This window comes from Sinohyriopsis cumingii, unplaced genomic scaffold (assembly GCF_028554795.1).
Source record: "Sinohyriopsis cumingii isolate HCF-2022 unplaced genomic scaffold, ASM2855479v2 utg000043l, whole genome shotgun sequence".
Taxonomy (NCBI): domain Eukaryota; kingdom Metazoa; phylum Mollusca; class Bivalvia; order Unionida; family Unionidae; genus Sinohyriopsis; species Sinohyriopsis cumingii.
Genome location: NW_028315864.1, coordinates 711,364 through 783,452, shown reverse-complemented (window position 1 = coordinate 783,452; position 72,089 = coordinate 711,364). Strand labels below are relative to the sequence as shown.

At 36.2% G+C, this 72,089-nt stretch overlaps 1 protein-coding gene across 3 annotated transcripts; it reads right to left on the bottom strand.

Moving 5' to 3' along the window:
• Nucleotides 1–14,082: 14,082 nt before the first annotated feature.
• LOC149774988 (cytochrome P450 1A4-like) lies at nt 14,083–52,867 on the bottom strand. Of its 3 annotated transcripts, none has more exons than XM_089944575.1 (7): nt 52,503–52,867; nt 22,839–23,472; nt 22,115–22,327; nt 21,373–21,493; nt 16,413–16,681; nt 15,019–15,146; nt 14,083–14,682 (listed from the first exon to the last, which is right to left on the bottom strand). In XM_089944575.1, the coding sequence occupies exons 2-7, from the start codon at nt 23,397–23,399 to the stop codon at nt 14,460–14,462; spliced, it is 1,515 nt and encodes a 504-aa protein (XP_089800701.1). In that variant the 5' UTR covers nt 23,400–23,472; nt 52,503–52,867; the 3' UTR covers nt 14,083–14,459. The 3 variants fall into 3 exon arrangements, with proteins under 3 accessions (XP_089800701.1, XP_089800700.1, XP_089800702.1); XM_089944574.1 differs by lacking the exon at nt 52,503–52,867 and adding an exon at nt 24,022–24,168; XM_089944576.1 differs by lacking the exon at nt 52,503–52,867 and adding an exon at nt 23,725–23,869.
• Between the last annotated feature and the right edge of the window lie 19,222 nt (nt 52,868–72,089).

Genomic DNA, 72,089 nt, shown 5'->3' with positions numbered 1-72,089 from the left:
TGATATTGCAAGCTAGTTGTTTATTACAATCCTTTCATTAAAAATATCTGCTTCTCTGGCTCTGATGAACGTTTCTTTAAATGGCTCTGTTGAAAACACAAATCAAGTAGGATCGATATAGAGGATCTCAAGTGGGTAATGATTTAATGTTGAATTTATGAAACGAGTTGAATAATGTCCAGCTTTTGCGAGCCTTGGCTTCATTATTAAACGAGTTTCATAAATTTAATATTAAATAATTACCCATTTGAGATTCTTTTATCACATAGTGTTTATTTCAGCGGAAATTATTTAGACTGAACTAAGAACGAATAATTTCGTTCATTCTGGCAGACGATGCACATTTCAGTTGTTGTGCGTAAAGATTGTCCCGACCGAAGTTGAATTAATATTGACGTTTAGAAGTAGACTATACTTTTGTTACAAATTATAAATCAAAGAACAAGCGTCCTTCGGAATAAAAAGAACATTTTACACATATAAATCATTTTTCAACACAGGATGTCCAATGTATCTGATGTCACATTGTTTGATGCAGTACCCGTTCAGTTTACGATCCATGTTTACATAGCCTTAACGTGTCACTTTCACAACTAAACATTACATTGATATTGCGATATTTATATGAAAGAAGGTTTACTGGATGCAGACATTCCCATATTCACTGTAATTTATTTGTGACCGGATATTTGCAGTGCTTGAATTGGAACAGTAGACTACATAATATGTAAACAAATTTCATTTTGACCCCGAACTGCATCACTTATTTCCCGCGTAAATATGCAGTGGTTGGACAAACTTCTGTCAGTTTGGAGACCGGTTTATGTCCACATTCTTCTGCGAACTGAGGTAAGTTTATTTACTTCTGTAAGTCAATATTTAAACCACGGTTGTATATATGGTGGATTCCATGCTACAGAAGCAGACGAAACCATTTTTCCGAGTTCCTTTTCGCTAGTCGATTCGAAAAATGGTGGTCAAAAATGTAAATTAAAAACAAAAACTTCCACAAGGCCGGGTTAAAAGTTTTCCGCACGATCGCAACCAATCAATAAAGAGAATATAGCGCAATAATTTTATGGGCTTATTTGGACCAATCAGAATCATACAAAGTGATATTTTAACGTGTGGGAATATAAAAAATATGAAACTGCATATACTATAGGAAAACTATACCTACTATGTGATAAAAATAGTCATTTCATCAGTGACTGATGGGGTATGGAAGTTTCGAGAAGAATTCTGTGGTTTCCCCATTGGTTGCGTGAGGCTATGTGAATTTAATACGTCATGACTTATTACGTTGCAAGTCAATAGCGTATGTTGTTTCACACGTTTTGTGTTCCTTATGTAAATCTGCATATGCATTGTATGTTGTACTTAGATATTTTTCGGGAGGAAAAACATTTGTTTGGACAGTTCAGTGGAAATAGAAAGTGCTCAGTATTTGGACAATAATATTATTCTGGAACAGTTATAAATTATTCGAAAGAATTCTGGACATCGAGATCTTGACAACATCATGGTTCTTGGAGGACCATTATATTTCCGGTATTGAAATTATATGGTACTTTTCATTCGTTGAGGACTTTCAAAGACTTTGCAAAGACAAATTTGGATTCACTTCATTGTACTGTAAGTTCCTCTCACATTTTTAATTTATCACTTTAATAATTAAATTGTTTGTTGAGTTTTGCAAAACTTATTGGTTTTGTTACTTTTCTGTTACTTAAGTTTGTGACCTTACAGTTGTGAAAGTAGTAACGTGGCATTTAAATGTTCTGATAAATATCACAACAATGTGAGAGTTCCTTGTATAGGACGAATCTTATCAGAAGCCCATGTATTGTTAATGTCTAAATTTTCAAGTGCATCTTCAACATCGTTGATGCTGATGTAAACACTATCAAAAACAATGTCAGGACGAGTCATAGTGGAAGTTTCAGCTCTAAAGAATTGCTCAGAGAAATATTTATTGAAAATAAATTTGCCTTATCAAGAACAGAGTGTAAATACTGGTTAATATAATTCAGGCGTGTATAATCTGAATTTCCTATCGATCTCCGGTATTTGTTTGGCTATCTTCCACTAAAATTTTAGGGTAGTCGTTCATGTCGTAAAAGTGAGCAATGTCGCCGACATACTCATCAGCAGACTGTCAGCGTCCATGTACAGTATGTGCGCCTTGTCCTCGTAGCGCACTTTCAACTGAATATATTAGAAGGTGTACAAGATACACTCGAATCCTCTTCCTTGGGTTCTCTATATTCGTATCGAAGACAGAGTTATTCGTCAGGCTGAAGAAGTCCATACGCACAGAGCATAATCATTGCTTTTCTTTTCCAGATATACCGACGCCACTGAGTTGGCTGTAGAAGGCCGCCCTTTGAGGAGAGTGATTTTCTTAAAAGCTCTCCCATGTGTTCTTGTGTACATAAGAGTGTGCTCTTTTGCTTCTGAAGTGTCCGATGTGAGCGCCAAGCTTTGTGTGTCTTGCTGTTACGCAGAATTCTTCCTTAGGTAAGTTAGCTACCAGCTAATCAGTTAATAATCAGCACACTGTCAATAAACTCTAGCTCCCAAAGTGAAAGTTTATTGTACTTCTCCATGCTGTTTGCAATTGCGCTAATATTCTTAGACGAGACTCTTTCGATAGTATTCATGTTAAGGCTCCCGTCAGAGCCGCGAACTGACCACAACTGTTACATTTGTTATTTTACGGAGTAAATCCGCACCTTGATGTTAAATTATTTGGTTGCTATGTGCGGTACTTGACTATAATACGACAGTCATCTCGCACCCAATCGTTACCGAATGCTTTGCCACGTACCTAGCAGTCTCCTAGAAAGCCTTGCGGTCGACTCCATCCATTGTCATTTCGGCCGAATTTCGACCGAATTTCGAAGCATCCTTTGGAACATCTCAGACTGAGTTTCCATCGCATATGAAATAATGACAGTCTTCTTGCTGTGGTATACCACCGGCTCCTTGGAGACTTCAAACGACTATGTGTGGTCAATAGTTTTTGTATTCTTACGAGAAACATTAGAAATACAGAAAGATTTGTTGTTGTTCTTGTGTGGCTTAACGCCATTTTTCAGCGCAAGATAGGCGGCCAGTATAAGTGGTGGATGACGTACCCTGGAACACTCAGTGAAGAGCCACCGACTCACGAGAAGCTATTGACAAGCTTTTTCACGTACCCACATTAGCGGTGACCCGAGACTCGAACCCACGCAGACATATGTTAACTGTCCTACATAAAAATCCTGCTGAACCACACTGTTGACGGTCCACATCCACGTTCTAGAAAACCGTCCTGTTAACTGTCATACACGCAAATCCTATTCAACCGTCCTGTTAACTGTCATACACGCAAATCCTATTCAGCCGTCCTGTTAACTGTCATACACGCAAATCCTATTCAGCCGTCCTGTTAACTGTCATACACGCAAATCCTATTCAGCCGTCCTGTTAACTGTCATACACGCAAATCCTATTCAGCCGTCCTGTTAACTGTCATACACGCAAATCCTATTCAGCCGTCCTGTTAACTGTCATACACGCAAATCCTATTCAGCCGTCCTGTTAACTGTCATACACGCAAATCCTATTCAGCCGTCCTGTTAACTGTCATACACGCAAATCCTATTCAGCCGTCCTGTTAACTGTCATACACGCAAATCCTATTCAGCCGTCCTGTTAACTGTCATACACGCAAATCCTATTCAGCCGTCCTGTTAACTGTCATACACGCAAATCCTATTCAGCCGTCCTGTTAACTGTCATACACGCAAATCCTATTCAGCCGTCCTCTTGACTGTCTTGCATACAAATCCTAGAAACCCATCCTGTATATTAATTAATCTTGAAAAATATTCAGTCATATTAAATTTGGTTTCTTTGTCAGATTTGAAAACAAAATATAGTTTGGTTTACAATAATAACTCGGCTTAGTGAATTATTTATGTCGTTGTTTCCTGCATTTCTCATTCTTTTAGATTCGACGTAGGTCAGAATGATAATGCAGTTAAAATGGCTGGAGTACCGTCAAATAAAAACTACTCTTGGCCAGTAATTCCAAAATTCCTTTCCATCTGAGCACATAGAGTTACGTCTTTATACTTTATTTCATGTGGTCAAAGGATCAACTTTAACTGTGTCACATAGTATACTATAGTGTAAAAGATACATTTAAATACTTTGTTCTTCGTTTTTAACATACATAGATGTATGCAAAATATAAATCGAGACCGGGAAATATTTTTGTTTGTATAGGAACTGTCGAGGCGCCAGCAAACTGCCAATGTGTGGCATGACGGATTTGTTATTTCACCGCTGTGGTAGGTGTTATGGTTGGGGTGGGGTGCTCCCAATATGCTATTTAAATTATTATAGAAGTCCCACCCAAGCTCGATTTTGGTTGGAAGTTAAATTAATGAAAGATATATGTAAAGCTCTGAGCCCCCAGTCAGCAATAGAGACGGTTAAATGAGAAATTCAACGAATAACAATTTAACGACAATTCAAATAGTCAAATGATTAAAAATTTCACAAGTACTCTCCTTCCGTTGGACCCCGTGATAGCCTATTGCATCGTTTGATTAGTAGTGTGAGATAGATTTCCACTTGTCTTTGCATTTTACTCGTCTGTGTGTTCTTCTCTCCTATTTCTCCAAATCCTTCTCCTCTTCCTCTCGACTTTCTCCAAATTCCTTCTCCTCCTCGACTTCTCTATACACCTCCTCCTTCTCCACTTTCTCCTCCTCAACTCCTTTTCCTCCTCTTCCTCCTCGACTCTCTCCACCAACTAGACTTGTGGACTCCGACTGCTCTGCTAGTCTCACTCCCGTCTCCCCTCCAAGAGACTCGGGACTTAATTGAACCGGTCATTGTTCCCCAAAAGGCTTCCTGTGAAAACACAAGGACGGTACAATATTTTCCTTAGCCCTCTCATCTCACACTACATACAGCCTATCGTCAGATAACGATTATTAAATTTATTCAGTCACGCATTCATTCACATCGAAATACTCATACGTTCTTGTATGGTACAGCAACGTCGTAATAAAAGCACGGTATCAATTATTTCTCATACATACATCAATAAATTTCGTCACATCAGTACATATTCCTAATCCCATTTTACTAAATAATATCATAGCAATCAGACGCATTTCTTTACATCACAACTCATACAAAGTACACAAATATTCACATATCCATGCTCTGATATATCTATACATCAATATTAACTAATCTTACACACTTCAACCATTTTCCAAATTCACAATTCAAGCATGTGTAAAATCTAACATATCACATGAATAAATGCACTAGTTTACTACAAAGTAACCTAATAGCGAATTACAAAATTAATTCTGACCACAAGCTAACACTTTACATAATTCTCTACATAATACTCAAGCTCATTTCTCAAATACGCATGAAAATTAAACACTGCAAAGGTAATTTTACTTACTACACGATCATATTAATTAGGTATACATACTACACATAATTACAATTACAATGCCGTAATATTGTTTTTTAAAAAAATCGAGCAAATAACTTACTGATTTTTACGAACCTTTGTCCTTTCTTAGACGTCCTCTTTAAGTTTTCCCAGATTTAGAACACGCCTAGTTTCTCTCGCGGGTTTCTCTGATCTTAGGACTAAGCTGTAATACATAGGTCGGAAGTCACTCGATCTAATTAATGCATGTGCCGATCCAAGATGCCGGGTCTTCTCTGATCACGGTAACCTTGCGTAAGAGATTAACTCCAGCCTGCAGGAATGTTTAGACATCAAACCATGGCTTGTATAAATACCTTAGTTTATATACGACTTACGAACTGGGGCTGAGCAAATGTGACACCATCAAACATGGAAAATGAAACATTGTGACTACCCCCCCCCCGTGCTTTTGTTCCCACAGCAGCTCGTTACCACGCACGTTGGGGTATATGGTTTTCTTACAAACGTTTGTGCTTTGCCATTGAATTACCCATACGACGCCGTCATATACTGCCGGTAATGTTGTTGGTAAGTATTGGTAATTATCGATATTTTTAGCAACAAGACTTATTTTCGATAATTACTTAGGGTAGTTGTGTTATGGTCGTAATTGTATTATTGCCAGTAATATAATGTCACTAGTGGTTATTACACGCCAAAGATAACTGACACTAGTTGCCGCGTGCATATATCAACCGTGGAAGACATCGATGGCATCAAACGGGCGCAAAAAAAAGAATTGGCGTTGCCGTTGCCGAGATAATAAAAAAGGGCTTTCACGACTCTTCATAAACACATTAAAACACCACCAGAGCCCTAGGACTCGAAGCATACGCGTTCTTCGCCCCGTGAACACTTGTGTTCCGGTTACGTACTCCAAGTGCTAGGACTTCGCCGCCGTGGGAACAACAGAAGATGCTTGAACAATGGCGATATCAACTTAAACAAAGTCAGCTGGCACTTGAACAGTGACAACGAGAAATTAATAATAGTAATAGTAATACAATTTATCCAAAGTAACGTCAATGAGTATGATAAACGAACGACGACAATTTGTGATGCTGATGGTCTACTGAAGAAACGCGTGCGTGACTTTTACAACAAGAAGAATCTGAGCGTGATTTGACTCGGCGAGAAGAGAAAATATCGAAGCGCGAAGAGGAATTTTCGAAGCGCAAAGGGGAATTCTAAAATCAAGAAATAAACTTAAATGATATTGCCACCCATATGGAAAATAATAAAAAAGATGAAACGATATAAACAATATAAATTAATTAAACGTTAAAATACTTCATTTTTACGTGTGGTAAGAATAATAAACACGCAGAGAGGAAGAGATAAAAATGATCAACAGAAGCAGGTTAATGAATATGAACAAACAGTGGGTATGTTTATATTTGATGATGAAGACAGAGAAAAGAGCAATAACATCATATGAACGCTGAGTTAATCCGATTCTTGAGGAAATACAAAATTTAGAAAACGGAAATTATCAACTTATCCAAAGTTGAAATATAATTATGTAAATAGATACGGCTGAAGAAATACAGATACTACAAAAAGGGGCGTTATACGCTCTCGTCAGAATATAAATTCATCAAAGAATTGGAAAGATACGTGGCCGAGTCGATGTCAGAGAATTAGTTCAGCTTGCATGTCTCGTTGAAGAAGCCATGGTGACTCTGGAAAACCAATACTAACAACGACATACCACAAGACGACGGGATAAAGAGCTGAAAAATGCTTGCCGAAAATTAAAAAAATGCCACTCCATGGTATTTCTGCGCAGGCGAACGTAAGTTCTCTAACGTTCAGAGTCCAGAAAAAAAAATACTTTTTTTTAACCGTCGGTAACATTGTTGAAATTGTAGGCGATATTTTTACATGGTTATCGGTGATGTCATCAGCGGTAATGAAATATAGAATCTATGTTGGAGTTTGGACCGAGACAAGGAAATCCCAGTCAAGGGTTTATATTATTTGTCTCCCCACGAGGCTTGCCCGAGTGGGGAGACATATAATATAAACCCGCGACTGGGATTTCCTTGTCTCGGTCCAAACCCCAACGTAGATTATTTTTGTCTCCCAATAGTTTCCTTTAAAGTAAAAAGAATTCTTCACTAGTGTTCACGTCCAATGTTTACATGCGGCACATGAATATAAATATATTAATGAGGGCTGTGATGTGACCGTTGCGTCCGAAGTACACAGTTTATACGCGTGAGCAAAGAAAAATAACAACATAAAACGTCGCATAATAATGAGGTATTATCACATTTAATATATGGATGTTATATGAAATTGACAATAAATAAATAATATTTATTACAAGAAACTGTTTTATTTTCATCAGTTCCAATTTTGAAAAGTTATATTGTGAATAATAAAACGATATTGGCTACTCAGCTCTACTGTAGTTATACTTAATACAAGCTGTAACGAAGAGTAACATCTTTCTTTAGATTATTCATGGGTAATGAGAGATCTGTGTTGCTATCGTATATAACTATTCTTTTCTTTGGAAGAGGTGAAAATGTGTGTGACATGCTTGTGTTGTCCTTAATATTGATTGTAAACTTACCCCCATGTATAATAGACCCTCCAAAACGAACTCTAGAGGATAACCATTTGCTAAATTTTCAAGTTCACGGATTCTTTGAACATTTATTTTTCTGTCCTGGAAATATGGCAAGTGCTACAGTGAAATTTGCTTATGGATTAATGTGCTGACGGCTAAATGATTCCTTCTGGCTGGTAAGTGCACTTTTTTGTTATTAAATAATGTAGGTATATTCTTGATTCAGCCGGGGCACAATGGAGATACTTAACAAAATTATAATAAAGCATGTTTTATATAACACTTTTCTGGCTGTTACTAAGTTTTCCGTAGTTGTTAAGAGAGTTGGGAGGCTATGAAGTGTATAGGTCTATAGTCTATGTGCATGGATCAGTGTTTGTCATAGTTCATTTCACACAGCATTGAGAATGTTATTCTATCTGCAGCAGTAATTTTTCAACTCAGCGTCATTAAATGTAGCTAACAGTATATAATTTGTTTCACACGAAGTATTTAAAACTAGTTAGGTAGCTTTAGCTACATTAATGACGCTGACCTGAAAATGTACTGAGCTAGACCTGTATATAGGAAAAAATTGACCATGCTGTGTGGAACGAACTAGCATAATATCAAAGAGCTCGACATTGTATGCGTTTGTGTCTTTGTCTCTCTCGAAATATTTTTGCATGGTGTGTTGTCAAAGATGGGTTTACCTTAAGTTACTATGTTTTTGTTATATATTTGTTGTTGTTGTTGTTGTTGTTTGATTTTACTACAACTACGTCAGGCAAAGCAGAAGACAACAAGGGTTTCCTTTTTTAAAAGTAGTTCTGAGCGCGTGGACATCTTGACTGAGACGACTGGTCTAAAATGACTCGACTGAGATAAGAAAAGTAAGCTAGCAAACAGCTAGATTTCTCTGTCGCATAGGTAAGAAATACTTTAACCATCCGCGATGTTATTTCGCATGTTTCAGATTTCAGCCATTGTATCATCAGCGAACATACATTTGCCGCCGTCTTTGATCGCGTTGAAGCTGTCCAACTCGGCCATTAATGGCTTCCGAATACAATTTATAGATCCTTCGGAAGCTACTTTGCGAGGCTATCGTGATTTTGATATGATCACTCATTTTGTATGAATTCTGGTTGGTAATACTTTGCCTGCCTACAAATAACACCAAGTCAAACTGTGGCTACATCATACGCGACATCGATGATTCCACTTGCGCGTTGCTATTGCTGTAGTATCTGTTGTCGTTTATTAATTTTGGCGCGCAATGTTGCTACCGCATCGTTCATTTTCTCTCGTCGACGTTATTGGGGATACCAGAGCATGGGATTCCAAACACTGCCAATAATTAGAATGGTCAACGTTAACGCTATAATGGCGGCATTCCAGGCCGCTCAAAATATGACTTATACAAATTCAGTGCAACAATAATAATTTACCTGTACAAGATTTTTACTCGCTGGTTTTATTAAAAATATTTCTGAATTCGGAAATATCCTTCCACTCCATTATTTCAAAGGGCAGGCTGCATGTCACTGCGTACATAACCCCACCATTTTTTATTTTTGGGGGTCATCGTCAGTTTTACGTAACCCGGCAAGTTGATTGATTTATCGACACGAACGATAGTGAATTATTTGTGGGTGGGTTTTTGTATGCATTGGCAATATCAAGCTCCGATTTTAATGATTTATCTATCAACAGTTACATATCCGTATTGTCGTTATTAGTTTGCAATACCCTTTCTCATTTTCGCTGCATTTGGAATGGCATATTGTAAGTAATTATCTCCTGCTTAACATGGTTGACCTTTTTTCTAGCGGCAATTTAGCCTATAATCATCCACACGAAGAAAGTATAGCAACTCCGTGGTAGTGTCTTAACCAAAACTGCGAGTCAGGTACAGGAAGTGTTTAAGAAAACTTGTCGAACCTTGGTTCTCGGACCTGCGTAGCCTCTGTTAAAGCAAAGTACACATTACATGAGTGCACTAATTAAATTTTTTCGACTTTGAACCATATGTACCGGTGAAATTTCAAATGGTTTAATTATGTTATTATGCTCTAGTGAACCTAAAATGTCTTTCTAATTTTGATTTAAAACGGCTTTTACATTCTCAGTCTATATCGAGTTAGACTTTCTAATTAAATTTATAAATTTTCTAATTAAGTTATTTTGATGCTATTTATTTAAAGAGATCTTTCTAATTATCGTTTACAATAATCTTGTTCGCATTAGCTCTATTTTGAATGTAACTATCTACCTACTTATCCTTAGCTTAACAAGGTTAATGTGCTATATTTTAGTACACCTGTACTCATCTACATACTCCTTTTAATGAAGTCATGGCCACTTTATGTGGCTTTTGTGCCGATTTGTTCAAGCAATCTACGTATGTACCCGTTAATTACATAATTGTACCCGTTAATAACATAATTTACCACCAAAATCAGTTTCTATTCAGTGATGTGGTAGTACTATAGATCAAATGTTTCTTCAAAACATAAAAATCGAAATTCATCTTGAGTAACCACGTGAAAAGAATTTAAATCTGAAAGAGTATAATTATATTCTACAAACTCCCAATGCAAACAGAGTTTATTTAGGAACCCGAGAACGTATATCTTCCAACCTAGTTTTCCTTTGCATTCTAATCTTTTAGCTATATAATCTTCACACTATCATGAACGTTTTTAGCTTGTGGGGTTGTTGTTTTTATTTGCTATTTTTTTTCCAAATATATGCTCACTGTCCTACATAGAAATCCTAGTAAACGGCCCTGTTGACTGTCCTACATAGAAATCCTGGTCAACCGCCCTGTTGACTGTCCTACATGCAAATTCTAGAAAACCGTCTTGTTGACTGTCCTACATAGAAATCCTAGTCAACCGCCCTGTTGACTGTCATACGTGCAAGTTCTAAAAACCGTCCTGTTGACTGTCCTACATACCAATCCTAGTCAACCGCCCTGTTGACTGTCCTACGTGCAAGTTCTAAAAACCGTCCTGTTGACTGTCCTACATACAAATCCTAGTCAACCATTCTGTACATTAATTAATCTGGATATATATTTAAGACTATGGCATAGTAAATTTTGGGTTCTTTGTCTTAGTTGCAAAGCACTGACGAAATATTTGTTTTCAGATTTGAATAAATATTATTTAGTCCACAATAATTATTCGGCGTAATGAATTAGTTGTGCTGGTGTTTCCTTTTTTTTCATTCCTTTAGATTCGATTTACGTTTGAAATTCTAAAACAATAACGCGATTAAATGGCTGGAATATCGTCAAAGAAAAGCTGCTCCATCTGAACACATAGTGGGACGTTTTCAATTTGTTTCCGTCTTTCTACTTTATTTCATGTGGCCAAAAGATAGACGATTAAAGTGTCACCTGCATACTAAAGTGTAATTGTCGACACATGCATACTAGAGTGTAATAGTCGACACCTGCATACTAGAGTGTAATTGTCGACACCTTCATACTAGAGTGTAACCGTCGACATCTTCATACTAGAGTGTAATTGTCGACACATGCATACTAGAGTGCAATTGTCGACACATGCATACTATAGTTTAATTGTCGACACCTTCATACTAGAGTGTAATTGTCGACACACGCATACTAGAGTGTAATTGTCGACACCTACATACTAGAGTGTAATTGTCGACACCTTCATACTAGAGTGCAATTGTCGACACCTTCATACTAGAGTGCAATTGTCGACACCTTCATACTAGAGTGCAATTGTCGACACCTACATACTAGAGTGTAATTGTCGACACCTACATACTAGAGTGTAATTGTCGACACATGCATACTAGAGTGTAATTGTCGACACCTTCATACTAGAGTGTAATTGTCGACACCTTCATACTAGAGTGTAATTGTCGACACCTTCATACTAGAGTGCAATTGTCGACACCTACATACTAGAGTGTAATTGTCGACACCTACATTCTAGAGTGTAATTGTCGACACCTGCTAAAAATAAATCTGATTATTATTATGTACTTTGCTTCAATACACAACGATAATTTTCATTCCGGTTACTATTTTACAGTGATGTAGACCTAAGTGTTGACATGCAAAAAATACTAGAAAGATAAGTAATTTAACGGCAGATGAGAACATTTTGAACTTTTCAAATCCTAATAACCGGACGTGTTTCTCATTCCTGCATCTACATACATCTTTTAAGTTTTAGTTTCGGCATCTTTAATGTTATAAGAAATTTAGAATATAAGCCGTGATTGCCATAATTTATTCATGTATGTTAACCGTAAATTTAAAAATGTCTCGTAGTATGTTTTCAGTAGACTACCTCTGATATGATACTGCAAGCTGATTGATACAAAAACAAATAAAGATGATAACGAATTACTTGCTTGAAACCATTTCATCAAGTTTTTACACCAGTAACTGCACTATTAATAAACGAGGATTATTCAAATTCAGATCAGTGACAAACATTGGGTTTGGGGGATTGACTTTTCGTTCCCCAAAATGGTCTCTTTCTGGTTAATCATCCACTTTAAGTGTTGACCATCTGGCTACAATCTTTCTAATAAGTAATCGCTGGCACTTACTGGAAGAACTTCTGTTCTCAGTTGAGGGGTTAGCCCGTCTACACAAAGACGAGTCTCAATTTTAAATGAATTGTCAATATATTCTGGGCACTTGCATCGCAATATCAGAGGTTTCCACAGTCTCTCTTACCCATGATATTCTTTTTCCACGGACTTGGATGGATTTTAGGCCCCAACCACAATATCCACCTTCAGCCAGTCACTCAGTCATCACCATGCGTTGATTACCATTGCTTGTTGAAAAGTTAATATCATATTGTATCGAACACCCAGATTTGAACTACCTAGGTTTCTTCTTTTTGACGTCACCAAGTAGATATTATAATATGCAAAAACTTGTAAGTTATAAATTCCAATTCGCTTTTATTGCATTCATACAGTAAAGCTAATAAATGGTTAAAAAGAGGGTGTGTGTAAGAAATACAACACTGCGTTCGTTCCTGTTTTGTTATAAATCGAGGGAAAGAATTCGTTTGATATGGGTTATGAATAAGTCGAGGCTGTCAGGCCGAGACGTATCTCTACGATATATGAAACTCGTTTGTTCCACCCACTTCGAACAAAACACAGATGCAGCTTTTGTGTGTACAGTTTATTGTAACGCCTTACAGATTCTATGATAATATTACAATCATAAATGATACATTTGAAAATATGTTTTGTTTCGCCGTTGATGATATAATGATCGATCAGACAACCTCAATGCTTTGCTAAAAACATTCCTAAGGACGTTGCTTTAGTACGGGAACCGCCGGTGACTGAGTGGAGTGGGCCGAACCCGCGAAAGGTGGGTTCGCTTCATATCAACGGACACCCGATCCCTACAGTGTTAATACATTTAGCCTTGAATGCTTTGACAATGTAGGAATTGGGTCAGCTACAGCGGGGTGTCCTTGGGCAAGGTACTTAATTCCTACTGCATTTGACCTCAAAATCCTACTTCAGTCGATATGACATAAAATACCAAGCCCAAAACAAATACTTTAGTATTTCCGAGGTATTAATCAGACCATTGGCGGAAAGACCCGAACGTGTTCGATCTTTATTATGATTAGTCGCACACTCGTAAATTTGATAGCCGTCGATATGATGATCATTAACTGAGCAGCATTTGTCTTTCAAATCTTTGTCATGTTTGAGACGAGACATTTTCTCATGTATCTTTTCCACAATATGCACTTATCCTTCAGGGGCAGGTAATATGGCTTTCTTCAATGGCCGTTTGGGCCGACACACGGATGTAATTCTTTACACAGGACATTGTGCTTTGACCAATTTTACAAATACAAATGTTTGCTGAAGTTAAGATAATATAAACTTAGATTCTTATTGGGATCCAGTGAAGGTATCTATTTTTTTATTATATAATCGCCCTCGCACAGAAAATAAACAACAAACACACAAGCAGTAAACACAGAATGTAACAACATTTATTTTTCTGATATGGTTCAGTAATACTCTTTTTCTTTAATTTTCAATGATTTGTACAAGTAATATCATTACCTGCACGGATCTGAACACAAATAATCACATCAAACAAGGCTACGATAAATCATACATTAGTCACTAGACTATCCAGATTCATGTTAACGACTAGTTCAGTCTCGTCATAAGGCTTATATATATATATATATATATATATATATATATATATATATATATATATATATATATATATATGGCACCTCAACCAGGTATCTTCAGTTTAAGCACGTCTTTAACAACACCGGAAATCAAATACTTCCGCTGACTTGAGTATTTGAGTGATTCTTGGGGACGTATCTATGAACTGGAACTCCCCAATGATATCGCTCGGCAGAAGAACGTGGGTGCCTGCAGCACGGTGCCTGTAGTTAACTCCCTTGGATCACTGGATGGTAATACAGTATTGATCGGTGGCACCAGATCAAATTTTCTCAAGATGGTGGCTGTGTAGAGCAACATCCTGCCATAGCTCATTTTTTGTCCAATGCATGCTCTGTTTCCGACACCAAAGGGCACAAGTCTAGAAATATAACATTATTTAAGACATTTGTCAAGAAATAGGGCTTCTCAAATTAATTTCATTCTCTACGTATTTGATTTTTTTAAAATGCTTTATATTTTACAACAAAAGAAAACCAAGAAGATAACCAATAGAACAGTATTGAATAACCATTTGTATGTATCACGATATGCGGGTGACATGATGCCAAGGGAAAAAAAAACAACTAATTAATGATACTTTTCTTTAGAACCACTACTTTAAAGAATGTATGACGGACATATTAAATGTCCTTTTTAAACATATCTAAAGGAAATCCGAACATAAGCATTGGTCACTTGACACGGAAACTATTACCTTTTGCGAGGTTCATGATCAGCAGGAACGATGCTGCCGTTATCCTGAAGGAATCTTTCAGGCCGGAAGACCCATGGTTCCTCCCACGTGCGTTCGTCGTGGTGTATAGCCCACAGGTTTCCAAACATCTGTTTGGTCGAAGCAAGCCAGTTATTTAAAAGTGAAAATGTATTATACTTTGAGGTGTACAACATTAATGGACAACATTTCTAAACTATCTGTGACTAAATTAGTGATAAGAATCAATTGTTTACTAAAGATATGGATACATTTCGTAACGGTTCGACAGAACGCAGATATGGTTATATATATATATATATATATATATATATATATATATATATATATATATATATATATATATATATATGTATATATATATGTATATATATATATATATATATATATATATATATATATATATATATATATATATATATATATATATATATATATATATATGACATAAAGAAATATATAGCTTGCCTATACTTGTGGCACTACATCCTTTCTTTATTTCAAAATATGTGAAACTGTAAGAACTGGAACAATTTTTATAACACAACCTCTCCGGTGGCCTAGTGGTCAGAGCGTCCACCTCGGATGCGGGAGGTCGTGGGTTCGATCCCCGGCCGAGTCATACCATAGGCTTACAAAAATGTTACTAACAGCTGCCTCGCTTGGCGCTCAGCATTAAGAGGTTAGTGTTAGGACGGTTCGGCCTGGTATCAGGATACTGTGACTGTGTGGGGGACTTCATGCTACATGTCTGCGACATGATGCCACAGTGCTAGGCATCACTATAAACTGCCACACTGCATACATAGTAGCGATATAACTGAAAAATTGTTAAAGCTACCATAAAAATCAAAATCACGCACACACATCAAATATATTCAAATATAGCGCAATAATGTACAGGTTGCGCATTATTTAGTTATATATATATATATATATATATATATATATATATATATATATATATATATATATATATATATATATATATATATATATATATATATATATATATCCATGGCATAAATAAATATTTGCCAGCGATTTATCTCACTATATAGAGCTTGCCTATCCTTATGGCACTAGATCCTTTCTTTATTTCAAAATATGAATGCGACGTATGTGAAACTGTATGAAATTGAACAATTTTTACAAAACACAGATTGCGCAATAACTTTACAGATTACGCATGATATACCCAGATGATACGAAACATGTGATGAAAACAGAATGGTCCCTGATATGACTTATAAACACTTTAAAATTATTTCAAGAAGGATTGTTTATATAATAGTTTCAATCACGGTTAGTTATTATCGTCATCATACTGTAAGGAATCAGTTCATGTTAAGAAGAATGCTTAGTAAACAACTTACCGCAGTTCCCTTCGGTATGTAGTAACCATGGAATTCTATATCCTTGTGATTGTTTGAATGAGTGGCGGTAAGTGGCAGATGCGACTGATATCTTAAAGTTTCCAGAATACATGCATGCGTGTACGGTAGAGATGCAAGATCAGACATCAAAATATCTTTTTCATTCCCCAGTGTTACTGATATTTCTTCTCGTATTTTGTCCTGAACCTCTTTGTAATCCAACAATAACAACAGCAGGCCGGATAATATTCCCTTTGAAGTCAAGAGAGCTACAGAAGAAAGATAAATCTGGAATTTAATAACGCATTCCGATGAACATCGGCTAGGACGAGCTTTCAACATTTCAACAGTATTCCTAATTCAACATTACAACATAATTCCTGATTCAACAATGCTGCTTAGAACTGAAAACGTTTCGACAATAGAGGTACCTCGTGTTGTTGTGATTGGTTTTTTAAATAAAATTCGAGTTAGTCGCTGCAGTAACGTGCATAGATAAATGATTATTGAACTTTTGTACATCTTAGAGAGACAGACAGACAGACAGTGACAGAGAGAGACACAGAGAGAGACAGAGAGATGTTCTGTCGTTCAAAACAAATATTTTATCTCTTAGAAATGTCTTTTACTGCTTGTTTTATTTTCGATAAGCATACAGATTAACTGTGAGCAGACCGCTCCGGTTGCCTAAGTGGTTAAAACGTCCGCGAGAGGTCGCGGCTTCGAACCCCGGCCGAGTCATTCCAAAGATTTATGAAAATGGTACTTGGCGTTCAGCATTAAGAGGTTAGTGGTAGGACTGGTTGGCCTGTTGATCGGTCCTAATTCAACATTACTGCTTAGAACTGGTGTCAGGATAATGTCTCTGGGTGGGACATGATGCTACATGTCTGCGGCATGATGCCCCAGTGTCAGGATAATGTGTCTGGGTGGGGCAGGATGCTACATGTCTGCGGCATGATGCCCCCATGTTAGACATTACCATAAAACGCCACACTGCAGACATCGTAACGATATGACTGAAATGTTTTTAAAGCTACGCCGAAAATCCTACACACACAGACACAATCACACGCACAAACAGTCCTCGTGAGTGCACCTAATATGTTGATAATACACACGGTGTTAATTACAGTATGCATCTGATGATAAGTCTACATCCACTTTTACGAAATATTTATTTAGAATAATAAATCCATATTATAATTTTGCTGAATTTATTAAAATAGTCTAAGGTTTTATCAAACAGTTCATAATACGTGGATTTGCCTCAAATGTTAACACTTGATGACAGAAAAGAATTCCGTGACTTACTGTTCAAACATGTGCAAAGTAGAAACTGGCCTACTGAATTATTTTTAACAGCAAAGCGACTGTACTAAAATTCCTTGATCAAAAGTTCCAGCTAAAAAGTTTCATAGAAGGGGTGAAAATTAGGCCATACATCATATTATATTTGTGGACAGTTTAGTTTCATTACATCTTGGATCAAAACTATATGCCATAGGTCAGCATACTTGAACGTTTAGCTGAGGGCATAGCTGCGGTCACTGTCTTTCCACAGCCTCTTATCTTTAACATTTCTATTGGCAACAAACATTGACCCGAGAAAGAAAAATGTTCGCATTATAGCTGGTACTGTCTGTGTTACTTTGTATAACCATCGCTTATTATGACAACACTGGTTATATCGCCACCTTGGCTTATCCCATTCACAGAACGGATTTACATTATATGTACATATATGGTATTAAGACGCTGAATGACGTAATTTCTTTACACCTTGATATTTCTGAAATTTTAGAAGGCTATAAAAATGATTGATAGAAACAACTTTTGCATCTATCGAATAACAACATAATCACATAATTATAGCTTTGTTAGCTCTACTGATTAAAGACTAGCAGAACCCAAAGGACCTGTGTCCGATGTCTGTCGTCCGTCAACAGTTGTTTCTTATCGCTACTCTTCCTAAACTCCTTCGAGAAAAGCTTGGCGTACAGTTGGCGTACAGTTTTATCCTGAAGTCAAGTTTTGCTGTAAATGAAAACGGTGCCCCTTGAGTATTCAATATTAATGCCACTGTGCCCATCTTGAAAATCGTTGTATTGCTATACATCTTGCACGGATGATCATATCGATGTGATGTTTTCCCTGAAAAACTTGTTATAGATGTTTAGTTGGTTCTAACTGTAAATGGTCCCGAGATGACATCCATTTTCAAACTTTTGTTATCGCTACTCCACGGGAATGGAGGACATTCAGCATGGCCGACATGGATGTCATATTGAAAATCCTGATATCGTTATTCTTTCTGAGCGGAAGTCTTATCAACATTTGGTTTACTTTTAAAATATGTTATGATGCCTAGTTATTGCCAAATCAAAACGGCAATAATCGGACCTAAAATATAGCTACCATTTTGAAAATCTTTAATCCCCTTAACTGATGGCCTTAGCCACACTGAGTCTTCTTGAAATGACACGTGTGATATGTAGCTGAACCTAAAGGAAAATGGTAAAAAGTCATCCTACAATATGGCCTCCATGGCAGCAATCTTGAAAATATTGTTGCCGCATATTTTTCTGAGCAGGTAGTTGTAGTGTCACCTTCCTTTTTTATCTCATGGTAGTTTTAAGTCTACGTGTATTATATTTTTTTTCCTATAGTAGTTCATCTCTTCGTGTATTTGGACGGATTTGTTAATGGTATAGTTCATCTCTACGTGCATTTGGACAGGGTTTATTGTATTCATATAGTAGTTCATCTCTACGTGGATTTGGACAGGGTTTATTGTATTCATATAGTAGTTCATCTCTACGTGCATTTGGACAGGGTTTATTGTATTCATATAGTAGTTCATCTCTACGTGCATTTGGACAGGGTTTATTGTATTCATATAGTAGTTCATCTCTACGTGCATTTGGACAGGGTTTATTGTATTCATATAGTAGTTCATCTCTACGTGCATTTGGACAGGGTTTATTGTATTCCTATAGTAGTTCATCTCTACGTGTATTTGGACAGGGTTTATTGTATTTATATAGTAGTTCATCTCTACGTGTATTTGGGCGGTTTATCGTCCCAAACGTTTTGCGCAGTTCTATATTTTCCTTTCGAACTCTACTGTCAGTCGACTCCATACATACCATTTTCCTGCTGACCTACATGTTAACATATAAAGAGACCTAAACGAAACTGATGCCGATTTTACTTTTCAAAAAAATGACAGATCTAGTTACAACTACGTTTCCTGAAAGAATGGCTAGACTGACCTTTTTGCTTCTTCATTTGTATATCTTTATTTCTTACTTGAAAAAAATTTCCTTTCATGCAGTATGTGTTGGTTTCTATTTGGATTTTTTTTTTTTTTTTTTTTTTGGTTGTTTGATTTTTGTCTTTATATTAAAGTGATCGTAATGCAACATCCAGAATGGCTGTCTTGGTGGTGATCCTGAAAATCCTCTATGTGGATACCTGTATGGAACTAATTGTCGTATCGATATGGGATTTTCAGAATACATTAACAATAACTCGTTCGGACTGAAAATAGTAATCAGCGTACCTCCAACACGCCACCAAAGTCATCTCCTCAATTATCTAATTATCTGACATTAACATGGTAGCGTAATTTTCGTCCCAAATATATAATTGTCTGACCTCCAGTATGGCACCATATTGGTCTCCTCAAATACAAAATTATTTGACTTCCAACATGGAACTATAGTGGTCCTCTTAAATATCATCTCATTTTCTGACTTCCAACATGGCACCATAGCGGTCTTCTCAAATATCATCTCATTATCTGACTTCGAACATCGCACCATAGTGATCTTCTCAAGTATCTAATAATCGCTGCTTCTCTGCACGAATAGCGGCATTGACTTGTTGTTTTCACTCAGATGTACCTGCAATATGTGTCTGGGTTCTACTTTAAAATGGTGCTGATCACAACACCAGCATATCCGTACATTAAGTTTGAAAACCGGACCAAACTGATCCTGATCCTTGCTTCATTTTTTTTTTTTTTTTGGGGGGGGGGGGTACCTCACAGAGCTTATGAACACAATACCTTGTTCCTATTCAGTTCAACCTGACTTTGTATTTAGTTGTATTTAAACAAGTTGATAGTCAACATTCTGACGTTGATTTAAGGTTAAACGTCATGCCTAATTTAATTGTTTTGTTTTTAAGTGTATGTGTACTAGGTTGTGCTCACGATAACACAAACAAGTATAAATCGTTTTTCAAACAACCGATTTCGTGTATGTATATGGAGAATATCATATTTAAAAAATTTGTTTGTTTTTCAAGGAACAATATTAATACATGTATTTACATTTAGCACATGGATGTATCTTGACATTGGGATAATTAAGTTCAATTAAGTTCTATCCATGAAATCTAAGAATTTTATACAGCACTTAACAGAAATCTTTTGAGTACGTTAATTCTCGAACGTGTAAAAAAAAAATATTTTCTTCTGAAATTCCGTATTATGGAGTTTGTCAAGAACAACAGAAATGACTTCATCACACAACGGTTGCAATGAATGAAAGGACAGAGAAACGGTGACATTGAAGACTCTTATAAATTTTTCTCGGCAAACTGAGCGTAAGTTCCACTGATGGACTCGTCTTGTATGAACTATACATGGCACAAAATATGAAAATATAAAGCTCTAATGCGATCTAATGTGACAGCATCGTTTTGTTTTCTTTTGCGTAGTGGAGCCAGGAAAATGATATATGTTTTCAAACGGTTTATTTTATCAGTTTATCAGAGAATGTAGTTTTGAAAAACGAATAGTATAAAGACATAGGTAGGTGGACGTATACGCGTTCATCACGCCTTGCTCTTTTAATGTCAAACCCAAATATTGACTGTACAAAAAAAAATTCGAAAATGAGATACAAATATCTAAAATCTAACAGCTTTTTTGTGGGAAATTATTACTTACATGTATTTATCAAATCCATACAAATACCAAGAATAAAGTCATCTGTCAGCCATGCCTCTTTCTCTTGGGCTCGGAACATTGCATGGACAAAACAAGTCACGTGGTTCCGATCATAGCTCTTCTGCATAGAAAGAAAATATATTTGATTTAATCTTAAAGCGATGTTATATAAATTGCAAATGTCTGATAACATGTATTGAATAAATAGTATATCAGAAGCAGAAGCTATGACCACACAAATAGGTCCATGACTTATGCGAACGAAATCTCTACATTTCAGGATTAAATGCTGGAATAATTTATTTATTGTTTATTTGCTTTATGTCTTTGTCTTAGTCGGTAGTTAAGTGGCTGATTGAATTTTACATAAACAATTACTGACATGGTGACCAACATCCTCCTTATAGTCATACTGACTGAGTATATAACTGTCAGACATATCTAAAACTTTTGTGTCTTTCATAGCTGCCTGACTGACAGACATAGCTATACCCTTTATTTTTATGCCGATATACTAAAACCTTTCTATTTCTCGTAGTTGCCAGCATTTTATTTTCATCACAAAGTCAGCAGTTAATTAAAAACAATCAATAATCCCTTGCGTGCCTCGCTTACCTCATAGGGACATATATGAAATAATATATCTTTGTCATTATGAAATCAAATAATTATTCTCTAAAAGAAGCAAAAAAGCGTTCGGTATTTTTTCTCGTGTGTGCTGCCTATAGTGCATACAACATACCTTCATTCGTTCAACTAATCCCGTTCGGAGATTGTCCTTTCCCTGCATTATGTCTCGGTACATTTCGCCATATTTTCCAGGTAGATGTCTCAGAAACGGAAAGAGTTTCAAAACTGAATGATTGCTAGGCAATACCATTCGGTCGCCATAGTTATCAAATTGTTCAATTGTGCTTAGCAACGGGTCGTCATCTTCCAGCAATTCTCCTACAAACTATAATAATAGAGAAGATTTGATTTTCGAGCAAATTGATATTGTTATTGTTGGCAATGGTAGAAGTAGAAGTATAAGAAGAAAAAAGAAAATAGAGACAAGGAAACGGTCTATAAGTGATATTGTTAACATTATTACAAAGTCAGGGTCATCAATCCTTATTATTATTATTATTATTATTATTATTATAAAAAAGTAATAATAGCAGTAATAGTTTTATGGCGATAATACCCTACTATGACTGTCAGTGATCACAAAGTAAAGGAAAACTAAAATGCTTACTAATTATCGTATTCTAAAAAAGACTACATGTGAAACTATGATATTGGTAAATGGCACTATGAGAAATGTTAGTGAGATATTCCATTGTTAAAATTAAGACAAGATATTAATTATATTTATCCAATACACCGCAAAAAAAATTGTTCCATAAAGCTACAAATTTTTATAGCATGGAGGAGATCAAAGAAATTCAAAGTTATGAAAGGAAAATTAATATGAAATCGCTTACCACTACTGCCAACAACTTGTAAAGTGACTGGTTAATAATATCCATGATAGAGAAGTCCCGTCCTTCGATAAGTCGTATCCTTTGTGCTACGTCTTGTATCACCTTTAGTGACAACCGTTCATAATTGCTACTTCCCTCTCCAAATTCATGAACTGCTTGAAATGTTATATTCTTCAGTCTTTTACAGATATCGTCATATTCACGAAAAAGTAAATCTTTATAGCCATTCGCTACATAGTACCCTAAGAAAGACCCGGGTCTATCACTTGTGTGCTGGGACAAGTCTTGACTCTGAAACATTTCGACTAACTCCTCGTATCTACTGATTATTATCACATTTTTTCTGAATATTTTCACCATACATACATCACCGTAATCTTTTCCCCACCGAGTAAATGCTTCGTATGCTTTGTCCGGTTTAATGCTGAGTCCGTGTCCAAATATTGGTAATCCTCGAGGCCCCGGCGGAAGTGAACGTAACGTCCTTTCTTTTCTTTTGTAGACGATCGCCGCCGCAGCCACCATACTGAAGCAGATTCCAACTAGCAGATATGTTATCATTATTATTATTATTATTGCTATTATTATCCGTTTGATAACAGATGCTCAGCAAAGTACGTTATATTCCCGATGCCTGAAAAGAAATATTCATATGACACTATAAGTAGTGTACTATTGAATTTCCATTATAGACTTACTGCGTTGTATCCTGAATAACACACATACCGTTCTTAAACATTCAGTAACATCGAAATCAAAGTATCGACGTTATCAGCGAAAGGATTATCTTTGTGATAAAAAGAACAAGACATAGAAACTAAATGAATGGTCCAGGTAGTAAGCCTTGAGAAAAAGGACAGAAAAATAATGAGATACGATAATGTACCCGAAATAATACTGTAAACCAGACGGTGGTGCCCGAAATAAAAGTGTTAACCAGACAGTGTATCTGAATTCCATGAGGAATTATCAGTAAGTAATATACTTATGTAACTAACCATAAACTAAAGCTCTTTTTCTCTTATATGTGTGACTATGTATGAATATATGTATGTATGTATGTATGTATGTATGTATGCATGTGTGTATGTATGTATGTATGTATGTATGTATGTGTTTGTGTGTGTGTATGTATGTATGTATGTATGTATGTATGTGTGTGTGTGACTGTGTGTGTTTATACCTCGAGATCTGTTCCGCACATTAACTTTAAATGCTATTTCTTGTCTGATTTATATATAAACCAAAACTCCCACACCCATATATTGCCTTTTCCTCTCGGTTTACAAAATGCGTAAGAGCCGATTATAACATCACCAGTGTACATCTGAAGTTCACGCCTCTTGTGTTACGCCTATTGCGATGATTTACCCTCCTCGGTTCACACTGGTGCTGTATTTGTAAATAAGTCAATACGTCACGAGTGCGAAAGATGACATTATTTGAATTTCAGAATAAAATGCATACTATTTGCACTTCGAAGAAGATCTCATCATATATTTCTTTAAAAACAAGATAATAAAATATACAGAAATAAAAATCAAAAATATGCATTGATATTTACAACAAATTAAATGTCAGTTGATGACCGGATTAGTCATCATACGTTGTGACGATTATAATGCACAACGAGATCCACCAAGTGTAGCATAGCATTTGTGATCCTGACTTGAATGATTATGAAACCTTGTGAATTGAGTAGGGCAGTTGAAACCCTTTCTCGACAACGCTGAGCGATCAGAGAGGCTTCTAGACCAAACTCTTTTACACAGATCCCACTGTTTTCTTAATTATGAAGGTTTAATCGGAAAGTTCGGAATTTTGATGTCATAGACGGACCTGGCTTGCAAAGGTCAACCAAATAAAGTTATAAGGAATATTTATAGAAAATGTTTTTTTAACGCCCTTAATGGAAAAATGATCGGTGCACAAATACTAAAGTTACGAGAGCTGAATAAATCATTCATGTTGAGGACTGATGTTTCAGACACATGATTATGAGTAGTTTTGATACAGAAGCAACGGGGTCAAAACTACCAGTCACTTAACCAATCAGGAAAATGCTGCTTCGGGAGAACAACTACGAAACTGAGTGTTCGTCAATGCTGTGTGAATATAAAAAATTCGCAACTACATCTTTGGAAGGAATTTGTAATTGAAAATAATCGCCAGCCCCTGAAATATTCAAAAAAAAACGAAAGTCACCAACGCTAGATTGACGTGTTGTATTTTGTCTTTGTAACCGTATCGCTTCTACATCTGGTAATGAAAAAATCAGAAAATGTCGGTCTGATTATTTATTATTAACACATCATCGTGGCAAGTTTTCTTTTTCCCATCGTTTCGCGCTAATGTAAATATTAGTTTCCGTCTTTACGTTTGCTCCCATTCCGTGATTTTCCAAACGTGTTTCCACTTTGTGTACATACGCAGGCGTGTGTGTATATATGTGTGTGTGTGTGTGTGTGTGTTTTATTTGGTGTAAACCGAGGACATTCATGAGATTACACACCAAAGTACCGAGGACACACCTCCAACCGAGGACGTCCTCGGTTGACAAAATGATAAAATCTTGCTTCTCTCAACTATTTTAGCCTAGAATAATGTTAAATCATGATTTGTAGGAAGGTCCCTGTTTACACGATTGGTACATGTTCGCGATTTTGAAGTGTATCCTTCTTCATAAGCTGGCGATACACACGCCCGAAACTATGTCCTCGACTGCCCGGTGGAAAACTTGTAGAGAGATCTCCGCTATCAAATACACGTTGCAAAAACGTATTATCTCCGTTTTGGCCCCAAGCATCAAATACCAACTACTTAGCTAAACTATAAGAAGATAAGCTGGTGCATATAACAGTCCTTGGTATTTTTTATTAATATTTCATGCATGTGAGACAGTAGTGTTGGGAAACTCACGATACATTCATACCATACACGTCCAATACAGGCAAATAAATCTACGATATGTACGAAAGAATTCATCAAAATGCTATTGGAAATACGCATGAATTCATTGTAGAATTGTAATGAAATCGCTAATTATCCGACCCATCTGTAAAGTTAAAACATCTTGTTTGCGACGAGATTTTACCTACGTAAAGATATTGAAAAGATATTCTTGATATGCAAAATTTATTTTATGATTATTAAATGAGCTATATCTGCCTCAATTTCATCATTTGCCTACTTAGTATTCAAACAGGAAAGAACAGATGTGAATCAAGTGTAAAATCCCGTTAGGGTGAGATCGAATTATCACTAACCGAATTTGGAAGTTACATGCACAGAACTTCAGTAAATATATAGAAAGCTAAATATATTATACAGAGGCCAAACATTTATCATCAAGATGATCAGTCCCAAAATGAAACATGTAATTACAGCAATATGTTTATCATTATCACGCTCTTAAGACCTGCGACTGAACGTGCAAGCAATCATACACTGTTCAATGCATTCAATGTTCTTTTAAATGTATATATTTTCTTCAGTTTGTGATTTGATGACTTTGCTGGACATATCATGAATTATATTTGTATCGATAGTTCTGTTGTAAACGAAGTCTTATCAACACAACACACAACGTGTAAAAACAATGTGTCAATCTATATTGCTTTCCCAAATTTAAAGAGGTTTTTAACATTAGCCAGAACGCCCAGGATGTTCTACTGGACCAGCTTGTATTTATCACTTAACAGAACATTTATTTAGAGCTGCAATAGACTGTAATATTCTTACTCATTTAGTTTTTTTTCAGTGTGTTTTATACAGAAGGCGACGCGGGAAAGAAAACTGTTTAAAACTTCCAATCAGCGATACAAAACACCTTTACGTGGTACCTTGAAGTAGCAAATGTATAAACTAAGTGATGTGGAAGATGAATCAGGAGAGTGTTATACCATTAGAGTATATTCTTGTTCATTCATGACTCGAAAACAATAAAACAGGATAAACATCTGCAGTTACTGAACTTTAAAGGTATTTAGGAGGTTTCAGTTCAGTTAACATAGTTAAGTTGTTGTTGTTGTTGTTGTTATCGATGTTTTAGTCTATCATTATTCTTTGTGTTGAGGTTGAGATAAAACAATATACAGATTACAACAGAAATAATGTTGTATGCATCATCGATTTATTCAACCAAAGTGACTTGAAAAATAAAGTCTCCGTGAAATTCACAATATGGGTAACACAAACATTCGTTCTTATTTTCAACATTATATCTGCACAGAGAGAGATGATGATATTCTTTTACTCCTCCATTTTCTGAAGATTTTAAGACAAAAAAAGAAATGCAATTAAATACATAGAATCAAAAAAAGTGGATTCGTTACTTATTAAATTATTTCCAATAGCAAACGAATAAATAAATTAAAATAATTACTAAACTAGATAGAGATATATATACGATAGAGCATTTGAAAATGTAACCTCACAACAAAAATAATTAGTTTCCTAATCGCTTTTCAATCCAGTACGAGTATTTCTTTCCTTATATTATGTTTGAGTTCTCTATTAAATCGAATACATAATATCCTTTATCGTATTGAAATACTTGGTAGATAGTCTGATCATATTTATCCATGATTCAAATTCTAAACGTTCTGATATATCATTTAAACCACCAAGTAGTATAATCAGTATAACATCATCGATCTGATCACAGAAATCACGGTAAATCACTGGAGGCATGTACGAAAATAGACTTTCCATCAAGTGGTTTCTTTCGTCTAAGGTTAAGGCACTATTCATCGAAATGTGCAAAATACGGTCATGACTTATTTTGCCACATAGGGGACACAGTTCAGCTCTTGCTCGCATTCCTCCAATACGAATTAATGTCCCATATTCCATTTTTCTGCTTGAGTCAGTGTAAGCTATTTTCCATAGATGATGCATTTTTAGTCCTGGATTAATTTTTAAAAATCTACCGAATCCCTCTGATGGATTTCTGATACTCATTTCATGTTTTCTCTCCTCAAATATCTGTATTCTTGTCCCAATTAAGTTTTTCCATGTTATTTTGTCTGGAAATTTTCCAGTGAAAATAAAGTCCTTGAGATAGTCTTCTAAATCATACTTTTTGAGTATAGTATTTATATCATATACAAAAGACTTGTAGCTATGTTGGGGGGTCAAAAATAAAATTCCAACAGCCCAGAGGAAAACCTTTTTAGCAGTTAAGTTTGCTGATGTTCTACACATGCGACCAAGGAATACGAGTTTTTGCTTATTTATGCGAGCTTCCATTGATATCATCCCCAAGCATGATGTCGTAGATCCAGTAGGCGATCTTTGAGGGAAACCTTGTACTCTCCGGGCGAAATATCGTTGTATTTTCTCCATTGATTCAATGCCCTGATATGACATATTAAACCAGAGTTCTGAGCCATGCAAAGCAGACGGCAATATAATTCTTTCCCAGACTTTTACAGAAACTATAGGATTCATCCCATTTGCATTTAATCCAGTTGAGTATAGTGAGTTTGTTACACGTTTAGCTTTATCGTAGGAATAGACTATACGATCGTTAGTTTTCATTGATTGTGAAAAGGTAACTCCTGCATATTTCACTTTGTTTGCTCTAGGAATATTCTGTGATCCCAGAGTAATTCCATTTGATGAGTACACTTCATTTTTTGTTACTAAATATCATCCAATTACTCTTGTTAGAGTTATATTTCAGTTTCCACTTCTGTGCATACTGATAAGCTGTATTCACAAGTATTTGCAATCCATTCAGCGTAGAGCTTAGTAGAGTAGTGTCGTCTGCCAAAAGCATGCCATGTATGTTCATCTGATTCACTGTTATCCCGCAATTGAGAGAGAGAGAGAGAGAGAGAGAGAGAAGATTCGTACGCGTATTATGCAACGAAGATATAACTCTATTTTGTCAAAAAGCGAATAGTCATGGCCGATAAGGCGAGTTTCCTGCCATAAATGTTCAAATCCAGCCAAATAGTATTGTTACAAGACAGGGGTATTTGCTTGACCGAGCGGTGTCAAACCCTGGAGCGATTCCGCTAGAAGTCATAAGTTTACTCCAAATTTCCAAAGACTTCTATACAACTTCAGTTGTAAATTGGAAAGCCCCACGTGTCCATTCTATACATAAATTTTTCGATAATCAATGCAAGACCACAGATTTCAAAACTTGCCAGATATATATCAACCGCACATCTGCGTGGTTTCTCTTCATCAACTTTCCGTACCGTCAGCAGTTCACGCCGTAGAAACTATACAACTATCCTCTAACACAGAGAAACTAGTTTTCCTGCGCCACCTTTGGCCAGTCAATTCATGGTTTCAAAGCACATTTCGCCAGTACAACTGCATCACATTTGCCACCATGGCGACATAACGGGATCTGTCGAGTTCCTTCTTGTTTATTCCTTTGTGTAATTTAGCGGTCTCTACCGTAAATACTGCCACTGCAGTCACACCACCAATGTACACCATTAGGTTGTAATAGGAACTATATTACTCCAGGGACACCCATGCGGTTTTGACATGAATTCACTAAAATTCAGCCATGGCATAGTGGAAACTCAATAACACTTCACTCCGTGACATTTGCTCCTACTAATTGGCAAATTATTTCGGACTAAAAGATATTTCCATTGCACCGAGTTCAATAATCAAACAAGTTATCACACAAATCTAAGAATTTCTTAAAACGGGGCGCTATAACCAAATGCGCATACTCCAAATTTATTACAATATGATTTCCAAAGCGGTGGTATAGTCCGAAGCGTGTTATGCCGTATTTAAGTCTAATTGCAGGACAATCAGTCAATCAATAAATTCATCAGTCAGTCAATAACAACAAGATATATATTCAAATAATAATGTAATTGCCCTAAAGAACAGTTGTAGACGAAACCCTTATGGAGGTCACAGTCACTTAATACTAGTATGTGATTTAGATTTGATTTTAACGTAGCTTTAACAATACTTCAGTCATATCGCTACGATGTCTGCAGTTAGGCGGTTTATAGTTATGTCGAGCATTGGGGCATTACGCCGCATATATGTAGCATGATGTCCCACGCAGTCACATTATTTTGACACCAGGCCGACTAGTCATAACATTAACCTCTTAACGCTGAGAGCCTAGCGAGGCAGCTGTTAGTGTGATTTCATGTCTTTGTTATGACTCCTCCTTGGTTCGAACCCGCAATCTCCCGCATCCGAGGCGGACGCTCTAACCAATAGGCCACCTGAGCAGTCGCAATGATTGTTAAGACTGGACTAGATATGCAAACATGTCCTTGTTGGTCATAATGTACCAATGTCCACGGTCTCCGTGACTTTTTCAAATAGTGTGCGCCCTTAGTTTGCATGGATTACACAGAATATTTGTGTAGACGTGTGCATCCTCGCTTGCATTGCTAAATTTCATATTCCTTAGAACTGATAATACAGTTCCCTCCTTGATACATCACCGTTTGCTATTAATTTACTGCCTCGAACGGTATTTCTTTTCGCTCTAACATCGCCAGAACAAATGTCCTCGGTACACGGTTCCATACGCAAGTCCTCGATATCCACCAAATACGAGTGAGTGTGTGTGTGTGTGTGTGTGTGTGTGTCGGGGGCTGGAGGTATTGCCACACAATTGTATACACGGAATTACATGTCGTATTAGATATAAACAAAAAAAGTTCATTGGGTTTCTCTGGCAATTTGCTCTTTCCCAGAAATTCTGAGATTTATTGTTAATATTGAATACTTATGAAGCGGTATGTTGTCCAATAATACCGAATGCATTACGTCCCATGACAAACGTTCGGTTTTCTGTTGTATTTTTCATCATTTTAGAACACAACAACCAGCCAGTAATGTAATGTATTAAATGAACCGTCATGTCAAGTAAAATGACGGATTTTGTACCGTATACATTAAAGAATTGTTGTAATTAAAAAGACAGAAAATGAGCAATACGTTTCCTTTTTTTAAAGTTCTCTCAGAAAAAAAAATGATTTACGGATTATATAGTGAAAACCTAAAAATATTATGAAACGTTTTCCCTGTTGCTCATTCTATTTGTTTTCTAAGCATACTTTTGCAATCATCTCCTCGCAAATCGTTCTAAACATGTAGCAGAGGATTCAGACCTATCAGTTAGTCAGCTCTCAAAGAAATGTGATGGAGAGAGAGAAGAACAAGAAGAGTTGGCATTAAGCCAGCTCCTTTCGTGGCATACACAAACTAGCACACACGTTTATTAGACCTTTACTCTATTGATTTAGGAATTCTGGAGAAACAGGAGCACATCAAATATCAAGTAGAAAATGGGGCTATTATGTTCGAGGATAAGTGGTGACATTTAAAGTGGGAGGGTCCCCTATGTAACATTTTGATGAACTTCAAGTTTGGTTGTTTATTTTTTTTGCAAACTAGTTGTTGGCAATATTGTTTTACTAAAATTAGGGATATAATGTGCTGATTATATCAATAATGCTTGTATAGTACAAAATAAAACACTCACAGGCGCCCGTCTTTGTTTTAATACGCAATGACGCCCATCAACGTTTTAATATGTACAAATGCCTTTTCACGTTGTAATACACAAATCCCGTCCTTCTACGTTCTAATACGCAAATACAGTCCTTCAACGTTCTAATACGCAAATACCACCCTTCTACGTTCCAATACGCAATATTTTGTAATTCTTTCCAATAACTGTCATCAACTTACTTTTTTTTCTCAACCAATTGATGACCATATTAACTTAAGTGTTGAATTAGTCTCACAAATTCTTAAATTTCGTCAGGATTAATGTTTCTTTCTCAATTTATTCTAAATTTCCGATACCTTAATATTTCCTTTGTCGTATTCCTTGTTATAGTATTATGTCACTTCCTTTGCTTACCAGGGACAATCAAATCCTGTGCCAACTTTTATGAGAGACATACGTTTGGTAGTACTAAAACAATTCAGTATGGTTATCCGTGGGGAAAATGTAAGAATGAATAGACATCCATACTTTACTTAGAATGTTTGATTTCTTATTGTATGCTCAAAAAAAGAGGCTGGTGGATTAATGTATTTGTATGCGTGAGTTGCAGTCCATTTCCTCATAGCTGTTTTTTATGATTATCAGAATTTTCGTAGTAATTGATCTTGTGAGAAATTATCTGTTCTTGTTTCCTTCTTAATTAAATTAATATCTGGGATGCAATTTTCCTTGAAGGTTATGAAATATTACCGATTTTGTTGGGCATTGTTTTTCATGTGGTGGAACATCGAAGAGTTGTAGGGAGATTCCCGTGTTACGTAGGTGGGTGGGTTGAGGGGAGGAATGAGTTGAATGTTGTTCTTCTTAATGTGACTATCAATTTTTTTTAAAGATCTATAAATGGGGTGGTCAAAGAAAATCAGCTATGTTGTTCCAAACCTTTTACTTTTCATTTTCTCCTGTTAGTAGCTATGGAACTTTATTTTTGAAGTATGTGTCTTCCAAAATGTGAGTGTCTTTCGAGATACGCGTGTCTTTGCTTATCCTCTGTGTAAAGTTAAGATTGAAGAGAAAGTCATACTATATTATCTCTCGTTTTATTCTCGTATTTTGGGTGTTGTCAAGGATGTATTATTTCGTCTTTTCTGCACAAGAGGACGATTCGATAGTAGAAACACGTTTGTGCTGGCCGGGTTTGCGATTACACTTTGACCTACAACGTACAATACTGGCTGCCCAGTTTCTACAAGATTTTCTTCCATGTGTTTACTAATTTTTTCTAGTGGTCGATTTTTTAGTGGGAACTCGCGAGTGTGGAGGCATGGGTTGGTCTTACGATAAAGGGAATAGCCACAGCATGATCCGCTCAGTTGTGCCAATATATTTACTTACTCGATTGCTGCATTCACGGCCAAGTTTTTAAATGCATATATCTAAATGGTCCTGGAGCTTTATTTTGATCGCGGGTGGTTACAAAGGTGAGAAGGTATATTCTCGACCGCGGCTGTAGTTGAAAACGGTTTAGTATCACCTTTAAATGCAATTATTTGTAAACGATACACAATACATCTATAAGAACAACAAATACACTTGATAGAGGTCAGAGCCTGTCGTCATACAAAGGTAGCCATCTTTCCAAATGATAAAGTTTTATCTCGCTCTTTTCTCTCCGACTTTCTTTTGCCATTTTAAATTTATAATATCAGAAGCCATACTGTGTTCTGCTTATTCAATTCCTGACAATATTACGGCCATGTCCAATAAAAAGCTATGTCCAATGGACAGTACTCTTACTAAGCGGCAACCACTTATTGCAGACGGACCTCATTTATTCATGCGCTTCAATGTCAAAGTGTTTGGAAATTACACAACATATCTATAAACTGGAGATTCGTTTTGCCTTATATTCAGTAAGAATAAGCATTTAACAACTTTTCAAAATCTGAAACATTTATTTTCAAGTAAAACATTAATTATAACTGGTCAAAACAGTACGTGGAGGCTAAGAAGAAAAAAGAATTCTGTTGCGCTTTTGCATCAAACATTTTATGATCCTGACGAAATTAAAAAGACAATGCAAGCAACTTACTATCAGTGTTATATTCACCTCGATCTGGTTCTGCATACCTTACTTTTGCCATCTACTTTTGAGTAATCGGAGTGATAGGAATGTTAAAAAGAATGCACTCAACACCACGTTAACACGCAACTGGTTACGCTACCAGAGGGTGTAGTTAACTTACTTTTGTGACAATACACTATTCTTAATAGCTTCAACTGAAAAGGTATCGCTGACCGGTGGTTGCATATTTACAGCAGCTAATGATACACGTCATTAAAAATCACAGCAAGAAAAATTTGACATATGTAAATAATTGATCAATGGGTCATCGTCTTGATACAGTCAAAGGTTTAATACGCCACAATATCTCCTAAGGATGAAAGAACTCAAGAGCGTTGAGTAATCGTTGCCTACACTTAAATGACGTTTTTATCGAGATTTGTTACCTTTTTATCCATGCTCAAGTATTGTTAATATTTGAACCTGTTATATCAAATACAAAAAGCCCGATCATTGAAACCCTGCATATTTTTTTCAGAAATCGGGTGAAATTATATGTCGGATCGATATACATATTTATAATAACCACTTGGAAACCTAAAACGTATCACCCGCTGGAGAAGTCCGTTCGTACGTCCTTCAGTAGTAGATTAATAAATAACACATTAAATATATCCAAGAATTAGGACAATGTGTGTTTGATAAAATAACATTCTTTTGGTATCATTCATTACCAGACCCTAATTCTGCCATCTCTCCAAACATACTTTCACACATAAATATCGTGTGAGACACACGTTTCAGAATAACTTACGTAGGAACAACAGCACTGTCTTTTGTTTCTTTTCTTCTGCTATACGTTATATATATATATATATATATATATATATATATATATATATATATATATATATATATATATATATATATATATGTGTGTGTGTGTGTGTGTGTGTGTGTGTGTGTGTGTGTGTTTAGTATTACCCTTCCTTTAATCAACGCTGGTTAATATGACTTTCAACACAACCTTGATGGTGAATTCTACAAATAACTTATCTCGTGTTGATTTGATTATGACGGTTGTTTACTCTTTTGGGGTTTTGTACGAGATAGAATAGTTTATTTATTTTAATCAGCAACATGCACGCACGCATACACACGTGTCCTAAAGGCATTGTTGCAAAGAGATCTGCATTTCCTACACGTAAACATATGCATAAAATAAAAATAAAAATGAGTGTAATGCTAAGATAAGAATAAATCTTTCATATATTTATTCCAGGTTTGTTCAACTTAATTAGAAGAGATTTTGTTAAAGCTTTATACGGGTAACGAAGACGATGATGACTGATCGACTGATATTTTCTCCATGAAGGTGATGATACTAATCACAAGAAAAATCACGATACACGTGTAACTAGATGATGATGATAATGACGATGATTATTATTATTATTATTATTATTATTATTATTATTTAGCATTATAATAACTAGGAAAAATTCCAAGCAATACTGATAATTGTTGTGTTGATCATGCCAAAAATGTTAAAATCAATACAAGTTATAAGTCGCAATGATGAAGAGATAACAAACTCAAAGTTGTGTACTATGCACAGTTATTGTATTAACTTTATATACCGCCTTTATGAGCTTACAAGTTGCCCCACTGCAAACTGCACACACACAGTTTTTTCATCACATAATGCGCCAGCAGGTCTTAATTTATGGAGGTTTTGTTTCTTTAGGAGTAATCAGTAGAATAAACAACATAGACGCTGATTTGTCGGAGCATTATATTACAGCAGATTATTGTCCATATTGTTCGCTTTTGGACTCGAAAGTACAAACAGTAGCACATACAGAACTCTTCGAATCAAGCGACGATCTTACGATCTAGAATAAAACTAGCAATGGCAAATTTAGACTGCTACACGATCAAAGTATTGTCATTCCAGAGTCATGTATTTTTTTTTTATAAAAACGTAACACGGATGCAATGTGCAGTGTACTAACCGACTTTTGTCAAGATTGGCCGCTTTTTTTTCTTCGCATAAGCGGATTCGGGTACAACTTGGCACGGAAGAAGTTTATAAGTAGATATCACGCTAGATAGGTACGTTTGCACGAATATTAAATAACCTCGATAGAAACCCTTGTATCAAAGTTCACGAATATCCCAAAAATTAAATATAGATGCTGTATCAAATTTACGTATGGTTTTTAAGAGATATTTAGTGCGATCAAATACTATAACAGTAGATGGATGGAACCTACTGCCCTCGCATAGAAAAATAACTGTGTTTTCGAATTCAGTATTTCAATCGAATCGGGTGGCGCTTTCTAACCCCTCGTATAACAAAATGAAAATTATGCTCTGAAAAAAGCACAACGCGGGTGAAACATATCAAACAGTAAAGAGGCAAATAGATTTTACGGTAGTACGGATAGTCTCGTTGGACCAGACTCCCGCGTGGCTCCGTTTAACATCTACCAAACTTGGATGACAGAGATCTTGAAGATCCACGCCAGAGACTGGATGAACGAGACGAATCAATTCGATATGCCCAAACATATTTTAGTTCGGTATCTTTCAATAGTCCATATTCGAATAAATATGTTCCTGAAAAATGCTATATAACATAGTGGTTTTAAAATGTCCGTTTTGTGTATTTAAAACTTCTGACTAGAATTTAAAGTGCGTTAGAATATAAAGTATGTCATCTGAATAATTCCATATTGAAGTCGACATTTCCTCGTCAGTCAAATGTTTACTATATTAGCAAACAAATAAAACAAAACCTTATAATGATTTAAATATGACTAAGTCTTGTAAAGGTAAACCCTTTGCAGTAGATTTTGGCCTTCTTTGTCAGTTAGGTGCTTGTCTTCACAATCGGGATTGTTCAACACTTGCCATTAAAGAGGGATATTTGTCGTCATGATACTCATGTCAAGTTAGAGCGGATTATTTTCGGTTTCACAGTTTGTGTGCAATCTGTGTGCAACAATCCTCAAACGCAAGTTACATTTCTCGCTAATAGATACACTGTAAGTTCCTAAAACCGGATACGATCTTGACAAACCTCTTGTCCTTTCTAGAGGTGACCAGCATATAGGATCGTTTTAAAATCAGTATTAGCAGGTCCTTATTGGGATATAAATATTGCACCAGTCTGTGGAGAAAAGTTACGATGAGAAATGACGGAAAGGGTACTGAAAGTTGCCCTTTATTAGAACGAAAATTTCAAAATGTGTACAGATTTTCAATATGTAACTTGTAATGTTTATTTACATACTTTGTACAGAATTTTAACATCTTTACCCTTCATAGTTGTCTTATTACATAGTTGGTATACTATACACATAGTCTTCGCGATTTATTATTACATTTTAGAAGTCAGCATGTTAAGATATCACTTACTGTTAATTTGAATGGTCCAATTAACACCATGAAATCTAATGCAGTATTGTGACTATTGACTGATTGAGAGAGTGGGATTTTCATTGCTCCACCTACTAGAACAACGTTATTTTACAACTTTTTACTATCACAGTATGGACGCTGTATATCTAATCCATAGCAGAGGGAACACCGGCAATACAAATACTGTGGTCATAGAAACGCACCTCAGAGGGGATGTGATTTTCTCTGAGTGAGGTTTGATGACAACCGCAGAGAAGCGCTGATTCCAGCAGATCTGAGTACATAATGATTCCATTAAACGTACCTGAGGCTGGGTCTTGCCTGTAGACACAGACGACAAAAACGGCCGTTGTCATAAAGCGAAGCAAAAAACGATTCCATAGCTATGCTTTCGATGATTCAGATGTAGATGATAATAGCAGTTAAACTGGAATACTTCAAGTAAAATATTGTATCATAAAAAGTCACTAAAGGCCTTCTTCTAATGCAACTGAGTGTTAAAGAAATAACAATTTGCAATAACACTATATGGAAATCTGGGCTAGTAGCTGAAGCAACACTTAAAACCCTTATCAACACACTCTAGCTTTCTTTACTGAAGTACACGCCGGAAGGTATGGAGAGCATCCGGATATGTATCTGTGGGAGGGGTATGTACAAGTCAAACACGCCCCTACGGTCATACCTACCTAGAATATTTCGACAAACTAAAACGAGAATTGGTTTAAACCCGCGGGAACGTCAAGTTGTACCATTCAAAAGGTCTCACAAAAAAAAAATACAGAGTATGCTGCTCAGTGAGGATCTATTGTTTATGAGCGAGAAAACATTTGACGGCTACAACAATACAAACCCATCTTTCTACATAGAAACTAACACACGATTTGTATCTTGCACTACATCCCCCATTGTCTCAAACATGCAATCCGTGGACTTATTTCCTGCGGCTCGCAACAACACCCGGAATTCGTAAAACAACTTATAATACAAATTTCTTTACTTCAGTCAGCCAGTTTTAATAAAAATTCTATTGTTTCATAGTTATGTATATTTGATTTAATTTATATCTGATGTAATTTAATAGCCTGTAAGTTTTAAAATATTTTTATTTTAATTATATCACTGGCACAACTTCTAAAAATCAAACTTCAGATAAGCTTGATCAACGATCCTTGTCTGTTCATATGTGTACCTGTTGCAAGAAGAAAGGACATGTTATTTCTGATTACTACAAATTGAAAAATAGGCATCAGAATCAAGACAGACCTATTCCAAATGCTCTTATTTATGAGGTCAAGATCTCGGTCATGTATTGAAAGCAATACTTTTGTTGGGTCTAATAAACCCCAGCCTGATTTTATTATGGATAATTATGAACCATTCATATCGAAGGATTCTATATCAATCTTGAGTGATTTGGCCAATCATATCTCTAATAAAATTTGAAGGGACACAGGAGCTTCTCAGAGTCTATTATTGTCAGGTACTTTGCCTTTTCTGAGAAGTCTTCTTCTAATGAGAGTGTTCTTGTAACTCACACCTTGTATGGATCAATAAGTCCATCCAATTGAAAAAGACATTTTTTCACTCTTTCTTTGCTGCTGTTTATTAGAGCCTAAACACGTAACATAAGATCGTTTACTTCTTTATTCCAACATTTCATCTGGCAACCATTTACATGAGCCGCTTCTGCTGTTTTAATGTTTTCCAGTGATGCTACCCTCGTGCCAATGTATTTGTCCTCGTGTGGTGAAATGAGTTCGTATTTAGAACCGTCTGAGTTTCAGGTACACGCATTTGCACGCCACTATACGGCGACCACAAGCGGAGGTCGGCACTTGTAGTTATTAAGGAAACGTGCAATATATATACAGACACACACACATATTCAGGAGGAGGTCTTATTCACATGCATTCAATATCTAAATATAGCAAATTATCTGATTTACGCTAAGAGCTCATATACATTTGATCAGTGGCTCCCATCCATTTTGAGTACGAGGATCCCTTCTTAACTTCAAAACATTTCACAGACCCTCACATGCTAATACTTGTACTTTAAAGTTCCGTTAATTGAGAAATAAATAATTAAAAAAAAATATTATGAATTCAGCAACCCTTGTAAACGAATACACAATGTATTCATCACAACAACAAATACATACATTAGTCTGTCAGTCGCGAATATCTTGGAATATCCCCGCGCCCGATTTGTGGCCCACGGGTTAGAACTGAATGCTACATGAACACAGACAATTTTACAAAACAAAAACTCATGTTAACACCTTACCGAAAAGTTTAGTTCGTTCGAATTACAATCAAGACATATATTGACTGGCCTGAGCAAGTTGTCACAATAAAAAGTGTAAAGAGTCCAAGTATTTGGAGCTATTTTGTTAGCCTCTTAACTTACATGTCCGCCTAACCGACTGGTGTAGGGATAACTTTTACGGTGAAGATGACGTGTGTACATGTCAGTAGTACTTGTGTATCGCCGTCTATTGACATTTTGTCTGTCTAATTCTGCATCTTTTTATGTCATTCGCATTAGTTGGGGTTTTTATAATTGCACTTGGGACTAAAATTGTGTAATTAATCTAGTACCATGGTTTGATTTTAGTTTCCTTTTTACACAGGTAAAAAGTTAAAATATTCGAGCACCAGGAACAAATATTTATGAAGAACTTAAACTCGACGAACGCTTAATCACAAAAATGAAACTGGAACATTAGAAAAGTACTAAATAGGATGCCAGTGAAATCTTACATCAAACATGAAATAAACTGAAAATAACCTTTTTCTCTCTTTCCTACTTATAACTGGATACAAGTTGAAGATCTATTCCAAGAATGAACCAACAGGAAATTCTGTTAAAAATTGTCTCGCCTGCTTCGCGGGTGTAGGACATAATCCAAACTTTGCACAGCCAATTTAGCAGAAAAAATAAATTTGTACAACCACGATTTACCTTTTAGGGGTGTCAGCATTAGCGATAGATGTCATTGCACGTATTAACTGCACTGCAGTAGATAGGGAACTGGGTTACATGCGATAAATATTGCCTGATGTACATGCACAAACTATTATGAAAGCTGTAAATTTCTAATGCGATATGAGAGAGAAAGGGGGGAGGGGTTAAGGCGGAGTAGTTTCTACAATAACATATTGAATTAACTGCACTGTCTCATTACACAACTAACGACTTGCTTTGTCTATTTCTTTAAAGATAGCAGATCAAAATAGCTCAACTGCTTGCCGAATACCTGAATGGCCAATAAAACGATTTCATCCCATCGGCGACAGTAGTAAATAATTTGTTTATTAGCAGAGAAATCAACGTTGCTAATATTGTTATGGGTTCAAGATCATTTTAAGCACATGATAGGCTATATATAACGGCCAATATAGCCGATGGAGAGCGAACACGGGAAAAACCCGGTAAGAACCACAGATCCACGTGAAGCTACTATCAAGATTTCTCACATACCCACATTGGCCGAGCCCGAGACTCGACTCCACACAGCCAGAGGTGATATGGCAGTAATCGATAAAAGCTCCTTAGACCACTCAACCACAGGAGCCACCAGAAATGAACGTGAAAGGATATTAAATGTCTCACTGGATAGTTTTGTATTTTGACACCTCGCTAATTTTTAAGGTAGAAGGCATGAACCTAATTATCACAAGCCTAGCATTTATAAATTCACACAGAAACTAAATATGTAATGTGGTTTAGATTTACTTTGAGCTAGGCTTGTAAATGGGATGGCTGGTTGGAGACTGCCTGTCACAGTTAGACGATCATTGGAGATCAAATGCGCAACTTGGGCTGCAAATGAGCAGCCGACTTGGCTTACGTATTTACGTGTGTCTGCTACAGAGGTAAATATCTAAAAATCTTGATTGTTGATGGGTGATGAAAAGTATGCTAATTTGCTATAGTACTAGTGAACCTTATTCACGCACAAGGAACATGCTGATTCTTTTAGAATCAGTGAACAGGCTAAAACCACAGGCTGAAAAGATCATTACCGAGGAGCAGGCGGGGTTCAGAGCAGGGCGCAGACAACAGAGCAGATCTTCAACTTCAGGATATTGTGTGAGAAGTACCTCCAACACCAGCAAGATATGTACCACATCTTTGTGGATTTCAAGAAGGCATTTGACAGGGTAGGGCATGCAGCCTTGTGGGCGACCATGAGACTGTACAACATCAATGCCAACCTCATCACAGTAATAGTGCACCTCTGTGACAAGGCCACTAGTGTAGTATACTTCAACGGCAGCAAAGGGGACTGGTTCAGAACGCCAGTCGGAGTCAGACAGTCTGTCTGCTCTCTCTCTCTCATACTATTCAACATTTTTCTGGAGAGAATCATAGCAGACGCGCTTGATAAGCATACAGGGACAGTCAGCATCAGAGGCAGAACAATCACCAACTTACATTTTGCTGCTGGCATTGATGGGCTAGCAGGAAATGAGCAAGAATTAGCTAGCCTAGTAGTGAGCGTTGACAAAACCTCGGTAGCCTATGGCATGGAAATTAGTGCAGAGAAGACCAAAATGATGACCAACAACACCAAGGGCATCAGCACCGACATCAGGGTACAAGGTACAAAGCTAGAAACTGTCCACAGATTCAAGTATTCGTGGGCAACTGTAACATATGAAGGATCTAAGCCTGAAATACTCTCCAGGATTGCACAGACAACAGCAGCGCTGACAAACCTGAAGCCCATCTGGAAGGATAAGAACATCGCACTCAGTTCAAAGGTCAGACTGATGCACTCACTGGTGATCTCCATATTTCTCTATGCCCTCGAATCATGGATCCTAACAGCTGACTTAGAGAAAAGGATACAGGCTACGGGGATGAGATGTTCCCGAAAGATCCTCGGCGTCACATACAAAGACCATATCACCAATGAAGAAATACGGCAAAGGATAAGACAAGCCATTGGGCCTCATGATGACCACCTGATCATAGTGAACAAAACGGAAACTGTAGTGGTATGGGCATGTCTCACGATCATCAGGACTTGCCAAGACAATCCTACAGGACACTGTACAAGAAAAGAAAGAGAGGCAGGTAAAGAAAGAGGTGGGAAGATAACATTCGAGAGTGGACAGGCTTGACATTGAGCGACTCACTGAGAAAGACGGAAAATCGAGAGGAATGGAGGAAGCTGGTTGTTTTGTCTTGTGCGGTGCCCCAACGGTCTGCCAGACTGCGGGACTGATGATGATGATGATGAACTTGGGCTGCAAATGAGCAGCTGACTTAGCTTACGTATTTATGTGTATCTGCTACAGAGGTAGATATCTAAAATTCTAGATGGTTGAGGGGTGATGAAAAGTATGCTAATTTGTTATAGTACTAGTGAACCTTATTAATGCATGAGGCACATACTGATTCTTTTAGCTGCCTAGTCACAGGAAAATATTCAAAATAACTCTTTGCTGTCAAAAGTGAATGTAAGCTATAGGGGTTGGTGGCAGTGTTGGTTCAGTATAGAAGCCACCAGCTGCATCAGGAATTAACCTGTTTGCCACAGTCAAAATCGCACATATATGCTTTCTACAAAAATAATTAGTTTGTTTTTATTTGTATCTTCAGTGTAAAATTATTCTCATTGTTCTGCAATAGGTCATTGTCAGAGGATAATTCACCAGATACACTGTCCTGTGAGAACTACAGGTCTGCAGTCTAATTGCTCCTCAGAACACGCATTGCGTGTCACGTGACTATCGTACTCTATTTTTAGACGGGGAACAGTGAAACTTTCTTTAAATGCACTTTTCGGTTATTTTGCATTGAACGCAATGGTATAACAACCATTTATCGACATTTTGATACAGGTGAAAGAAAGTCAAAATACATTCAAAGTAACATTTTTGAAAAATTATTTAGAAAGATCCTCAAGAACATGTGGCCCCTAACTTTAGCTGATAACATTTATAATGAAAATTTGAATAACTATCGTGAGCAGATCCTATACATACATACAAGCAGCTGCCTCACAAGAAGCTCAGCATTAAGATATTAGTGTTAGGACTGGTCGGCCTGGTGTCAGGTTAATGTGACTAGGTGGGACATCATGATACATGTCTACGGCATGATGCCCCAGTGCTAGATATCACTATAAACTGCAACATTACATGCATCGTAGCGATATGACTTAAAAATGGTTAAATATACCTTCAAAATCCACATTACACACACACGCTCAGAGCTTCAAATGCATCTAACCATTCATATATTTGACATTTGATTTATGCCATATATGCGTTCCTGAGATTATGGCGTACATCGAAAGCAATGTTAATACACATACGTCATTTACGCGCGAGTCACAGCACATGGCGTCAGCGATTACTTAAAAACGAGTATAGTGGCGCACATTGAGTGTTATTTCTTCATTGTAAACGGCCTTAACATGAAAACGAGTAAGCGCGCGTCATCTGTACATACGTGCATCCATCCATCCAAATATGCATACATACATACATACATGCTGTTGTTGTTGTTGTTGTTGTTGTTGTGGGGTTTAACGCCATTTTTCAGCACGATAGGCTATACATGGCGGCCAGTATTAATGGTGGAGGAAGAACCCGGAAAACCCCGGAAAGAACCACCGACCCACGAGAAGCTACTGGCAAGCTTTCTCACATGCCCACATTGGCTGAATCTTAGACTCGAACCGCCGCAGAGGTGAGATGGCAGTGATCCGTAACGAAGAGCGCTTTAGACCACTCGGCCACTCGGGGCCCCCCATACATACATGCATACATACATACATACATACATACATACATACATACGCACAAACACAGACTGTGTGTGTGTGATTAGGATTCTTAACGTAGCTTTAACAATTTTTCAGTCATATCGCTACGATGTCTGTAGTGTGGCAGTTTATGGTGATGTCTAGTACTGGGGCATCATGCCGCAGACAACAAAGCATGATGTCCCACCCAGTCACATTATCCTCACACCAGGCCAACCAGTCCTAACCCCAACCTCTTAATGCTGAGCGCCTGGCGAGGCAGCTGTTAGAACCATTTTTGTAAGATTTTGGTATCCAACCCATGATCTCCCGCTTCCGAGGCGGACACTCTAGCCACTAGGTTACAAGAGCGGTTACAAACAAATACATACATGCATACATACATACATACATACATACATACATACATACATACATACATACATGCATGCATGCATGCATGCATCCATCCATCCATCCATCCATCCATACATACATACATACATACATGGCTTTTATCACGAGGTGGTCTTCTAAGTCGAGTAAAGTTCCATATAGCAAGAACTGACTTGCGCCTGACTTTAGTTTAAAAGCGACTTATTAAGACGAGACCGACTTAGAAAATTTCGGTATCGACAGTAATCAGCGAACTATGTTATTAACATTAGCACCAATCGTAATTTTTTCCTTTTTCTTTATTAAGAAATATTTTAAGTTTTAACATGCGAATTCTAAACTATAAGAAAATAAAATGCAGACTGATTTTCATATACTTCAGTCTTTTGTCCGGGAACAAATTATATCTACTGTGTTAATAAATAAATTAATAAATAAATAAATTCCGATCAGTATACATTACGAAAACGATATTGTGAGGATGTGTGATAGTCTTTAGAGAGCAGAAGTTTAGAAAAGTCAACGAAAAGACAGTGGTACAGACACGCATACGAACAGATAAACCTCAGTGATTGTCGTACCCTGAAAGCCGAGGGTTCCAAAACCTACTAGAGGGCTTGTACTGGCTAGTGTTACTGAGCAAATCACTTAAATGCCTTCATGTATCCTTCATGATTTGATTAAGCCACATAACCAAACTCTATATGTGTGTGTGTGTGTGTGTGTGTGTGTGTGTGTGTGTGTGTGTGTGTGTAAATATTAGCATTAATTGTGTCGTTGGCGATATTTATTTGGATATTTCATGATTTTGTTGCTTTGTTTTTAGTTTATATATATATATATAAATTCAGCTCCCTGTGACCTAGTACGTAGGGCGTCGACCACGGATGTGGGAGGCAGAGGGTTCGAACCCCGGCAGAGTCATACCAGAAACTTATAAAAATGGCACTAACAGCTGCCTCGCTAGGTTAGTGTTGGGACTAAATAAGGTTTGAGGGCCCTAAAGCACTTATTACCTTGGGTCAGTTTCATCAAGGATGATTGTGGTGTACATCATTTATTTTATACTCTCGCACCTTTATGTTCTGTTGGTGCTGATGAATCATTTAGTTAATGCGTTTGTCTGTATATAATAAAAGTAGTGTAAAGAATATCATGTGTTTGTTCCTACACACTCAGACATCTCCCTCTAATAGCTACCCGTTCGTCCCAGAGTCACATCCAATCGGCTTGCATGTTACATTTCGTTTACTGATTCCAGTCCAACACGCCTATACGACCTCCTCCATGTGTAACACGTTTATTCTAGATATTTACTTGTCTCTTCTGACGCTCGTATTCTCAAATTCCAATTATCAAAGCCTAGTTCTTTTAGGTACCTACTTGCCTCTTGAACTTCGACACACTGTCAATGATCTACTTCAAGAGTGCACTAACAGCTCATTTATTTAGACTGCAAGAACAGTCTTAAGACTGAAGAATGTTTCCTTACCACGCATTATTTTCAGCATGTTTTTATTTGGAACTCTTTGGTTACTGTTTTTGTAATCTATCTAATATCTAAGCATGTGGTAACTAATACGATACGGTAAAGCGCTTAGAGCTTTAATAGGTTAAGAGCTTTACTAAGTCCGTATTATTATTATTATTATTAGTAATAGTAGTAGTAGTAGTAGTAGTAGTGGTGGTAGTGGTAGTAGTAGTAATAGTAGTAGTAGTCCTAGATAAAAAATAAAAAAGAACGATCCGACTTTTTTGTCTTTCTATAATTTTGGCATAAAATTGTTTTGAATTTACAAGCAAATGCATTAAAATCGTTTTGTGTCACTTAGATGAAAATAACAATAATGGTTGTGAACCGGAATATGAACAGCTTTATGTCAATTATAAGGTTTATGTGCATGTATCATGGGGTAGTCCTGTTCATTGTTGAATGATGGGACGGCATTTTCAAATTTCAATACCCCTAGCGCTTCTGCAGAAAGCTATATATTATGTATCATGGTATTCCACGAGATCAATTTGTAAAGTCTGATATTTATTTAAGTAAAAGAAAGCTACTGATGTATGAATATTAGGTTAATGTGTCCTATGCAAGGAAACTTATAGGGTATACGCTAGATATAACTAGGGTAATATATGTGAGTTAATAATTACACAATTGAGAAGAAATGAATTAGTAACGAGTTAGTGTGAGGGGACCAATTTCTGTAGATCTACGAAAAGCACATTAGTTTGGGCCAGAGAACAATTACTTAGATTAATGGGGACAGGCGCTTGTTAAATCTCTATACTGCAATGATTTCTAATGTCTGGTCGGTAGAGGTAGAGATTCTTAATTAAGCATTCATTTACTTAACCGTGAGACGGACTATTAGGGCCACGGCAAACTTCGATTTTATAGTGGAACTGTCAAACTTGAAAATTTCCAGAAACAGTTATTCGTAAACCTAGGGCAAGCCCGCAGCAAGCTGACGGCAATTTTGGTGCTATTAATAAAAGGCGGTAAATATATTTCATCCTGACTGGTTATGCTAAATTGGGTCTTCTTTCCCACACAAAATTTCCTAGCTGTAAATATTGCCCCCATCAAAAAAATCTAATTAGTCTAAGCTTTGATGCAAGGGTAATGGTATAGGGGACTTTGAGAGTGAATTTGAAAGAAATTCTCTCATGAAACATCTGTCCAAGGGACCGGATGCCTGGAAGGTCGACGGACACAATTTTGGCAGTAGAAGCGAGAAACGCTTGAAACCACAAATGGGAAAAATAGCTCTTCAGATGTATTCCAGACGTATCCTCACACGTACCTACGCACAGACGTATCCAAGTATATGTGTATCTACATGCTTACATATCCATATACCCACACAAAGTTTGAAGGCCGAAAGGAGGCGAGACAGTAGAGAAAAAGTAAGGGAAAAGACGAAAGGACAGAGAACAGCTTCAGTGAAATTGGAGTGAACCAGAACTAAGCAGGTTATGTAATTGTACAATTTTTGTTGTTGTTGTTCTTATAGGGTTTAACGCCATTTTTCAGCACAAGATAGTCTATACATGGCGGCCAGTATTAATGGTGGAGGAAGAACCCGGGAAAACCCCGGAAAGAACCACCGACCCACAATCATAAAGAAATCTTCCTAATGTATTGTATTATCACCATTGTTTATGTAACTGATTAAATTTTGATTTTTATGTACGGGGCTCGAGTCATTCTGTTATAAATATCTGCTCATATCTCTGTTTATTCTACCTATAAGTTGACTCGATCTGGGCAATAACACCGAGGGCGATCATCTCCTAGATAACGAGGACACTAACACAAATTCTTCAGTACATATGCGTGGGAACTAAATAATGCAATTTCTCAGCAAATAATGGCTGTTAATAAATTAGGGCCAATTACGAGTGGCCGGAGACAGGTATAATGTATGTGGCAAGAAGAATTTTGTTTCTACGAGCCTTTTTTGTTCATCCGGATTACCGACCTGTTCTAACCATATATTGTATAGCGGGGTTTTTCTCACCTACGAAACAAAAATTTGATGGATTTTGCCAAAAGCTACAGGTTGAAACCTATGGCATATTATATTTTAGCGAATGTAGATTAAATAAGTTTATAGTGTTTAAGATGATAATTTGTATGAGATTTATTTTTGAGATCCCACTATTAGACTGATGAACCGTAAAAATGTATACACCGCTAAAAATTCTCACTACACTGTAGATATCGGCAGAACGTAACTAAAAACTCATGGACTCGAGCTTAATAAGGTTCTACCGTAGACAAAGTAACGTACGGTGGGTATAGCGTGCTTCAATGATCACGACCTTTTACGCAAATCGCATGACTTCAAAAACTACCTACTTAAATCATACATACCTATATACCATACTTGCCTTATCAGCATTTGGTAAACAGCAAATAGCTAAAACAAAGTTAACTTATTGCTTTTGACAGATCTGTATAAACAAACATTATAGTATCATTTTCAATGTGTTGATTGAAACGAAAAATATTCAATAAAAGTTGCTGCTTTGAACCAAAATATTGCTAACAAGTTTGAACTATATTAACTGAAAATATTCAATGTATTTGGATGGTTTGAACTGAAAATATTCACTAAATTATGATGGTTTGAACTTTAGATATCAATAAAACTGAATGATTTTAACAGAAAATATATTCAGTCAAACGTTATAATATTTATCCCGTTTATAATACTAAGTAATGCAGCTAATTATATGATGAAGGTGCGGTTTCTTTATCGCTATTAAAGGAATGTCGTTGCTTATTTTAATTGCTTAATCCCGTTTCAGATACAACACCCACAAATGTATTAGAACCCACCAAATGCACTAGGACCCACCAAATGCCTTAGAACCCACCAAATGCAATAGGACCCACCAAATGCTCTCTTCGTATTATATAGTGTGCATGGGAAGCCTTTACCTTACACCTCTTACTAGTTCTGCGTGGCTATATTCACTTACTAATGGTCTGAATTTGCCTCTAAGCCCATCTACCCTTTCGGGCACTCACACGGTATGCAATGTTCTGGTACTTGATCATATTTTATTTGTTGCTGTATCTTTTCAATTTTGAAAGCCTTAAAATAAAAAAAGACAAAGGACCCCTGAACAAAATAATGTACACCCACATATGAAGAAACGTCTTGTTTAGGACGATCGTGCATCATGGATAAAATGTTATTGTGTTTAAAAACCAATTTGTACTACCTATGAAAAGAGGGTGGGCTGATTTGCAAAATCTATCAGATCCTTCAAAGACACGCCCTAGTCACGCGCATGTATTCTTCAAATTCATTCTTCATTGAAATACCTATAGATGGGTTTTTATATGACTGTGAGCAGACTATGTTTCAAATGCATACAATTTTTTAATCTGAATGCACTCAATATACACTCTGTACAAAATCTGGAACCACAATAAACTCGTCTCCAAGTTAGTTTGACAGAAAATATATTAATATGATAATTAGAAGGGATGAGTCTGTTTAAGACAGTTTGTTTACAACGACTCAAATATAATTTCCAGGTATAGAGTCTTGAGACTGTATCAACTAATATTTAAAGTCGACAAGCCGCATAACAATAAAGAAATAAAAACAAACTTAGGCATATATATATATATATATATATATATATATATATATATATATATATATATATATATATATATATATATATGTGTGTGTGTGTGTGTGTGTGTGTGTGTGTGTGTGTGCAGTGGTTGTCCTTTCCCACAACTTCATTTGTGACAAGGCCAATAAAATGGTTGATGGGAAAACAAATTCTTCACGACAAACGTCAAAGATTCAAAGATAACAAAAGAGATATGATGATAGGTTTGAATTACAATCTTGGATTTTTTCACTTCTTGCACAAAAACAGAGCACTGCATACTTCGGTGAAACAAGCAACTGTGTCGTTCGCATAACATCACGTAAACCAAGTGGCAGATTTACAACCGTAGTTTTTGTCACCAAAGAAGTTGAGATAAACAAGACAAAACTGAATGGCTGTCCTTCTTAAGAAACTTCTTTCCTATATAATAGTTCACAAGTAAGTAAATGTGAGGAGCAACAAAAAGAATAAAAGATCATATGTAAAAATACTGCATACAGTAGTCAGCATTCGACATTTTCTCTTTGGAAGACTGCCCAGAAAAAAAAAATTGTTACATCTATAAGATTTAACACTTCACAAGCACTGTAAATATGTTTTCATGAGGACAACGGGCGTAAAAGGGCAGAGAAATGAATCAAGTGTTAATAACAAGTGTTAATAAATATTGTTTACCCCATTCGCTCGTAGATTTATAGAAAGAAATGACTTAACTTTAACGTGATTTGACCCAGTTCTCTTGCTTAAGTATCATAAAACAAGCTAGTTTTCTATTTTCTCAAATAATAAATAAATAAAACACGATATATGTTACGTTCTTGTGGCTGAACATGGCACGAGGTTATTTGATTTCGTTAGGCTACGACATAACAAAGCAGGTATGCTATTTAGTACCGAGGGGATTGGAGTAAAGTGCCAGGCCAAACAGCACATCACGGTAGCTGGCCCAGGATGATACGATGGTAGGAAATCAACCCGCATGCTGGCACGCTAATCACTGAGCCAATAATATGCTTCCTTCACATTGATACATTACAACGATTAAAAAAATCTACAGATACATTAAGACGATGAAAGGAATTGACATATACATTACAACGATTAAAAGAATCTAGATACATTATGGCGATGAAAGGAATTGACAGATACATTACACCGATTCAAAGAATCTACAGATACATTAAGGCGATGAAAGGAATTGACAGATACATTGCAATGATTAAAACAATCTACAGATACATTAAGACGATGAAAGGAATCTACAGATCGAGTAAAACTTGATTTTAGCGGACAGTCACATGAATGAATAACCAAAATGACCGTAATAAGTAGGTGTACGATTTTAGCAATTAGTCAAAAGAATCACCAATTATGTCCACAATATCTGGGCGTCCGCTGACTACAAATTACTAATATGATAGAAAAGGTGAAATGAAGTGTCCATTAGGATAGGTTCTACTCTAACAGAAAAAAAAAAAAGAAAAGATATTAACGTGCACAGTGATATTCAAATAAAGTACAGTTTCACATCAAAATATCTTAAATACGGCTTGCTATCGTCCGTTTATCATAATTTTAATCATTTTAGTGAATTGTTAATATTTACGTTTTGAAAAAGTATTTCTCCCACGCATTCTAGTGGAGTATTTCACCCTCCCTTGCTCACACTTCCCCCAAACCCTTCACTACTCCATTACACTGTTATATAACCTTGACATGAACATGCAAATTTAACTGTGACATGAAGCGATATAAATATCATAGATTTAAATTTCTAAAGTGCTTATTCTCATTAATGTTTTTTCCAATATGCTTCACACAGTGTCAGGCTGAATGTGGTATGCCTTGTACACCCTTTAACTTGCACTTCCATTCGACATAACTTTGAATAATATTTGTCGAACGTACCTCTTGCAAGATTTGTAAAAACAAAAAAACAAAAATATAAGGGGTCGAAATTTTAAAGGACAATCCTGTTCCCCCAATGTTAAATTGATAATTGCTTTTATTTAATATTTTGTAATCAAGCTACTTTCTTAAAACTGGAAACATTTACTCTAGGAAGTACATTAATCCAGATGTTATACGTTTCACTTTATTGGTTGTTGTTGTTGTTGTAGGGTTTAACGCCATTTTTTCAGCACACGATAGGCTATACATGGCGGCCAGTATTAATGGTGGAGGAAGAACCCGGAAAACCCCCGGAAAGAACCACCGACCCACGAGAAGCTACAGGCAAGCTTTCTCACATACCCACATTGGCTGAATCCGAGACTCGAACCCACGCAGACAGTGGTGAGATGGCAGTGATCTGTAACGGGGAGCGCCGTAGACCACTCGGCCACTTGGGGCCCCCACTTTATTGGAAAAACGGTATTGAAGTTTAAATATCACCATATTTTAATGAAACTCGTCAAAATGTTTTAATGGCACAAAAGGGCCTGATTTTGCCCCTTTCTTCAGTTTGTCTGTTCTTGTGCAAGCCCTTTTACATTGCTTTTATACAAATGACAAAAGTACACGTTGATTATATTACTGATGATTTTGAATATAGATTTAGAAACATCTAAAGCTCCAGAATAGTCCCTACTATTCATCCGCTTTGATGACCATTATTACCCATATGCTTTAAAAGTCCCTACTGCCCACACGCTTTAGTAGCCTCTATTGCCCAAATGCTTTAAGGGCCCCTATTGTTCATAATATGTTATAGTCCATATTACTCCTGCGCTTTTACAAGTAAAGTGACAAATGTGTCTATTCCTTTCTGGACAAAAAGTCAGAAGAAACCTTTCATTAACTATAACGCTTCTAACAAAACTGCATCGGAATATAAAACACATTATTCTATACGTTGACAGGTCTTACTAAGGAAATAATTTGTTGTTGTTGTTGTTGTTGTTGTAGGGTTTAACGCCATTTTTCAGCACACGATAGGCTATACATGGCGGCCAGTATTAATGGTGGAGGAAGAACCCTGCAAAACCCAGGGAAGAACCACCGACCCACGAGAAGCTACTGGCAGGCTTTCCCACGTACCCACGCTAGCCGAGCCTTGGACTCGAACCCACGCAGTCAGAGGTGAGATGGCAGTGATCCGTAACGGAGAGCGCTTTAGACCACTCGGCCACTCGGGGCCCCGAAATAATTTGTAAAAACTGTAGACGCTTGAGTCATGTAAAGCAAAGTGGTCAACAGCTTTAACACCGTTAACTACATGGATAAAAATGATTACGTTTGTGGGCCATACATGACACATATTTTGGTAATTATACTGTACTTATAAAACTGACTTTTTGCATAAGGGCCCCACCCAACTCCCCCCCACCCACCCCAAAAGAAAAATGGCCCGCGGGCCACTCTGATCTTAGCCATGATATATTTTTTACCGAAGGTTATCTTACCTGATGCCACAAATAAATTATATCCCAAAGATGAAGTGGTAGGAATAACTCATTCCACAAATGTATCCTTCTTAAATACCTCCATGTCTGCGTGTCGTGTGTATGGGAGTATGGGAGTGTTTTTCTCTCAAAGGTTTTCCAAACCACAGAAGTATTCCGCTTGTGCTTTCTAGCAGAACCAAACATCTGTAAAAATATGCTAGCGGAAACAAATGAAGCTTATATGACTATATTGATTTCCCACTTGGAGAGGATCATGGGGTGAAATGGAAAGCTCTTCCTTGCGAAGATGAGAAGTTCTAACACATGAATAAGTAAATGACATGCGGGGGAGTAGCTCCACAAAAGGTTCACCAAGCCCTTGACGTTCTCCGCATTGTGCTTTCTAGCTGAGTTAAGCATCTGTTAATGTTATAATAATGCCAGCTAGCCAAAGGACATCAAGTGTATACGAGACTATTGACTTCCCCACTAGTGAGGGCGTGGGGTGAAATGCAAAGCTCTTACGTTCGGAAACAAGAAAAGGAACTGTAAATTCTATGTTGGAGATGAGAAAGGAAATACTTGGGGACATCTGAACGACGAATAAATTAGTACAGAATAGACATTCCGTTACAATATCATTAGGCACGTGAGAGGGTATAAGGTCTTAGCATAAAAGCCAGATTCACGCTCCCAATGTAAACTAAAAACATTTAAGGTGTTATACATTGTATGAAATGCTTGAAATGTTAAGGAAAATGGCATAAAAAATAGGTGAGAAAAATATGTCAAGCCAACCATAACTGCGTTATTGCGGATTTATTATCACAAATGATTGAATTTTAAGTATTTTATGGAATCGCAGTAGAATTTGTGTTGTTACTGATTTCCCTGGATATGTGAACATTATTGACCTTTATTTAAAAAAAAAAAAAACATTCTTTGCAGTAGAAATATGGATTATATTTCTTCTCCAAAGATGCTTTCATGCATGCTTTTATCATGAAAGAAGCAATTTTAACTTCAGTGAAATGTATACAAGATATTGCGAGTCTGTGTATAAAATGCTAGAACATTTCTTCTTTTTCACAAAATGAAACGAGATCTCCTGTAAGATTTATTAATTTCGTTGTAATTTACATATTATATCAGTGACTTAGAAAATTAATTTCTTTAAACTAAGGCCTCAACCGAAGCAGTTTGGACAAAATATATGTGACTCATTCAAATTTCCTGATAGACCTGGGCTGACGACAGGGATTAATACACAATATTAGGCATGTATCGTCCGTTGGCAAATAATGATAATCGTTTTCTGGTATTTGATAAGATATTCTAATTCCTGTTATTAATGCCGATGGAAATGTAAACTGAAAATGTCCTTATGCGAATCCGATGTCAGAAACAGCCACAATATCATTCAGACTATATCATTTAAAAACCCGTGAATAGATGCCGTGTGTGCCCCCGCCAAATTTAATTGTTTTTACTTTCCACCATCTTTTATACAAAATGTGTAACACGTCCCTCTGGAAAATACTGCATGATATTCATCAATGTGTCAATAATATTAAATTAAGATAATTCCTCTTTCTATGGTCATATCAACGCCGATATTGTAAAATTACAATATACAATAAATTACATACAAAGAAATGTTAACTTAAAGTATGGCGACATCTTGTTCCAGGATAAGCAAGTCTGAATGTAACTGAAATCTATCAATTCTCAATGATAAAACTTTACTAATCTTCTGAAATCAGCTGCAAAGATGATATATCTCCAACATCTGGTTTTCAGTGAAAGAACTGTGTAAACAACTTGTCAAATACGTGAATAAAGGCACAATGGCATAGGCTCTAGGCTCCTTAAGTATGATATGGAAAATTAATCAGTCAATCAATAAGCATACACGCACACACACAGAATGGACAGTTTGTCTAACGCAAGCACCCTTAAAAAGCACGTCGTTTATCTTTTTTTTCTCTTCTGTTTTAGTTTTTTGTTGTTGTCTTTTGTGTTTTGAGGGTGTTTATGGGCTGATTGTTTTTGTTACGATTTATTATTGTGCTTTTTTATTGGTTTGTTCATGGTTTTGATTTGTTTTTGTTTTTATATGTCGGTATTTCACTCTTCAAATATACCGAGCAAATAAAGGAAAAGAAAAATGCAATTCATCCCGTTCAGAAATATGGAAAAGTGCTTTAATAAGAATTTGGCGAATGACTGATTCCCAAGCGCTTAGCAGAGGTGGGAATGGAAACCAAATATTCCACAAGTATGAAATATATAGATAACTTCGCCCTAAGACAGTAATAACAGATAATGTTGCAATGCAGCATATTGTCAAGAGGTGGGGAAAACCATCAATCATAACTTATCACATTCAGCAAACACCTGATATCAGCAATCAAGCTGTCAGCTAGGATGTTTGTGGCACAGATAACCATCGCGTTATATTCATATATGTATATTGTTATGTATATTTAAATACTTAATATATATTGTTTGTTAGTTAGGTATTTTTTAAATTTTGTATGTTACACGTGACCATGTCCAAAATGGAATTCATTTCTAATCTATCTGATTTGACTTTTTTATTTTTTTTTTATTCTGTAAACAACTAATACATAGGTAAATTATTCTCCATGCGTATGGGTTTAAAATCAGAATTATTATTAAAAGAAGTAAATATGTTTATTTGGGTCTAGGTCTTGGTTTTGTTCTTTCCTTATTGTCTTTCACATAATCCAGGTTCTGTATGTATATTGTTATGTATGTATATTATTATTATTATTATTATAATTATTATTATTATTATTATTATTATTATTATTATTGTTGGTAATAATAATAATAATAATAATAATAATAAACTTTATTTAACGAGGATAACACATTTCGTCACGGCTGACCCATCTGCCATGTGGTGCTCAATTTCTTTAATGATATTTTAAAAGAACAAGGGAATTTGAAAAACGTATCCTCAGTGGTAAGGAATTATATACAGTGGTTGTTGATACGGCAAATGAGCTTTTGTAATGATTGGTTTTCGACCACGGAATCTGGAGATCCTTGTTGGTCGTCGATCGGAGATCACGCTCAGTATTTGATGATCTTAGTTCAATTAGGTTAGAGATATAATCTGGAGAAAGACCGTTAAAAAAACGTATATGTCATGATTCCTTTAAAATAAAGAATACGTTTTTGTATAGGTTGCTATTGCAGACGTGAAAACAACACATTCGACGGAGTCATAACAGGAAGTTTGAGTAATATTCGGGCTGCTCTTTTATAGTTTATCAATTCTGTACAGATTATATTGAATGTGTTTTCCCATATGGTACAGCTGTAATCTATCAGTGGTAGTATATAACACGAAAAATAAAGTTCAAGTGACTGGGGAGGTAGAAATTTGGAACGCAATTTTAACAGAATTATTCTTTTGACTACCATTGCACATAGGTGATCGATATGTGCATTCCAGCTGAGATGTTGATCACTGTAGATACCAAGAAGTTCTTTTTATATTTTTTACAATAGATAGGTTTAAGCCATTTTGAGTTAAAAGTAAATCAGTGTTAGTAGATAGACGCTGCCTTGTTCCGATTGTCATACATTTAATTTTACAGATATTAATATGCATTTTGTTTTGACGACACCAAACTGATATATTGTTAATGTCGATTTGAAATTTATTTTTACTAAAATCTAGAGATTTTCCAGATAAATGCAATGTAGAGTCGTAAGCGAAAAGATTTGTGTTAGAGTGCGCTGGATGAAAGGCTAAGTCATTGATAAATAGTAGAAAAAGAAAAGGCCCTAATATAGATCCTTGAGGAACACCACTTAAGATAAGACTTGTTTCGGAAGTATATTTACCCGTGCAAGCAACCTGGTGTATGTTAATTAGATACGACGTGAACCAGGAAACTGAGTATGGAGAAAACATGTTGGCTGAATTTTTTTTAATGAGCACCGAATGGTCAATCAAATCGAATTCTTTTTCAAAATCTAAGAAGGCTGCGCCAGTAAGTTCGCCTGATTCTACTGCTGGTTGCCATTGGTCTATACGTTTCGTCAGTGCAATCTGATATGAATGATTCGGTCAAAAACTGATTGTTTTATGGAGGAGTTGGCACTTGTCATGATATCTGAAAATATGCTTTCTGACATGTTTTTTTGATAATTTTTGAAAGTACAGATAGAACCGATAAGGGTCGACAGTTGGACTGATCATTTTATTTTTCCATTTCCCTTATGACTTGCGAATACTTTTGCTAACTTCAATGACTCCGGGAATTTACAGGAAGTCATACTACAGTTAATTATTTCTTTAAACGACTCTGAGATTGATAAAGCCGACATTTTCGAAGTTTTGGGGTGAATTCTATCTAGACCAGCTGATTTGTTTGTGTCAAGTTTATTGAGAATATCAAAAGTGTCGTTTATCGTTATTAAGGGAATGTTGAGACTAACATGATCGGGTACCCTTTCATTCATTCACGAATTTAGTACGTTTTTTTGTAAGATTAGACCTGTTAAGGGTATGGGATATATTAGTAAAATAGAGGTTCAGTTGGTTTGCAATATCGAGCTCATCAGTATAACTAATGCCATCAGCTATAATTTCACACGGAGCTAGAGGTGCAGGTTTCGTTGCAGTTAGATTTCACAAGTGATTCCAGATGGATCTATTATGGGAGTTTGAGGTGATGGCTTCTCTGGAAAAGGAGTCTTTGCATTTTATAAAGAGTTATTTGACTTTTTGTTCCGCCACAAACGATAGTTTGTAAAGCCTTTATATGTATGATAGTAGTTTCGTTTGCCTTGTGCCTCTGCGATTTCATTGCTATACCATTCTGGTTGTTTCGATCTTTTAATTCTTTTGATGCGTCTGGGGGCGTGTTTATTGAGGATAGTAAGAAAACAGTGGTTCCAGATAGAAAAGTCATAATCTGGGTACATGTTAGGGAAAGTTAATGAGTTAATGTTTTGTGATAGTTCGGTGAGAAATTCATTTTCGGCAAAGTTTTTAAAACATCAGTATTGCATATAGAAGTATAAGATGTTTCTCTTTGCGCTCTGTTGCTAATGAGTTGCACATATAGGATAGTGATCACTAATAGGGAAACATGGTACGTTTATTTCGTAGAGATTGGTTGGATGGGTAGTACAGATGTGGTCGGTCAGAGTAGAAGTACAGGCTGTTGCTCTTGTTGGAGCATATATTACCTGTGAAAGGTCGTGTAGTTGTATCATATGTAGCCTCAGAGAGAAAATCAATAATAAAGTCTGCCATGATAATTACTTCATTGCTGGAAGATAAAGCAGCCTCTAACTCATGTTAAAATTGGTCAGTCCATTAGGAGAGGGAGTTTGAAGGTCGGTAAGCAGAGCAGGTATAAATATATTGACTGTTGAGGAAACTGAACTCGATCCATATTGTATCTATATAAGAAATTTCAAAATCTGTTCTTCTCTTGTATGATAAGTTATTTGAAACGTACACGACTATCGCTCCTCATATGCCTTGTGGTCGATCTTGTCTTTCCAAAGGAAAGTTGCTAATATATATAGCACAGTCGGGTACATTACAATCTAGAAAGGTTTCGCATAGTCCAATTACTTCATTTTGTATCTTACATCTTAGTTTATCGATCTTTGGTAAGTTATATATTACAGAGGTTGATAAGTTGCAAACCTTTTATTTCAGACCAAACAATGTATAGTTTACATTTTTCCCATTTGTTGTGGGAATGAAAACGGATTTATTAGTTATTCCCGAGTCTGAGGAAAAGACCTTATAACCTTGGCATGTACAATTAGAATTAGTACTTTATACCAAGAAAGAGTCGGACCAACTTTCCCCAAGAACATGATACCTATTTGTGACTGAGGTACATGTATTATTATCATTGTACCTAGATGGACGTATCTAATGGTTATAATTATAGCAAGGTACGCCACATCTGTCATGTGCGTACTGTTGTATGATTGAAGCGTCCGTTTTCTAATGCCTTGTACATAGGATATTGAAACACGTGATGGAATATTTGTTTATCAGAATTAGGTAAATGAATATGAAATAATACAGATGATTTTAAGATACTGAAGAACAGGCTGTGGTCCTTGAAAACCTAACAGGTCGACTTCCTCTAATACAAAAAGCCATGGAGAATATCAAGGTGGTTGCATCGGACTGTTTTTGTAGATTTATTATGATTTATGAAAATGTAAACCAAAACAGTGTGAGAACCAATTTTGATTCCGATAAATTTACTACTCCATGAAATTAAATGCAAGATCTTAACAAATGTTAGAAAATCGAATTAAACCATGCAATATTTTCCCAATTTACTGTATATTACCACCTAACTGGTACGGTGAGAAATGAGCCGCTTCGTTTTGATTTCAAAATGATGATTCGAACTGTATAGTATGTTTATTAAATATTTTGTAAATAGTTCTGAAATGTTATGCAATGTACTCCATACGATTCAGCTGTTAACATGAGTTGGTTATTTTTGTGAGGGAAACCTGAGAAACTCAAGAAATATATTCAGCTAGGATAGTCGACCTCCGACCGTTGACCCTGGTACACGGAATAGACGAGGGTAGAACTAATGAAGACTCTTATGGTTAGCCCTGTATATTCTCTTCCACCTGTTCGTTAAGCAATATATACGTTTCACAGTATATTTGTCCTTTTTCTTATAGTGCTAACCAGAACTTCAATTGTCATCGATCTAACTGAAAAATTAGACTAAAGGTAAACAAATTTAATCCATGTTTATAGTTACAAAGACTCAGTGCACTATACATCTAGTTATAGAGTTTAGCGGTCAAAAGACTCAGTACACCTATTCCATACTTTAATAATTAAAATTAAATACTGAAGACCAATAACTAACGTTTTGGACTGGTTACTCTTGAAAATAAGTGTTTGATTCACGAATACGGACTGTTTTCTGATCAGAGTTATTAAAACTAGGTTTTCGTGGACTCAGATAACTCGTTAATGACAAGCATTTGACGAAGGTTATAAAATGTACCAAGTAAAAATGTACCACTACTACACCAGTCCTTAAATTCTGGATTTAAGTTAAGGAAGTTGAGAGACAGTATAACGATAACATGATGGGAGACTATATTTGGGGGCTGATTCGTGAAAGTGATTTAAAGTGTGCTCGTAGATCTCGAAAAACTACTCACTTCTAAATCTTTTGTGGTCATTTTTGTATTACTTTAGTATAAATACATGTTAATTGTGATTCATTTGTTGTTGCTTTTTCTGACTTTATGTGAACGAAAAGACACAAATTCGCCTATTTTCTCACTGGAAATAGGTACATTTCAAAATACCACTGTCTTGGTCACAACATCTAAGTTTGTGGAGAATAATAGCCATTTCCTATACTTTTAAGGCATAAGCAATTACGAAATAACACGTGCTACACTGGAACAAAACTTGTGTTACATAGTGTATTCATGTTCTACTAGAGATTCATGACTTTCATTATTTCTCTGATGAATTCCATTTGCTTATTATACAAACTGACCTGGCAATCATGAAACTGAGTAAACAAATTTAATATATTATCAAAGTATCTAACTTGAAATCTATAATAAAGTTTTCCTCTGCTGGCTTGTGGATGTAGAACAGGTCCGACGGACCCTCCCACGTGTGGGATGTGGTGACTAATTGAAGCTAAATGGCATGACTCGGTCCTGGATAGAACATGCTACCTCCCGCATCCGAGGCGGACGCTCGAACCACTAGGCCAAGTGAGCGGTTTACAAACATACATACATACGTACATACGTACGTACATACATACATACATACACACGTACGTACATACATACATACATACATACATACATACATACATACATACATACATGCATGCATGCATGCATGTATGCATACAAACACACACACACACACACACATACATACATACATACATACATACATACATATATACATAAGCGGGAGGTCGTGGGTTCGATCCCCAGCCGAGTCATACCAAAGACTTACAAAAATGGTATTAACAGCTGCCTCGGTTGGCAATCAGCATTAAGAGGTTAGTGTTAGGACTGGTCGGCCTGGTGTCAGGATAATGTGACTGGGTGGGATATCATGCTTCATGTCTGCGGCATGATGCCCCAATGCTAGACATCACTATAAATTGCCACATTGCAGACATCGTAGCGATAAGACTGAAAAACTGTTAAAGTTACGTTAAAAATCCAAATCACATCACAAGATACATACATACATACATACATACATACATACATACGCACGCACGCAAACACATACATACATACATACATACATACAACCATACATACAACAATACATGCAACCATACCTACCTGCATACCTATAGACCTACATACATGCAACCATACATACAACCATACATACATACATGCATACATACATACATACATACATACATACATTCCCGTATTATGTTTTAAATTTCATGCATACGTATCTAGTCTTAATGTGCGCTGTTTCTGAAATACTAATGATTTTTAAATGCTTTGGTTTAAAGTTTATTTTAATAATGTTCTTAGCATGCATTATTTGATCAAAAATGTGTCGGGACTAAAGGTGTCCTGTAAGTTTGGTTGAAAAAACTTCACCCTTTTCCACTCATAAACATGTTCTTTTTGATTAACCAAAAATACAATAATGACAGCTAAAAAGCATCTGGAAGCCGAGCACGGGCACGATTGATAACAGTACATGCGTGAGTCAAGCATCTAAAAGAAAAGGATCTAACAAACAGTCTCAGCGATCTGAACCAAAACCAGAACAGGTGATAACGTTATCAGATCACAATTCAGTATCTTCACTATCAAATGATAAAAATGACAGTTCAATAACAACAGAGAACTTATACAAGATAATAGACCTAAAACATTTTATACAAAGCAGTATTCAACAAATGAAAGATGACATTAGAAATGAATTGAAAACTGAGCTTGACAAGATACGTAAAGAACTGCTCAGTAGAGATATTAACTCGACTAGGTTACAATCAGAATTAGGAAGATGCAAAGAGGAAGAGAAGAAGGTATCACAAGACAACCTGGCCTTGAGAATCTCATTCAGGGAGAAGAATAACCAGCTGGAAACTATAAATGCTCACCAGCTGTTTCTACACCAATTACTCGGTGATAAAGTATATAACAAGGCTAAAGAAAATGTAACTTCAAAATGTGAGGCAGAAACTCAGACATTACTAGCTGATATAGTGCGTATGGGCAATCATTCAAATGAAACACAAACGGAAAAGAGGGCTAAAGCGATAAATGCTCTGGACTCTGATTATATCAAACGGCGGAAGCATTTATCGGATCAAACAGAATATACGGCCAAGTCAACTGACTCAAGGGAAGGAGTGACGTTGACACTGTCCACCATACTCAATACCTCCAACGAAGAACCTACATTAGTTAAAGATAACGGTGTACGTGATTATCACCAAGATCAGAAATACTCGGCACGAGTACACACAAGGAACAACGATAGGGAGAGAAGGTCACCATTAGCAAACAATCCGGGCACCTCATCGAAGGACACTGATAAAGTAAACAAACCGATTGAAGTTATCACAACCAACAGAAACTACATACCACATAAACGAATGAGGAACTCTTATGAACGTCGAGTCCTAATGTCAAGAATACCAGTTGATAGAACAAGAGAGGAGATGAGAACCTGTATTAAAAAACACGCTAAAATTAAAGGGGTAGAAGTAATTGACTCTCAAGTATTAAAGCATTGTCGAGTAAGAGGAGGAAAGGACACTTTTACTGTTTTAATCACGGTAGATAAGTTAGACTTTGAGAAAGTTTTAGAGGAAGGTTTTTGGCCAAATTTTGTATGGGCAAGAGAATGGTATGAAGATTGTGGTGATAAGGACACCCAGCAGTACTGGCGTAAATAAATAAAGAAGCAGTAAGTAAAATACATATATTATGGTAAATTGCTATATAGTCTTTGCAATACTTGTTTTGAAAATCTATTTTTCGTTAAGTCAACTAATGTCTAGTCATACATTTCGTTTGTTGACGTGGAACGTAAAAGGAGTCATGTACGGGTCACCTTACTTGTATTCTTTGCTAAATGAGGTAGATGTTGCTGTACTTACTGAGCATTGGCTTCTCCCGGAGCAGCTCAATTTCCTAGATAATATACATCCAGATTTTAAATCATTCGCACGCTCTGACAAAAGACTAGCAGTAAATTTCGAAGAAAGGCTAAGGCATACGGGGTTCGGGGGAATAGCAATCCTTTATAGGAAATCACTCCGCGTTAATCCTTTGTCGAGCGCTGGCAGTGACAGAGTTTTAGGGATAGAGGTAAAATGTAACGATAGACTTAAATATTTTATATTCGGGGCACTTTTGCCATCAACTAATTTTCCTATTGCAAGTTACTCCGAAACAATAGAAGAACTAAAGGATCAGTTTGATATTTTCTGCAAAGAAGGCATTCCCGTACTTGCCGGAGACTTCAATGGTCAGCTAAGTTCACTGTTTAGCTCCAAAGCAAATTGTTTAACATCAAACGCTAGAGGCACTATTCTGGAAAAGTTTCTGAGCGATAGACATTTAATATCTGTTAATAGTCAATCCATTTGTGAAGGGCCAGATTTTACTTTTTTCTCAACCGATGGCAAATCAAAATCTTTGATAGACCATATACTATTGCAAAAAAGTAAATTCGATTTAGTGGTTAAGGCAGAAATAATAGATGATCATCCTTTGAACATTTCAGATCATCTTCCTGTAAAAATAGAGTTGGTCACACCTTTAGTACATAAGGCAACAATGGCTGACAAGCATATCATTCATTCCGTAAATTGGAAGAAAACCTCAGCAGAACAAATAAATAGATATAAGGAAGTAACAGGCAATGAATTGTTAGCGCAAATGCATAAAGCAGAACTAGCGACGAATGTCGATATTTAAATTATTATTCAAGACACGGTAAAGATTTTACATGAAGCAGCTTCTAGGTTTCTCCCCATAAAGAGGTTTTGCCCATACGCAAACCCCTATTGGAAACTATTAAACGTAAAAAAGTTTCACACGGAAATGCGGCTGAAACGCAGGGTATGGATTTCTAATGGTAGGCCAAGAGGCTGGGAATATATATCATATGCGAACTATAAGAAAGCGAAGAAATTGTTTGCAAAAGAATTATTGAAAGCTAAAGAAACATACGATAGAGAACAATTTAGTGAGCTTGAAAAGGCTGCAGAGCTCGATATTTCTACTTTCTATAAGTTTATACGTAATAAAAGAAATAAACGCGATTACATTCACGAAATCGAATCAAACGGAAAAATTGTACGCGATCACGACTCTATTAGAGAGTTATGGGCAAATCATTTCTCCAGTTTATCACTGCCTGACAATACTTATCTGTACGATGAAAATCATTACCAGATGGTCTTAGCAGAGGTCAGAAAACAAACTAAAGAAACCTATTCACACTTTGATGAACTTGTTGATAAAATCCCCACTAGAGACGAAATCAGTAGTGCAATTAGCTCTCTCAATAAAGATAAGGCATGTGGCCACGACGGTATTGTTGCTGAGCATTTACTGTCTGCGGACCCTCCAAGCAGTGTACAATTACTTGAAATTATATTCACAAAAGTGTACGAGGCCGAGAAGTACCCGTGCCACTTTAAACAAGGTTTGGTTATACCGATATTCAAAGGAGGGGGAAAGAACAAATTAGATATGAATAATTACCGCGATATAACTATAATTCCAGTGCTTCAGAAAGTTCTAGAACAAATTATATATAGTAGACTACTTATATTTTCTAAGCAGATTTCCTTTCCAAATCCGTTGCAACAGGGTTTTAGAAATAATTGCGGTAGTATCACTGCAGCGTTCTGTATCAAAGAATCTATATGCTACTATTTGGATAAAAATACTCCTGTCTATGCTACATTTCTTGATAATGCTAAAGCCTTCAACACAGTTTGGCATAACGGGTTATTCTACAAGTTGTACAGACTTGGCATCAAAGGGAAGACCTGGCGCATGATGAAAGATTCGTTTGAGAGAGTAACAAGCTCTGTTTTATATGCGGGCAAGCTGTCCAAACGCTTCGATATTAGGCAGGGTGTAGGACAGGGCCGTATCTTGTCTGCCTGGTTCTTTCTTGTAATGATAGATGATTTGATCACGGAATTAGATCACACTTTGCGAGGTCTAAATCTTGTTGATCTCCACCTGCCTTGTGTCTTATTAGCAGATGACACAGCTGTAATGTCTAACTCGCGTCATTCAATGCAACAGCTACTTGATACAATTTCCGACTATGCGAAAAGGTGGAGATTAAGATATAATGCAGATAAAAGTTGCACCATCTTGTTTACTTAAGAAAAGAACGACTGGTATACCTTTTTTATGCTCGACAAATCTCCAATTCCGGCAGTCAAAAGTAAGAAGTATGCCGGCATACCTCTAAAATACAACTTAAAACCAAACGACGCGACAAAAGAAGCATGTGATAAAGGCAAACACTTGTTAAACTCTTTATATTTTATTTGTATCAGAGATGGAGGAATGAACCCTCTAACAAGTCTGAAGATTTGGAAAAGAATTATTCTAACCTCGGTCCTATATGGATGTGAACTATGGTCAGGTATCACAAACTCGAATATAGAAGAACTTGAGTTATGCCAGAGATATGCAGCGCGACGTACGCAAGCTTTCGATAAATATTCGCCTACGGAGGCAACGAGTAGTACCTTAGGACTCTGGTCAATGGAAGCATACATAGATAGGATGAAATTGCTCTTTTTCAACCGATTGTGTAAGGGCGATTGGACTTTTATATGGAAAAAGATTTTCATTATGCGCCTATGTCAGTATCTGAACAACCCGCTAAAACAGACGGGATTTATACCTGATATTGACAAAATAACTAAAAAATATGGTATGGGAAATGTTCTTTTAGACTATGCAGCAAGAGTACAAACTGAAGAAAAACTCATCTGGAATCGACATATTACTGATATTATCCAAAACCATGAAGAAACTACCTGGAGAGCAAATATGGAACTAAGGGGTGATTTAATTCACTTCAGAAACATTCATTTGGACTTAAAACCAAGTAATATATGGTTTCTCGGGCGTAAATTTCCATCCATGTTATGGCCTGTCTCTGAAGTAATGAAACTATATATCATGCCTGTTGGTAAAGTTATGGTATGCAAACTCTGTGGAAAAGAGACTGACGACAGAGCGAAACATCTTATTTTAGGCTGCGAAATGCTGCTTGAGGAACGAAACGTTTTCTTTGAGAGAGTGATTGACTCTTTAGAAGTGAGAGACGGGGTTAACTTATTCAATCAAAAAGACGATATATTGTTGGAGACACTTCTTGGAAGCAGGGTTGACTGCATGTCGTCTATTGACGATGACGTATCAGATAGGCTCATGTTGGTGACCGCAAAAAGCATAGCTTCATTCTACAATAAAATGTGTGCCCTACAATCAACTAACATGCCCTAACATGATATTAAAAGTAAGTAGTAAATTAACAGTAAATATAAACAATTAAAGGCCAAAGTCTTCTTGTCAAATCCGCAAATTTTATTGTATGACAGCTGTTTGTGTGTGTGTTTATGTATTTGTTTATGTATTTGTTTATGTTTATTTCCAAGAGATTTCTATATGGTTTTCTGTATTTATATATCTCATTTTGTAAATGCATTAGTTGACGATGTATATATCATGCTTGCGTTCTCGTCTATGATGTGTCTCATAATCCTATGATATGTATAGTATGTATCTTAGCAACCTGATATAATCTTTGTTGAAGAGGTAACTAAGTAATTTAGACAGTCAGTCATAGATAAATGCATGCACGCACGCATACGCGCAAACAAGTATATATATGCATAAATACATGCGTCATATGAAGAAAAAAAACCTACATATAGAATTACAGTGTTATAAGTTTTTCATTTCATTTTCGTTACTATCTCGAACTTAATGTTAAGCACATAACACTATAGACGTATTAACTTTTCGAAATATTATCATCATCAAGCAACTGTTAAAAGATTAGTGCCTTGCTCCGCCCAATGACTGCAGATTTGCATAATTGCAGGCATTGAGATATTTCGTTTTGTCAATACGGTAGCTGACACAGTATTACTATTGTATTTTTGTCAAGTTTCTGTTTTATTTTATGATCTTGTATTATCATGAATTTGTTTATTCTGATGTAATCTCTTTTTAAAGAGGAAATAAAGTCAGTCAGTCATACATACACACATGCATACATACACACACACACATACATACATACATACATACATACACATACACACACATGCATACATACATACACACACATGCATACATACATGCACACACATACATACATACATACATACATACATACATACATATACACATGCATACATACATATACACACACACATTTGTTGTATGACAGCTGTATACAGTGTATATGTTTATGTATATATATGTATATGTATGTATTTATGTATGTATGTATGTACATGAATGTGTGTGTATGTATGTGTATATGGATATATGTGTGTATGTATATATGTGTATATGTGTATGTATATGTGTATGTATGTATGTATATGTGTGTGTGTTTGTTTATGTGTTTTTGTATTTGTTTATGTATATTTCCTAGAGATTTCTATATGGTTTTCTGTATTTATATATCTCATTTTGTAAATGCATTAGTTGACGATGTATATATCATGCTTGCGTTCTCGTCTATGATGTGTCTCATAATCCTATGATATGTATAATATGTATCTTAGCAACCTGATATACTCTTTGTTGAAGAGGTAACTAAGTCATTTAGACAGTCAGTCATAGATAAATGCATGCACGCACGCATACGCGCAAACAAGTATATATATGCATAAATACATGTATCATATGAAAAGACTACATATAGAATTACACTGTTATAAGTTTTCCATTTCATTTTCGTTTCTATCTCGAACTTAATGTTAAGCACATAACACTTTAGACGTATTAAATTTTCGAAATATTATCATCATCAAGAATCTGTTAAAAGATCAGTGCCATGCTCAGCCAAATGATTGCAGATTTGCATAATTGCACGTATTGAGATATTTCGTTTTGTCAATACGGTAGCTGACACAGTATTACTATTGTATTACTATTGTATCTTTGTCACTTTTCTGTTCTATTTTATGATTTTGTATTATCCTGAATTTGTTTAATCTGATGTAATCTCTTTTGAAGAGGAAATAAAGTCAGTCAGTCAGTCAGTCATACATACATACATACGTACATACATACATTCCCGTATTATGTTTTAAATTTCATGCATACGTATCTAGTCTTAAGGTGCGCTGTTTCTGAAATACTAATGATTTTTAAATGCTTTGGTTTAAAGTTTATTTTAATAAAGTTCTTAGCATGCATTATTTGATCAAAAATGTGTCGGGACTAAAGGTGTCCTGTAAGTTTGGTTGAAAAAACATCACCCTTTTCCACTCATAAACATGTTCTTTTTGATTAACCAAAAATACAATAATGACAGCTAAAGAGCATCTGGAATATAGCTGAAGGAAAGAACAGAAAAACTTAAATGTGCTAGGCTATTACCGTTGAGGTCAGTCGTACAGTAAAAGATCGTCTACGACATATATGGATTGAAGTGGGCGTGTTTACGTCGATGTAATAATTCCTGAACACATGTAGCTCAGTGAATGTATTATATACACATCTGTCATGTATATATAATATGACTATATAATAGGGCAGACCCTAAGGTCTGATTGTATAATAATTACTAATTAATCAGATCATAGATATATAGTCAATCTTTTCCGTGTTACCAATGACTGGAATGAGACAGAGTACACACTTACTCTACTTATCAGTAGATTTTGGGTCTTTGCTCTTCGTGGTTTGGCGTGAGCTCCATATGAGAATTTACGCTAAACAGATCTTCAAAAACGTATGATTTATACCTCTGACACAGCAAAAGACACACGTTTACAAGTTTCGACATAATCAGTAGTCATTCTATACAACACGTTACTATCTATCTTATCAGGGTTATGAACAAGAGTCGATGGCGACAGGTGCGTTGGATTTACATGTTGATTTAATTAATAATAAGAAAAATATATATTCACGCTTCATTACAAAGTAACCAAAGTAACAATAAAAATAGTAGGGAAATTTATTGTAAAACTTAGTAAGATCAAAACCCGAATATCTTAAACGATTTTGGACCCAATTTTTAAAACAAACATAAAAATGCCGCGAATTGTGTCGCGAATGGTTTATACACATCCCTCAAACGTGTCTGAGATGGAGATAACCTATTATATATTTACAATGTAAGACTTTTAACACAAACATCTCAACATTTTTTTTAAAAATCTCATTCAAATGTATCTTATCCTACAAACAATCTCAGACGTTCTAAAAATTCCCTCCAGAGGATGAAGTAAAGTTATTTAGGTTTACTCATTATCGGGTATTTGTACATTTGTGTGCTTTTATGTTAATCGTCACACAAACACACGCTGCATACCAATTCCCTTAAGAAACAAAAGTATTTTTAAAAAAAAGAAAACAAGAACAAACAATTAAGGGAAATCGTGTGTATATAATAATACGAATATATAAACATTCTCTCGACCGTGTGATGTTGTTTCTACGTCAATAATGAATTTCCACAAATAATCATTAGTGACGTATGTATGCATATATGAAAATAACTTTAAAAATTATTAATAATCCCCGTTTTCTAAATGAATTTAATATGGTATACAATTTCATCGCACTCCGTTCTGCTTTCTGTTCCCCACCCTCTCTCGTGCATAACGGAAAAAAACTACGCAGATATATGGAGTGAGAGAGAAAAAGAATTTGGGATGGAAGAAAACCTTAAAATTGAACTTACACCAAGTAACCTACAATAATATGGTTCGTCGTAATGGTATGTGTACACTTTCCGTGGAATTATCTACAGTCTTTATAATATCAATGATACATAGTCGCAGACTCTGTCCACGTTAATTGTAAATTTATTGTTTACGAGGCAAACATACTGTGATGTATTTAATGTTTTGTTGTTGTTTGTTAAATCTATTATAATGTTCTAAAAATCGAGTATTATTAATGAAATATGCAAATGTCTAAAGGCCGCCTCTCTCTCTCTCTCTCTCTCTCTGCACCATCTTAACAAAATACGGACGAAAATCTACGAAAAGACGAGCGCATACGATTTTCGCCTGTGTCATCTGACGATGTCTCTAGACTTATGAATGATAGTAAATGTTACGTCAAACCGACCAAAAGGAGAGAGAGAGAGAAAGAGAGAGAGAGAGAGTTTTAAAGTCAAACCGACCAAACGGAGGGAGCTTATGGTCGGTAGGACTGTTATTAAAGCAGAATAATGACTTTGATCAACTGTAAATATATTACATTTTTTTTAACTACATCTTGTTGGTTCGTCATTTCGCTTAGTTTCTATTCCACACTAATGTATATGCGCCGTAACGTAAATGGTTGCGTTCAGGTGAATGGCGTAGCTAACCGCGTGTTTGTAGTGCTCTACTTTCTTCATTAAAACGATCTTTCATGTTTAAATCATAATTGTGTCTTATGTTGATTTAATCAATGTGAATAAAAAATAGAAACTCGCAAAAGACAACAATCAGCTTATCAATATGCAAAGATGATTGCAAATATCAACAAAAGACACATAACTACATTTTGTAGCGGACACTCGGGATGTGAGGAGTTCATTCATCCGGTCAATACACAGTTTGCCTGTAGTCAATCTTAAGCTGCGTTCAAAGGGCAAATATTTGTATTTGTATGTGATATAAATAAATTATATGTACATTATGTACGCTGTATCAATGATATACCACTCGCTGTATACATTTTGCAGTAAAAGGAAACTTGGCAAGCCTCGTTTCCTTTTAATGAAAAATTTATACATCTCGTGGTATATCATTGATACAGCGTACATAATATAACGTAAACATCCCGATGACGGAGGTTACAAAATACAACAAACGCCAGAGGGATATACCTTCTTCGTCAGCTGTACATTTATACTCTCCTTCTTTGTCATTTTTACAGCGCATCGTACTGCGGGTTACCTCTGTCTCTAGTTTACCCTCTGTCGCTAGTTAACCCTACTACATTGCTAGTTTACCCTCTGTTGTAAGTCGCTAGTTCACCCTCTGTCGCTAGTTAGCCCTACTAGATCGCTTGTTTACCCTCTGTCGCTAGTTAGCCCTACTACATTGCTAGTTTACCCTCTGTCGCTAGTTAGCCCTACTACATCGCTTGTTTACCCTCTGTCGCTTGTTAGCCCTACTACATTGCTAGTTTACCCTCAGTCGCTAGTTAGCCCCACTACATTGCTAGTTTACCCTCTGTCGCTAGTTAACCCTACTACATCGCTTGTTTACCCTCTGTCGCTAGTTAACCCTACTACATTGCTAGTTTACCCTCTGTTGCTAGTTAACCTTACTACATTGCTAGTTTACCCTCTGTCGCTAGTTAACCCTACTACATTGCTAGTTTACCCTCTGTTGTAAGTCTCTGATGTCCAATCCGAATTAGCAAGCAGGGCGTCATTGCATGTGTAAAAGGGTCGCTTGGTAATTGTGCTGATGTTGGTCGGCAGGACTCATCGTATTACACAGATCTATTTGTATGCTAATTAGCAGTTATATGCATTTGTTTCAATGTTGTACGCCCATCCATGCAAGTACTTTTGTTGTAAATGTGCACATTGATCACACTGCATTGTGTTTATCTATTAAAATCTATTAAACAAGGACAAGAGGCCAAACGGTCATATCACTTGTGCAGTTTTATGCAATATATATACCGTCACATTTTAATACCTATTCATCTTTTTTACATCTCCCGTTGATCGGGAAGCTTTATTTTGCACCGTTACCATCTTACCGTTTTTAATTTCAACCATTTGTTCTTTTATATCGCTGGTCGATATAGGACCTTTTATAAGTTTTAAAAGATTATACAAATAACACTTTGTTTGGCGCTAAATAGTCTAACAGTGCCGATGCGCCGTTAAAAATCAACCAATCAATCAATCAATCAACCAAACGGTCATGTTCCCCCGTCCTGCTTTATAGATTCAGCCAGGAGAAAAAATATAATCAAACCGAAATCTCTAGTGTGCGTTCCTATATTGCCTTTTCTTCAATTTGTTTTAATAATTATTTTATTTTATTTAATAATACTACTACTACTACCACTACTACTACTACTATTACTACTACTAATAATAATACAAATAATAATAATAATAATAATAATAATAATAATAATAATAATAATCTTTCTTATTTGTAATCTAAACTTTGAATATGAAGAGAGACACAAATTATCTGTATCGTCCTTGATGGTGATGTAACGTCACCCATCCTCCTATTTTATCGCCCTTTACCACTACAGGACGAGCTTTACTTTGGTAAAATACTCATACGACAGATATTCCCTATTACTATTAGTATTGCACAATAT

Coding starts and splice junctions, on each gene's coding strand:
- LOC149774988 (XM_089944575.1), bottom strand. CDS start 23,399: ATGATAACATATCTGCTAGTTGGAATCTGCTTCAGTATGGTGGCTGCG. Junction 22,328..22,838: donor ACAAGTTGTTGGCAGTAGTG/GTAAGCGATTTC, acceptor CTATTATTATAG/TTTGTAGGAGAATTGCTGGA. Junction 21,494..22,114: donor GATTAGTTGAACGAATGAAG/GTATGTTGTATG, acceptor CTTTCTATGCAG/AAGAGCTATGATCGGAACCA.